This window comes from Aythya fuligula, chromosome 3, assembly GCF_009819795.1.
Source record: "Aythya fuligula isolate bAytFul2 chromosome 3, bAytFul2.pri, whole genome shotgun sequence".
Classification (NCBI taxonomy): domain Eukaryota; kingdom Metazoa; phylum Chordata; class Aves; order Anseriformes; family Anatidae; genus Aythya; species Aythya fuligula.
In genome coordinates this window covers 106,564,140-106,636,228 of record NC_045561.1, presented here as the reverse complement: position 1 = coordinate 106,636,228, position 72,089 = coordinate 106,564,140, and positions in this window count along the sequence as shown.

Genomic DNA, 72,089 nt, shown 5'->3' with positions numbered 1-72,089 from the left:
TTGATGGACAATAACATAAGAACAGAAAGCATCCCGTTCTCCAGTCCTTCTTCCCTTGCCCAGAAGACAATATATGCAAGAAGATGTTATCCACAACAGCTGCAATGTTCTAGTTTCAGTTCATCTGTTGGTTTCATTGAGCTCAACAGTGTTCAATATGTATAGACAAAACACCATTCTATTCTAAACATTTAGAAGTAGCTTCCCATTTGTCCTACAGTTATATACATGCCATATAATAAGAAAAGTCAAGGAAACACTTTGAAATCAGACCCATTCCACATTTTTTGGCACTGGAACTTGGTATTCCATATGTACTCTGAAGACTTTTTCCTCCTGGTTTTGGCACTAAATCCCAACATGTGTCTGAGAAACCTATCTGATTAAAAATGTTGTCAAAATGGCGCATTCTTATAGAAAATCAAATTCTGACAGTCATTTTGGCAAGAAATCACCAACCAGCCCCCTTTACTTATGTATAAATTCATTTTGTATTCTCTAAAGTGTGGAACATTGGATTTTGTGTTACAAAAGGATATAGACAATTTGACCTACCTGAGGTATAACCTTTCAAGAGGAAATGTTCCTGGAATTATACTATTCCATGCTTTCTCATATTTTTGATGCAAAACAAAAAATCCTGTCTTTAGCAGAGCAGACACTCAGGGGTGTTGGTGGCGGGGGGGGGAGTGGGGGGAGGGAGTTGTTACTTCAATTATTTTCAATTAGTATAATATTAAATATTAATTGTTGAACATTTCAGGTTTACATAAAACATATTGTTTTATACCTGTGATACACTATTAACATTATCAAATCAAAAGTATTTTTTTACCTTCCCAAATTGATGTTATTATATAGCTAAAATATAATATAAAGTTGAAACGCTTTATTAAAGACTTTCCAGTTTAAAAATAAAATAATAGTAATTAAAAAAAATAGCATTTCTGGCACTGCTAATTTCTTAAAAGTGTTTTGGTTTTCATGGAATTGCATTGCTTGGTGGAAGTCAGCTCAAAGTTTTTCAACTAGCTCTAGAATTATACACAAAGGAAAAGACAACTAAGGCTTTAATTTTCAAAGCAGTAACACAAATAAAAAGCATACGGATCCTATTGAAAATTACTATGATTTGGACAACACACTCCCACAGCTTCCCTTTAAATTTTAAGAATAATAATTTCTAAAGCACAGTATGTACTCATTGTCTTTTACTCGTTAAAAAAAAAAAAAAAAAAAAAAAAAAAAGTGTCTGAGGTAAATAATAAGGAAAACTTGAAGTGCTATTCACTGTTTTTACCCTCTAAGTACGTTTAGAACAAATTACTTATTTTTATCCCAATAGTAAGACTTCCAATGCTATTATATGTTTTTCCTGGTGGCTGTTGGATTTCTGCTACACCTTTATATTTGAAAATAAATAAACAAATAAAAATCCAACAACAACCAACAGAAAAACTATAATTCTAAACAAAGGCAAACCACCATCCATATGAGAATTACTTTAGGTTTGTATATGAAATCATAAAATGTTGCCCAGAAAGTGACATGAAATCATCTAATGAGATTTCCTGCACTAATATAACTGATTGCAACTCATTTTAGACTTCAGTTGTGTCTCAGAATGCTAACGTCACAAACACAAAACTTCCCACTGCACTTTTATTCACAGACTTGTCAATCAGGTGCTCACCGTTCCTTTAAAGTTTAAGCCTTATTAACCTACACACTGGAATTGACTGATGATAGGCCACAACAAACAAAGAGCACCAACTCTCAGGTTCCAAATCCTGTCATCCTAGTTCAGCGGTCCCTGCAAACCCCTGGAAGAGATGAAAGGATCACTCAAATGTCTGATTATTCAAATACACAAGCAATGAGGGCACATTGTTGGGGGGAAAAAAAAAAAGAAAAAAAAAAAAAAAAAAGAAAAAAAAATTAGCAGTGTTCCCTGCTGATTGAGATATCTTCTAAAAAAAAATAACGGTGCTGATCTTTGTACACAGATAGCATTGGTTTCTAGCCCAGGTCTTCATGAGTCAGATCAGATGTTCCCAGCATCAGATGCATGCTGGGAATACCATGTGTGAGATCTGGATTCAACATATATTTAACAAATATGGTTAAATTGAAATGACCCCATCCCTCACAGTATTACCCAGATATGTTAGGAAGCCAAGCATGCTGGCTACTTCAGAGGAACTGAAAAGTCACTGTAGTTCTAGAAAGATTATTTTTTTTTCTTTCCTTAGTTTTCATATGTAATTTTGTAGTTTGGGACTTCAGTATGCGCATACATTTATGCACAACCTTGGCATATAACAGAGATCATTTTATTATGAAAATCCAGCTCATTAATGGCCTGGCATGTTGGGTAAATGCAATTCATTCTGACTAAACCTCAGTGTAATTATCAGGATTATCTTTGCAGTTAATTAATTTTACAGCATTGCCCAGAGACCCCAGTCAGGCATAAGATCCTATACATACAAAGTAATGGGCATTTTATGTTCTAAAGAAAATTTTTAAATAATAGTTATGCATTGTAGAATACATGAATAGAAGGCTAAAGGAGAAGAAAAGGATAATGTTAATGAAGAAATCTGTAAGGTGTCTTTTGTTTTGTTTTGTTTTGTTTTTAAGACTCTGGCCTTAATATTAAATAAGACAAGGGAGCAAAAAAAGAGACAGGCCATCAAGACAGAATATAAAAGAGAAGCTGACCTCAAGATTTTTTCCAAAAATTTCTAATCTTTTTCTGCTTTTCTGCTTTATTATTATTATTATTATTATTATTATTATTATTATTATTATTATTATTATTATTATTATTATTAAATTATATTATAATTATTAAAATAATCATATTATATAACAATTATTATTGTTATTATTATTATTTCAGTTTCCTTCTAAGAAGAATAACTGTACAGGATACCAGCAACTGTAGAGCCTGCATGCAAGCAGCGTTCACCTTGCGACTGTTATGACTTGTTAACTTCCCATGTAGCTAACTACCAGTTAGTAAAATGTAAATGACACAGTAAACAGTGCTGATGTTATGATCAGATCATAACTACAATAATTTTATACAATAGCTTTTGAAAAGGGGGAAGCAAGTGCAAGTTATAGCTGAACAATGCAGAGAGCTAATGTCAACAGTGGAAACGTGTAGTTTTTGAGGGGAGAACGGAAAAAAAAAAAGTATTACAAATTGATGGGTGAAATGCTTTTGTCACTGAAGAACTAGTTTTCCATCCCAAAATGGCAATATCAAAGTCCAGCTGGCTTTACTGATATGTCTCAAGACAATAAATTAAAAATGATATGAAGAAATGAGGGTGATGAGAGAAAAAAAAAAAAGGACAAATATCTCATCAAGACATTTTTTTTTAATTTCTTCAATTTTTTAATAAGGAGAGTATCCCACTTATGCAGTATTGTCTTTTTTTTTTTCTTTTTTTTTTTTCTGAGTCATTTTTCTATAAAACAGAATATTTAACAACATCATATTTCATGGGTTTTGGCATGATGCTGTATCAACTCACAGAGCTACCAAAATGTGTGTTCTGAACTTGTTTTCTGATGACATACCATATGTTTGCCCATTGCTTTGGAAAATGGAGCAAAGATTTTCATCTGATTCTGTGTCAGCTACATCTTAGTATTTCTATACTTTAAGAAGATTCATGCCCATTCAGTAAGCATGTTAAATAAGGGGTAAATATATGAATAAAGTTGTTCTTATTCTATATGATTCAGAAGCTCACAGAAAAAAAGCATCCAAGCATATACAAGCAATATGCTGTTCCTCTAGGAATACAATACTTGTACCATAGCTTTGGCTTTATTTTGCAGTGTTGGACCAAGCCTGAAAGATGAATGTAAAAGATAAAGAAGCTTTGTAAGGTCAGTGACTGAGCTCCTCTTTTTCCTAATCGGCTTCCCTTGTTATCCATCTAATTTACTAGAAGATTAACCTTTTCGTTACTGCTAGAAACTAGCTATAATTTTCTGTGAGATGACCATTTTAACAAATTAAACATTACTGTTTATACAGCATTGTACAGTATGTAAAAATCAAAAATAAAATAGTTACATTTTTTCCTCTAAAGGGTTTACATAAAAAGAGGTATCAAGAATTCTTAGGTAAAATATCTCATGGAGATAACAAATTTCAAATGCAATGGAAAGAATGCAGTTTTCACATATTAATTAAGAAAATATTTGAGGTAGACTGACCTGGGATTTCCATGGGAAATATATTCCAGTTAAAAATTTGTTTTCCTTTAAATTAAAATTTCACATGGACACTTAAAACAAAAACGCACACACTAACAAACAAAAAACTTATATATGAACATTAAACATTACTTGTGCAAAATATTGCATTTCTTTTTTTTTTCTTTTTTTTTTCTTTTTTTTTTTTAATTCAAAGATTCATTTTCCAGGTTGAAAATGACCACAAAAATCAAAAATAAAGTATAATATTTAAAGATAAATTAATCAAAAGTAAAGTATGTATCCACAAACTTTTTTTGAGGTTTTTTCTTTCTATGTTTTGTATCAAGACAAACATGTAAATTTGCTGAAAATATTTCTGGAGTGCAGAAATTAGATTTTTTTAAACTCTATTTTATATCCCAAGAGTAAGAATAAAACAAAAAATAAAAATGATAATAAAAAATAGACAGAAAGAATCAGGGTAGGTATTCCAAAGCTAAGGGCTTTTCTCTCCAATTTGAAAGATTGATGTTGACTGTTTGGTTTCAATATGATCTGTCTTTGTGGCCCAGACACTTCACTCCATGTTCAGTTTTCCTAAATTTGAGGAAGCTGCAAAGTAATCTAGATGTTAGACATCATTATACCCTAAAAGCACGTGCAAGGATTTAATACTTCTGTTCTAGACCATACACAGAGAAAACATCACTGTGTAATAGGATAGACAGCTATATCCTCCTTCGGAAGAGCTGCTCCCAGGAGAATTGGTTCCTAGTTTCAATTCAGGACTGAATTTTAAGTAAGGGACTGGAAAAGTATAAATGTCCCCAGAAGGACCACATTCATTACATGTACCCTGGCTATGGCTAATTTACATAGGCAACACAAACTGCAATCACTCTGAACTACAATTTCTTGTATTAAGAAAAGGAAGGAGGTGTACAAAGAGCATCCTTTACTTAAAAGTTCACTAATCATCTCAGTGATTAGGGGAACCCTCCTGGTACCTCCTGACACAAAGAATCAGTCCAGGGCTTAATATCCTAATTAATGGGCTTCTTTGGATACTATTACAGTGGTGGGAGGGAGACATGGAAGTACCCTAATTTGGAAAGAGACTAGGAAAAATGTCTCTATATTGCCTTTCTTAAAATATATATAAATAAATATATTTATATATATATTATATATATATATATTGATGCAGACTGTTAAGGAGAAGAGCATATGAAAATATTTGAATTCTAGTGAAGTGGAGATGGAAGTGAAAACAAGAGAATTCAGATCATGCAGTGATTACATGGCATATTATGCAAATTCAACTCTAAAGGTAAAGCAATTGATGCAATGACATCAAAAACTGAAGAACAAGAAAAACTCAGTGTAAGTCCCAAAGTGAAAATTGAACTCTCAATATTATAAAAATGTATGATCTTTATACTGATAAAGTATAATAAGTATAATAAAGTATAATAAGAATTCTTAAATTTGAGAGATGACTTTCCTAGGAATACTTCCAGGGACAAAATCTATATGCCATATTCTTTTTCAGTGGTAAAAGAAGTAAGATGAGATTTTTTCCTGAAATTGGTAATGAACCCCTGGTAACCCAGAATTATTTAAAATGGATATGAAGCCACCAGAAATATATTAGAAAGTAGATTATTTATTAGCTGGAGGAAATAGAAGGCATTCAAGTTTATATTTTAAATAAAGGATAGTAGTCGTGTCATTGACTTGTCTTGCATCCTCAGTCTATACACTTTCACCTTCTTAATCTTTTATTTTTTACTATTATATTTTCTACTATTATATCATATTTTACTATATAAATCATATGTTAGCAGCATCCCTGCAAAATGTTTATTCAGGTTTCTTTTTAATCACTCTTCTTAAGGTTGTATGTAAATATGATCACTAAAGGTAAAATATTGATGAAAAGAAATGAACCGTTCTGTCCTTTAGTTGCAAGAGTAATTTTTAGGCATTTGAATAGTTTTGTGGTCCTTTCATGGCACAAAGTTTGTACCAGTTTTGAACTTCTAATTTTGTGATTCCAAAGTGCAACATTTAGAAGCAGGTTTCCATTCTAACTTCAACATGTATTGCAGGTGCCTGACATCTCTAAGTACTGTGACTCATCATCTCAGTTTGGATCCCCAACAGTTTAGCCGTACTATTTTGACTTAATGTTGGCATTTATTATAATCATGGATAATTATGTATAATTATAATTAAGCCCTAATCCTCCTCAATTACAGTGACATAAATTAGGCATAAGGCATAATTTAATCAAAATTAATGGATTTGAGCCAGTGTAGAGCTGACACAAGGAAAAACTCAGAACTTGAATCTTATTATGAAGTATAGCATTCTAAATATGCCACAGTAAACACAGTTTATAGGTCACTGTTGTTCAGTTACATGAAATGTCTACTATTCATTGACTGTCATTGCTAACAAAAAGGGACAAGTGGATTAATTCACAAAATAAAATAAAAATTGCAAAGGAAGCACTGAAATCTGAAAGAATTTCAAATCTTGTATGTAAGAAAAAAAAAAGAAAGTAAGATCATAAGGATGTCTATAAAGATTACTTTTGTTAAAATAAATCAAAGGAAAATTCATTCCCTTGGGCATATTAAATGTATGTGATAGAAATACATCCAGATGCTAAGTTTTCTAACTGACCACGAGTGGCCTTAGAGAGGCTGGTTAGGGAAATGATCCTTTACAAAACATGGGATACAAAGCTTATGTTGTTGAAAGGAGAAGCATGTAATCAGCTAAAGAATTTCTGGGAAAGACCAAGGGCAGCAGATACTGAAACCTTGAACTTCCTTGCTTCAATGCATTTTTCACATGCTTCCTGAAGAAAGGAGCAACCGAGGGAATTTATTAACTTTTAACTTAATTAGGTAGATGCCAAAAAAAATCTTCATTCCTGGAGTGGTCTATTTAGACATTGCAGCCTTCAAAAAATTGTATTTTCACTCCAAGAATCTAGTGAAGATTTATTTGTTTATTTATTTATTCATTAAGAGGTAATGTCAACCTTCTAGACAACCTTGTCAATTCTTCTAGATATATAACAAGAGAAGTTTTAAGTGGGACTATTAACATGCATTGAGAATATATCTAAGGAAACAGGTAAAGTGGTGTATAGATGTTTGCATGTTTGAGATTTTCCATTGAAATCTAACAATAACCTTTACAAAATAATATAACAATCGAGATCCTGTGAAATCTACCTATCTGTCTATCTACAGAAATATACACACACACTATTTTTTTCTAACCTTGATTCTTTACTCTCTGTGATCTCATATGCAAACTCTCTGCCTTTCCCAAGCAATGCAATGGCAAACCTGTAATATAATTTAGAGTTAATGTTCTCCCTTGGCTTACTTTTATAAAACTGATATTACTATTTTTTATTATTATTTTAGTTAGCTCTTACAAGGAAGTTGTAGATTAGATAAAAAGAACATTATTTTCAGCTTCTCTTCCACCTTATGCTCGCAAATAATTGCTAACAGAAGCTGTAGCACCTGAACATCTACTGCCTTTATTGATAAATAAAGATACAACCTTTGTTTCACATGGTGACTTCTGTGTTAACTAACAGAAAAGATGAGGAGACATCCCTGGCAATGGAAACTCAGTGCTGGAACTTCAGCCTGACAGCATCCATGAACTGTGTATGAATGCACAGGGCTAAAATAAAAAATAGGCTTTTAGGAACCACTTTTACAGAAAATGCAAGCTGTAGACACAGAACAGTCACTGTGTGCTAAACTATAATCAGATTAATTTTGTTCACTGAGTTGATTCAGAGAATCAGCATTGCAAAGGAGACTGAAATGAGTCCTGTTGACAGAAAGTGCCTAATTCACCAACTACTGGTGGTGAATTACTACTACTTCCAAATAAATTAAAAGGTGTTTGAATTAAGAACAGAGTAATGACAGTAAAGTAAACTGAAGTTATCAAAGCCAGAGTAAATAACTTCAAGGCAAAATTTATAAATAATAATTCCATTTTTACAATAGATTCTTCAATCCATTCACTATATCTGATGTATTCTCTGTGGCATCCTTTTTGAAAGAGAAGCATTAGATGAAAAACAAGACATAAATGAAGGACCTATACCAAATGCTGGGATAATAATAAAATAAAACTAGTTAACAAAACTGTTTGTTCACATTAACAAAACTGTTAGTATAAAACGTTTTCTGTTTATTGCTCATAGTGAATGCTACAGTCTTGTCACTGGCGTTATATCCCTGCTAGCAAATACAACCATTTACTATCAGCATTGCAGTCCTATTAATCTTGTCACCAGCTGCATATTCAATCCCTGAATCAATAGCTTTAATCATCTTTATGGTTGCTCTTTTATTCATGTCTATTGATTACAGTACCTTGGTATGAAACAGCAGGGAATGAAATGACAGAAGTATTGAAAAGAAAATCTTTAAAATTGAATAATTTTTCCAAAATGCTCTCAGAAGAAATTTGATGCATCAAGCTTTGCAGGCAATTCAATTATGTATCTAGCTGCCTCAAAAAGTTTTATACAGAACACATTGCAGTAAAGATAAAATTAATTTCATTTTGTTGAAAATTTATCTGCTTCAAGATTTTTCTCAACCATTGAAAATAAAGAGTAGATAGTAACTGAAAGGCAGAATGAGGTTAACCAGCAAAACTGAAGGATAGTTTCTGGTCTGTTTTTTGTTGTTTTTTTGTTTGTTTGTTTGTTTGTTTTGTTTTTCTGTTACTGAACTGTTAGGAAGCCCGAATGCTTCCTTTTTTATTTTTAAATATAATTACTTAATATGCCTAAAATGCTTCAGTAGAATACCAATCCTCCTAGAACCACATGGCTGTAAATCACATGAACAAACCCTTACTTATTCTAAAGACAATATTCTTGCTTTATAGCTTTGTAACCAAAGGTATCCATGTTTTCATTTACTCCTTTGTTTAACATAGCCCCTTACTGTTTAGTAAGGAGACAATACTGAGGACATGACATAAATTTTAATTTTATGTTTTTATCAACATTACAATGTTATCCTCAGGAGAGAAAAACTGAACAACAGCAACAAAACCCACATCAGACAAAAAGAAAACCAGATGTTTCACTGCAAGGATGAGTCTCTAAGTTTTGACACGGACCTATTATAGTGGCTTCAGATGAAGGCCACAAAAACTATCAAAGGGCTGGAATACCTCTCCTATGAAGAAAGTGTGAGATACTTGTGGTTTTTTAACCTGAAGAAGAGAGATCTTCAGGGAGACCTTATTATGGCCTTCTAGTATCTAATGGGGGCATACAAGAAATCTGGGGAGAGACTCTTTGTAGGTGTGTGTAGTGATAGGACAAGTGGTAACAATTTAAAACTAAAAGAGAGTATATTTAGATTAGATAGAAAGAATAAATTATTTACTATTAGGGTGGCTGGACACTGGAACAATGAAGTTGTGGATTCCCCATCCTTGGAAGTCTTCATAGTCAAGTTGGATGGACTTTGAGCAACCTGATCTATCAAAATGTATCCCCACCTATGGCAGTGGGGTGGAACCAGATGATCTTTAACGGTTAATTCTAACTCAAACCGTTCCATGATTCTATGCACTCTACAGGTACCTTAAAAGAGGCTGTAGTGAGGTGGGGGTTGGGCCTGGTGACAGGACAGGGAGGAATGTGCTAAAATTGCACCAGGGAATGTTTAATTTGGATATTAGGAAGAGCTTCTTTACTGAAGGGGTTGTTAGTTATTAGAATGGGCTGCTCAGGGAAGTGGTTGAGTCACCATCCCTGAAGGTCTTCAAAAGACGTTTAGATGCAGAGCTTAGTGATACTGTTTAGTGGAGAACTTGTTAGTGTTGGGTCAGAGGTTGGATCTTGGAGATCTCTTCCAACCTAAATGACTCTGTGATTGCCTTTATGTTAAGAGAACTTCTACAGTAATCTTTCCTTCAGGCTGTGTCTGAGCCAATATGAGTCTGTTAGGTGTTTCAATATTTCAGTTCAAAGCCTTAGAATTTACCTAGGAAAGCTCTTATATATGTTTATAGGAGTTCTGATGGAGTAAAAAATTTTGAGAAAGAGCTGCATCTATATAAATAGAGCTGAATATGTTTCTTTCAGTGTTTCCTTCAGAATATATACCTTGCAAAGGCAAATGGATATGTTGATGTGCTGGAAGTCAAAACAGCTTCCTGCATGTGATTCATCTCTGTTACATTACACAGAACCATAGAAAAGGATCAAAACAAGCTTTACTTTTTTTTTTTCTTTTTTTTTTTTTTTTGTTTTTCCCAGATTGAAGTGTGGGTGTCAGAGGGCTAAGAGAAGTTTCTTTCTCTCTCTCTTTCCCCCCACTCCCCAAAAACTTTTCCTTTTTCCCTCTTCATTACAAACATAATGCTGTCAGCTGTCCCTGCCATCTTCCAATTTCAAGTTCTCTCTCTCCATCTGTGTTCATACATTTTTTTACAACTCTTAATCAGGTCCTGCCTTGTCTTTGTATCAGAATTCATCATCATATGGCACCAATTCAGATCTGTAACATGAATAAAGGTTGGTATTTATCATACCTGCTGTAAAGGAAGTGCCTGTAAAAGGAAAGAGAGCATGTAATTCCCTGCCCTTCACTTTCTCCTCAACCTTTCCCCTCTTAATCAGTAGCTATAACCTGAGGAGATCTCACAATGGAAAGTTAATTATGAGGTCGTGAAGATGAAAGCATATGACTTGAATTTTCTAAAGGTACTTTACTTTCAAATTATTCCTGATTTACCTTCATAAAAGGAAAGGAAGTTCCCAAAGATTATTCTAAATGGACCAGACTTTTCAAATCATTCAGATGCCAACATTTCCAAGGCAAATGTAGTCCTTCAAAATGTCCTTTGAATATTTCTTATGAAGGGGTCCTCAATTTATTAATATGACATGGCTCATAAATTGAAGATATGTTAATGAACATAATGGAGTAAAGCACTCAAGGCCAGTGTTCCATGGTGACTCCAAAGCTATAAGATTAGTACAGAATTAGAAAGATGTCTGAATGCATTTTTCTAGGAAACTAAGAAAACTACAGAATTCAAGCATTTGTATCTATCAGCTTTGAGAATCTGGTACATAATATTGAAAAACTGCAGGGAGAATAATGCTTGAAGAACATTGCCTGATTCTATGCTGAAGAGTCCAATCCTATTCTATCTTCATATTTGAATAAATTGAGGGCAGCAGGAATCACTAGAGAAAAATGAATAAATAAATCTTTGTCAGAATTGTAATACAAATATTAGCTTGTTTGACAGTATATAGTATTCAGGATGGTTAGATGAAAAGTTTGCTATTTGTTTTAATGGCTGCAGAAAGTTATAGCAAATATGTGTATTGTCTTTTATTATTTTATAGTAAAAACAATCTGTTCTGATGGTGAGCTAAAAGCCTGAGGAGAACCAAACAGTTAAACGATGTTATTCAATGTTATTCAAGCTATACACACTCAAATATTAGATTATTGAATAATCTAATATATATATATATCTATATGACCTAAGCTCTATCATACTTGAACTGTATCCTCTTTGAGAAATGAAGACTGCTAGGAAGTGAGGGGCTATATCAGACAAAAGGGGTCAAGAACATCTTTGTCAACAGGCTTGTCAATCTAGGGAAAGATCTTTTCAGTGAACGGTGGCTAAAGCCTGAGAAGAAGTGGAGTTAAGGACGAGTGAAAGCTGCCTGGGGTCCACTCACACTTCCCCAGGGAAAGCAGCATGACTGTAGAACCATCTCCTCTGCACCCAACATATGGACACTGAAAATGACAATCTTACTTTCTTCTGGATGACTTGATATTTCCTATAAGAAACACTGTCTTTACATTCAGTTTTCACATGAGTTACTGATGAAGAAACAGACTATATTTAACCTTTTGGTCATAAAAGGTACAGAGATACCAGTTTTCTGTAATGTAATGATTAGCTCCACACTTCCTCTCCTAATTCTCCTTTAAATTATGTCCATTTGGCTATTAATACTTAAGTTGCTTTGTGTGTGTGTGTGTTGTTATTTGTTTTTTCCCTAAGGAATAACAAGTAAAACATTTTCTTTGGATTTTTCATGACAGTTAATGGTAAAGAATAAATGGAGAAAGAAAGGCTGTGATTTGATTTGGTAAAAGATTAACTATGCATTTCTTCTACCAAATTCTTCTTAATTCCTAGAACTGAAATTAGCAGTTAGTGGGAATCACTGCTATTTCATGATCAAACCCAGAGAGTCTACATCTGATAAGGTAATAAGTATTTTAGCAAGCTTTTGAATGTGAACGAGACCATGTTTTGTGCGGGTTTTGTTGTGGTTTTGTTGTTGTTGTTGTTTTGTTTTCTTTTGTTTTGTTTTCCTTATAATGTTATAAACAATGAGGTCAACTAAAACAAATAAATGAAAATAAGCATGAAGCTTGAACAAGAGTTTCATGTCTTTGGCATTTCCTTGAAATGCCTTGAAATCATCATTTGATAGCACAGCCTCATATTCCCCTTCTGTAAAATACAGCTGCCGAATAGGTATACATTTCCATTGAATTGCATCTAAGATGTTGTATGACAATCACAGAGGATTTGGACCAGTACAAGGATGAAAAAACTGCCCAACAATTGTCACAGTCTGGTTGATATAATTTGTGGTATGATATTACTATTCCACAAATAAACAGAATGATGAAACTCCTTTTCCTTACAACATTATCAGTTCAGCTGCAACAGGAAGCCCTCTGAATACCATTCTCACAGACCTCTTGTTCACATTTTCAGATAAAGAGTTTCTGATAGGTTTTGAAGTTAGGCATGATTATTCAAACCAGAGTTTGCATGAATGAGCAATAGTGAGTTTATAATCTATGCAGCTGATAATCCATGACTGTATCCCTCCAAACAGAACCAAGCCTCTTAAATTCACCATGGAACTTGGATGTTTAGTAATTTAATAGGCTTAAGCTTTAGTCCTTCAAGGTTATTGTGCAGATACATTTAATAAAATACGCTCAACATTGCCAGCAAACATTCTAGATAAATGAACACAAGAAATGTTAGATGCAACTTTATTATACTCTTAATCCTTGCTGGAAGGCTTCCTGGACTGTTTGAGGGTAGTGTTAGTAGTGATGATAAACTAATTTACCATGGCTCTTAAGTTCATGTTATCTTTTCTTATCAGCCTAAGGGTAGGTCAGGAAAAAAATTGGAAACATTTGCCAGAGATGGCAAAGTGGGTAATTCAAATGCCATTGCAGAGTGTCAATCCATCCATGCCCCCAGAATGGATAGTTTAATATTTCATTTAATTCTTCAAAGCAATTGAATTTCTAGCACCCGTATCCTGAAAAGGATGATATACCACAGAAAGGCTTAAATATTTATTTATATACATATATGTGTGAGTGTGTGTGTGTAAATATACATATAACATATATATACATACAAGATGATTTTTCCACATCCTAATTTTGCTAACATGGATTGAGCTAAGAGCAACAGATGTCTTGATATTTTTGTCCTCAGGAGACAAATAGCATCTGAAATGACAGGGTTTGTTCATATGACTTACTATATTTCCCTTCCCTTCCCAAGTCACCAGCAGTTCTTCAATCTTAGAATGTACGTTCAACTTGTTGATAATGAGTATTGTAAGTGAATCTTATTGCACTCTTCCAAAGGTGTTTACTATATGCGGGAACTCTCAGAAAAAGGAAAGGAAAGGAAAGGAAAGGAAAGGAAAGGAAAGGAAAGGAAAGGAAAGGAAAGGAAAGGAAAGGAAAGGAAAGAGAAGAGAAGAGAAGAGAAGAGAAGAGAAGAGAAGAGAAGAGAAGAGAAGAGAAGAGAAGAGAAGAGAAGAGAAGAGAAGAGAAGAGAAGAGAAGAGAAGAGAAGAGAAGAGAAGAGAAGAGAAGAGAAGAGAAGAGAAGAGAAGAGAAGAGAAGAGAAGAGAAGAGAAAAGAAAAGAAAAGAAAAGAAAGAAAGAAAAGAAAAGAAAAGAAAAGAAAAGAAAAGAAAAGAAAAGAAAAGAAAAGAAAAGAAAAGAAAAGAAAAGAAAAGAAAAGAAAAGAAAAGAAAAGAAAAGAAAAGAAAAGAGAGAACTTTCTTCTTCCTTTTACTTCTCCTTTCTGGGCCACTTCACAAATTCTGCTTATGTTCATACTGTCCCTGTGAAATACATTCTCGATTCTTCTAGTTTATTGCAACCACTTCAGATGCCATGAAGTTAAACCTACTAGATCAGGAACTACCAAAAGAGATATGTCCTCATCTCCTGCTGTGTTCTTGTATTTCCCATCTAGTCCTTCCATTCTTGCTGAATCTGCATCTATTGTTGTTCAGGACAACTTGATTCCAATAGGCTGTTATATTTATTTTAAAATTATCTTCACTTAGAAATGTTCAAATACAGGAACAGATGAACATAGTTTACAAAATCTAATCTCAGAAAATTTCCAGAATGTTTAACATAAAAAAATAAAAAGTAATGGTATTGTTACATCACAACAATTATATGGCAGAACTCAGTTTTCCTACATGGAAACAACAGGACACCTTTCTACACAAGTTTTTTAGCTTTTAGTCTTATAATGAATGCTTTTGTGTGAATTACCTTCAACTGAAATATAGTTAAAAAAACATTCACTTCATTCTATCAGTCAGCACAAAACTGTAAATTTTTTGCAATAACTTTGAAAATACTCATATGTATTATTTTAAATAGTCATAATCTAATTCACATCAGTAATGTTAGAGTAATAATAGTCCATGAAATTAAAAAAAAAAAAAGAAATCAAAAACAAACAAACAAAAAAAAACTTTCCCCAGATGAAGAAATATTAAGCTTAATTTAAGAGTCATTTCAAGAAAAGAGAATTGCATTGTACTAAAAATTTGATGGTATTTAAAATATAGTTTCTGTCAAGTTCATATACATGAAAGGCTTAAAAGCTTTTAAAGGTCTTTATTTAGCAGTTACATTGTTTTTGAAATCTGTTGAGAAAAGCATCCTTCACACCTCAGTGTTGATTTTTCAGAACTTTTTTCAACTTGACTTATTGTTTTCAGTAAAAGTAAGAACTCAGACTCAGATTAGCATCTTAAAAATGTACCAGAGTGTCATCACGATACAAGTATATTGTATATCTTTCTGCTGATATTCTGATGAGGACTTAGATTAAAAAAAAAAAAAAAAAAGGTGGCAAAAGTGTTCATATTTTCAAAGCCAAGATTTGATGATAGTATCACTAGTTTGTTTTGTCATGATCTTTTGCTGTTACAGAACAACATTCCTTGTGGTTCTCATATTGGTTAATATTGAAAAATAATATCATTACAAAAGAAAGGAAAATTTTAAATAAAAGTGCTGAGAAACACTGTCCAAATCTTAAATAAATATATATATTTATGCTAAAAATATTAAATATATATACTTTTTTCTTTAAGTGGACTGGGATTTTATCAGTGATACATTAATCTACCTCACTTACTACCCTGCTTCAACCATCTGCAACTGTTTTACACCTCCTCTTGTAAAACTAGATCTTGAACTGTTCTATTGAAAATGAAAATGCTATTTTACAAATGCAAAAGCATAACTCAAAATCCTGCAAGAGCACTTCTTAAACATAAATATCAGAACTCTGAATAATACAAATATATAGACATATTTATATATCTAAAACTGTATAATAAGACATACATTTGTAAAATCCTGAAAATGAATTAAGTTTCAAATCAGTGAAACACAGATTTGGGTCTGCTTTGGCTTAGTCAATTTTTAAACGTTTTACTTGATAAGCAACACATCACTGAAATAAGAATAGTAAATGAAATAGAGAAAAGTATCCCTTCTGAATTGTCTTTATGTGTTTGCTTTAATCAAAGAACATTTTCTTGTGTAGATGTCAGACTGGCATTTTTTATTTCCTGTATAATGCTCTGGCTTAAAGTAGTCTCACTTTAAATACAATATTTAGTGAAAGAGCTAGTTGTTTCCTCACTTCTCACTTCAGAGTTGTCATTCACAGGCACTGTGCTATTCTTAAAAAGTAAACTAAACTTCATTGGAGTTTTACATCAAAATTAGTACTCAAATATGTTTACAAACTTCAAGTTCAAATGTTCAAACTGCCAGCCTGTATAGGAGTAAATCCAGTCCTTCCTGCCCTTCAGAAGTATATCTAATCCTGACTGCAAAATTCCTGTGTCCATTGAAGACCACATCCTGAAGCTGCCTATCTTTCTGGAAGCTTTTCTTTACTCTTTGATATGACTTTGTCAGGAATCTCTGGATGAAATCCTTTGGTCTGTTCAATACAAGAAGTTAGATGAGAAGACCAATCTTCCTCTTAAAAGCTACAATGGTTTCAGTCTGAAAGCACATTACACTTAAGTCTTTTTAAAGAATGTTGGCTTTGAAATGGAAAATCAAAAACCTCACTCCCCTTACTCCCACTTTCCCTAGCTTATTTGAGTTTCAGAAAAGGTCTGGGGTTATTTGATGCTTTGGAAAAATAAATAAATAAATGAATAAATAGATAGATAAATAAATAGATAAATAAATAAAAAATGATTCATCCTTAATTTATTTGTGACATAAATATAATCTACTAATAGCAAAAATGAAGACCTTATATTTTGGTGTTCTCTTCCCAAAGTTAATGAGTGAAATGAATACAGAGCTTCTCAGAGCTCAATAGAGAATAGCTCCTACATTAAACAAATACTGTGGATAACAGGGAATGAGCTCTCTTAATGTGTTACAATGACAGGAGAGTTAGGGACTTAGCCATGTTTCATTGTGGATTCTCCACTAGGATTAGAGAACTTTGTTCCTTTAATTAATACAAGGCAAAACTTTTACATCATGGCTTCTCATCCTCTTCTGTCCTTCTTTATTTCTTTTTAACATTAGTTCTTTAACAAATCCCTCTTTTCAGGGACCAAAAGCTGATATGTTCTGGGGAAATGCCAGCAAGATGTTAAAGATTGGCACAACTAGCTACTGTCATTCTATCAAGACAATAGGATTTGAGCGAAAGGGGTAGAGTTCTCCATGCAGAATTTAGCTGCTTAATCCTCTCTTGTGGGCTGGCACAAAATCAACAAAAGAAAGAAACCAAATTACCCAGCTCTGCTTTGGCAGATTTAGCCACTGTCAGCAGGCCAGAAGTTAATTCCCTCATATTCTTGTTTGCCACCAACTACGGCAGGCCTTGCTGAGCCAGGTTTCCTGTGTAAATCTGTCAGCTGAAATGATGCACAGCATGAAGAAGGAGAGAAAGGACATGCAAAGAGTGTGGTCCTTTCACCAAATCAAGTCCCCAGAAGTCAGGGACTGGCACAGGATCTACCTCTTTGCCTTCAGCCTGAGTGACGTTTTTGACACAAGATGAGAAGGATTTATAGATTCTTAAACTGCCATCACACACACACACTTCCTTGCCAATAAGTAAGGATTGTTGTTACATTAAGCTCTGTGTGTGGGAGCCTGTTTCCCTTCTGGCAACCAGCACAAGCTTCCAGCTGCTTAGCATCTTTCTGAGACTCAACAGTGTATAGGGTATGATATGTTAATAATGAGGACTATATAGTCATCAAGGCCAGTAAAATTGCAGCAAGGGTAGGGAATGCATCATCAGTTTGCTCTGTCACAAATGCTTACTGACTAAGTCAGTGTGTGGTGCCCAAACTAAGCTCTTGGGGAGATAATGTGACATAGGAGGATCAGGCTGTTGCATGTCATTCATTATTTTCCTCTTTCCATAGAAATCAAGTTACAGCACTACTGTGAGTTGAGGCGAGTTGTGTGCAAAATATTTGCAGCAATATACAAAAAAATCTTGACTCACAAAGCTTTTGGGGTCTTACTATGAACCCCAAAATGGATGGTGATTTGTGAATTTTTTCACTTAGGAATGTTTCTTTTAAAGCAAAGATAGTCTCAAAGAAAATTAGGAAGAAAAACACAATCTACATCCAAAGGAAATAATATAGAACACTTTATAAAGGAATGGATTCCACCTGAAAATCACAAAGGCCCAGGGATTCCACATGTTCTTAGTGTGAAAATGGACATTTCCTTAAAGTGCTTAATGAAACGTTTGACATAATGAGTTATCCTGCAAAAATGTCAATCTGAGTATGAAATTCTCAAAAAGTGAAACTATCTGTTAACAGTTCTAATTGACTTTTTTCTGTACTGGAAGTAGTTTCCACTACTCTTGACCAGTATTGGGTACATATGTTGTACTATAATAATAGCGTATATCTGTAATTTAAGCAGTATAATTCAGTGCGTTTTGTTTAAGTTCTGATTATTTCTGTTTCAGGCTAAATAATTGCTAAATTATTGTGCAGTAAAATTGGAAAAAAAATATTTGTGTGTTGAGACAAATTTTTAAACTTATCACAAACATATCTACTAATTGTAACAATTGGATGAAGTGAAAGGATAGATGGAGCAATGTGTTACCAATATCTGTTTCCCTTTCTTGACTTCAGCAAGCTACTTCTAGCTACAATCATAACACAGGTTTGGCGTAAGTGCCAGACTTGGTAATTATGGCTACTGAACCTAAGTATTAACAGGCAATTTAGTTCCATTCATGTATGCCAAACCTTGATACAATAAATGGGGAAAACTCATTTCAATTCCTAAATTAAACAGGCAGAAGACTAGCACAAATAAAGAGTCTCTCATCTATTTTGTTATTTCTAGCTCTAACCCAAGACAGATGTTCATGTTAATAAAAACACTATGGAAATGTTTAGTGGAAAATTACCAACACTCCCAAGCAGGTTAACCTGGATAAAACCCAGGATGCTATCTAACAGAGACAAGTGCAAGATGACATACTTAGGGGGAAATAATCAACTGCATAAATACAGGTCAGGGAATATTTAACAGATGAGGTTCCAGTTCTGTAGAAAAGTATGCAATTTATCACTGGTCATGTCATACTTTTTCGTAACAGCCTTTCAGCACCAAAGTTGGATTTTGAAGGGAGTTAAAAATAGAGGAAAAGGTGCCAGATCCTTCTTTGGTCTCAGTTCTAAATCTAAACACTTAATTGAGACACCTGATCTAAGAGTGAAAACACTAGACACAGGAAGAAAAATCAGCACTTCCAGAAGGCCAAAATATTTCTAATCTGACTTGGAAATCTTCCCTAAGCATCTCACTAAAGTGACTAAATTTGCATGGATTGAATCCAGGTCTAAGTGTCTATGGAAAATGATTTTTAGAAAGCATGTGCCCTTGTCAGGCTAAGTGATTCAGGCATATTTTTGATCTGTGCTTCTGAATTTACATGCCAGAAAACCACCACAGCAGGAATTTTTAAGACATTGGACACATTTACCTCATGTCTATGAGTGCAAATGAGTGTCCATGATGGAAGACAATAAGCCAGCTCTGGAGTGAGAAAATATCAGGCTGCAGTGTTGCAGTGATCTCCCCTGCTCTACCAGGAGAGCTTATTAAGTAATGAGTCTGAAATTGCACAGCTTTCCCAATAGCATACGTGTAGGTGACACTTTTCTGTGCCTGGCAGAAGGCTAGTTACATATTGCTAGAGAGATGCTTTCCCAAGCATGTCTATTGTTCTTTGCTACCTAATATAGACATACTTAACACCTTGAGATCTAGTCCAAAGTGTAGCCAACATAATTCCACTCTACAGAAAATATTATGTCATAATTGAGCCTTATATCTGTGGACATTCTTGTACAGATCACTCAGCTGAGATTCACACTCAACGAACACCTGGGGAGGTGGAAATTTCTTCTGGACATTTTATTTTAAGATTGACCCAGATTAGAAAATACTTCAGAAAAACAAAGAAAATCTTGTTCTCTGGAGACATGCCTGTGTTCTTATGGGATAGTCAATAGGAGTACATGGGTATAACTGAGAGCAAGTTTTGGCTCACATAGTTTGAAATCTATTTGAACTCTTAAAAAAATAAATTTTAAAAAGGATTTCCTTCCTGTCAGCAAAAAGCCACAGACATCAGAGGAACAGAGTCAACCACATGTGTGTTTCTTTTCATGCTTCCTAATCAGATGTAACGATTGCTCACTCTGTATAGATAGTTGTTTTTTTTCAAGGATGTGCATTCCTGAGTCTTAAGGGCTTGCCAAGTTTAAAAGCAAACAGAATAATCTATACATGAGGTGATGTATGCCCTTAGGCTTTCCTGACTGCAGCAGGACTAGGGGAATCTAACAGAGTTCCTCTTCCATCCTGGCTGTTGTAAAGTTCTCAAGAGAAACCACAACTGGCCTCTGTCCAGTAATTATCCTTTTATTGGGTTGATAAGTTACTTTTCTAAGAGTGAAGAACAACAGCTGAAGAAAATACACTTACAGGGACTGTAAATAGTTCTGAAGAAAACCTAACAAAGGTGTCACAGTGTATGACTTAATCCACTATGCATAATGCTGTTATTGACAGTGATTCTTCAGTCTGTGATGGGGAAGAAGAGGAGGAAGGAAAATATATTTTTAATAAACTGAAGTGCTGAGGAATTATCAGAATTTTTACATAATAAACTCTTAACCAGGGTCCATTTTTGTAGGTCTGCCTATACTACAGATACCACAACTTTCACAGACATAGCTGAGCTAGTGCAGGTATTTTCACAGAGACGTAACAGTAAGGCAAAGCTCAGTAGGAATGAACAGCTTAAATTTTCACCTCATTTCTAAAGTAAATTTTGCATGTGTATGAAGCTCTATGTTATTACAGCTAGACTGAAAGCATTACTCAAAGTAGATCATTAAAACCTTACTTAATTAGTTATGTATGTCTACATGGTCTGTCATGATTACATACCCTATACACCTCCATATCCTAATGCTGTGCCGTTATACAATGTGTAGCTTTTCTTTGTTTTCTTGAGAAATCTATAGAAAAACATAGATTCACTACTGAGCTGAGAGTCAGGAGAGCTGGGATTTTTTTTTATTTTTTTTTTCTTATTCATCTGTGACCTTAAATATATCATTTCCCTCTCTCTTTTCTCTGCAACTATCTCTGAAGAGGGAAGGTTGGTGCAGACACTGTTTCCCAGAAAATATTTGCTCAATGCCTAATAAATTGGTCTGGAACTTGGTGAATTTAAATCAGCTTTTCCAGTTTAACTCTTATTTTTGGCCTGGACTATGCACATTGTTTACTTCCTGCACATACGCACCAAACTTGCATAAATAAATTATTTACTTTCAGGACAATAATTAATGTTAAAACTGACATTCATAGACTTCTATAAATCACAGAATCATAGGATGGTTTGGGTTAGATGGACCCATTAAAGATCATCTAGTTCCAACCCCACTGCAATGGGCAGGAACAACTCCAACCTGACCAGGTTGCTCAAAGCCCCATCCAACCTGGCCTTGGAACACTTCCAGAGATGGGGCATCCGCAGCTTCTCTGGGCAACCTGTGCCGGTGCCTAACCCCCCTCTGAGTAAAAAAATTCTTCTGAATAACTACTCTAATCTACCCTCTTTTCGTTTAAAAACATTACCCCCTGTACTATTACTACATTCCCTACCCTCTTCCACTTTCCCGTAGGCCCCCTTTAGGTACTGGAAGGTCTACCTGGAACCTTCTCTTCTCCATGCTGAACAACCCCAATTCCCTCAGCCTGACTTCATAGTAGAGGTGCTCCAGCACTCCGATCATCCTCATGGCCCTCGAGGACTCGTCCTAACATGTTCATGTCCTTCTTGTGTTGGGAACCCCAGAGCTGAACACAGTACTCCAGGTGGGGTCTCACAATAGCAGAGTAGAGGGGGAGAATCTCCTCCCTTGTCCTGTTGGCCACGCTGCTTTTGATGCAGCCCAGGATACGGTTGGCTTTCTGGGCTGCAAATGTACATTGCTGGCTCACATTGAGCTTCTCATCAACCAACACTCCCAGGTCCTCCTCATCAGGGCTGCTTTCAATCCTTTCTCCACTCAGTATTTGTGCTTGGGATTGCCTTGACCTGTGTGCAGGACCTTGCACTTGGCCTTGCTGAACTTCATGAGGTTTGCACAGGCACACCTCTCAGGCTTGTCAAGGTTCCTCTGGATAACATTCCTTCCCCCCATTGTGTTGACCGCACCATAGAGCTTGGTGTTATCAGCAAACTTGCTGAGGGTGCACTCAATCTTACTATTCATATCACTAACAAATGTTAAACAGTGATGGTCCCAATACCAACTTCTGAGGAACACCATCCGTTACTGATCTACATTTGGCCATTGAACCATTGACCATAACTCTTTGAGTGTAACCATCCATCCAATTCATTAGTCATGACCTCTACATCAGGAATCACTACTGTAGTATAAATAATTTTCTTCACAGTTGTGGGAAAATGTTTCTTATGATTAATATTAGGTTACACTTTTTAATTCATGCTTTAGCTTGAGTGTCTCTATAGCTCCTTTCATTACAAATAATGAAGAGAGAGTTATGATAGACAGCCAAACTTACATCAGGTGTCTGAAATGAGAAGACTAAGTTTGTGACTTCAGTAACATTTTTCTTTTTTTTTTTTGATTTTGAAGACGTATGAAGACAGCACTTCAGGAACATCAATTCCATTTTTCTTTTAAAAGGATATGAAAACTGTCTGGTCTAAATATTTGACTCAGCAAAACTAGGTAAGGGAAAAATGTTATAATTTGTAGCTGTGCTTGTCTGTCCTGGAGGATAAAGAGATACAGAAAACCCAGATTAGCAGTAAGAGTTATTTTCACCGAGAAACAAGAAAAAAAAAAAAATCTTAAGGTCAAAGAAACTCAAATTCAGTACAAGTACACTTTACTGAACTGTAAACTCTCTTGGTTTTGAGTAGTGAATCCTGCTTTGTCCTCATGTTGGTTAGTTTTATAGAGATTGCTGGAAGTCACTGAAATACCAATTGTTTAGATAATCAACTTGGTTCCCAAATTTATGCCTCTCAACACTGTACTGATTTCCTAAAGAGCAGACACTACAAATATGTATCTATCTAATACAACCGCACCATCCTATTAAACAAAATGTACCCACAACTGTTCTTGGCTTTAGAGGCCAACTGGCACAGACTGGTCTGTGTACATAGCAGTAAATTCCACGAGCAGCCAAACTGCCCTTTGGGAACAGTTTCTGCCCATATTAAATCCCAAACCCTGCCCAGGAATTTTTGGGGAGACCATTAGCTAGCTGAGGTCAAAATCATACCAGGGACCATTTTGACTGCTTCACAGTCTAGATCTTTGAGTACTAACACTCAGGAACATTCCTTGGCAGTGTTTACTTTATAAGCATGTATGTAGTCTGGGAGGAGTACAGCTTATCTGATATTTCTTTATAAAGAAAATGAAATAGGTATGTTTATGGTCCAATTCATCTTTGACTTTAGAATATGGTCACATAAAACAGGTCAAATGATTCAAGCCCCAAAGTTGTCTATTTTTTTCCATCATCTGTAAAGAGAATCTAGAGAGACTGACTAAGATATATAACAGTAAATTATAGACATATAAAGGGATGAATGTTTCTTATATAATTAGAGCAACTGGTTAATGATGCACAGCTAGCAAGCATCTTTACTTTTCTAGTATGTGAGGCTACTAATCTGGATAGCAGTTTCTTTCAGGTACAGAAGCCAGATCCCTGCATATTTTTTTAGATATCAAAATACTTCTGTGTAAATAAATTTGTCCTTGTTTACATGCACTATACAGGTTTTTCAGGAATGTGAAACAAGTGTTTTTCTTGCAATTTTGATATGAAATAGACACATCGCAGTAAGAACTTGCATGATGATGAGCTAGAGTTGAAAAGTAGGAACATAATAAGATCAGAAAAACACTTTTATGATATTAAGACCAGTCCACTCCAGTACAAGAAAATCACAGACATTGTAAAATCCCTTTCCAACCCATCCATTGTCTTTTCAACAAACATATCACACTGAGTCTGGAGGTTATCTTTGTGTTTATTCTGTTCCTTTATTTGAACATAATGAGATCCTTGATTTTTTCTCACATCTGAGGTGTGATTGTTTCCATCTTGTTAACAGTATATGACAATATAACAATAACCTTTGCACTATGTTCAGCTTCTTCATGAATTTTGAGACCTGAGTCCAAAAAATCATATTATTTTGAGCAATTTTTTCTTATCCTTTTCTTATCCTTTTTCATAATCTCATACTGAGCAACAGAAGTTTAGTTCTTTCTAAGGTATTTCTACCTTGCCTTCCTAGCTGCAAGGCTAAACATCTTCTGTTTAGCCAAATCTCTTGCTTTTAATTATTTCTTAGACATAAGTTTGGTTTATTTACTATTTTGTCATTCTTTATGGTTTATTTAATTAACCCTTATATTATTTTTGGAAGTGGTCATTCTTACATCGATTAATCAGCTTTTCTTTGGAAGTTGTTTCTTTCACTTGAGAAAAAAAATATCAAGGTAATTTTCAATGTGATTTTTAAGGATTTCTCTTCCTTTCTTCCTTTCTTCCCATTACTTTCAAAGAGTATTCAGTCAATCTGAATGTGAGTAGAAAGCTATAAAATTTATAAGCTTTATTCCTGAGTGTCCTATTCTAAAACTAAAAATGTTAGTTACTGACTTACTTTTGCTTACCTGTTAGCACAAGTTAAATCAAGTAAGTTCATGAAAGCTTTACCTAAGTTTTGTTTTGTTTTGTTTTGTTTTTCTATATCTAATGGACTGCTACAAATGTTGAGATAAAATTGAACCCTTTGGGGTTTGATAACACTTTGGAAAAGTGCTATATTGGCAGCTGCAACCATATTATTATTAGTAGAATCTGTTTTCTAACCCTTATCTGTGAAGTAAAATACCATAACAGCTTACTTCTTACTAATGTTTATCTTCCTGACAGTCATAAATCTGTTCCGATACAAATCTCACCTTGGGAGACTATACCATCACTGTAGTAACAAGAACATTTTCTTAAATTCAATAAAAGTTTTTCAAACCTGAGATATTTTAACATAAACACTTAAGTTTCAGTGAACAGGCATACTTCTTAAAACTGTTTCATCAAAAATTTTTAAACAGCTCCACACTCATTCCTGAGATATATCAGCTTTAACTGAGCACAGATCTCACAAACAACAACCAGACAAGCTACCAAACAACTGAGAAAAAAAATAATCTGAAGCAAAGACTTGTTCCTCCTTCCTAAGAACACATCTCATAATTCCAGTGCTTTCTGTTCTCTGTTTTTTGGTTCCTATAAATCCATTTCTACACATCTAGCAATCATGGGATTCCTTTTGCACTAACACATAATTATGATTTTCTTTCATTTTCTAGGTCAAAATGTCCAAAATAACGGAAAAGTTCTTCAGCAGCTGACAAAACAGTGTTTTCATGAAAATTAAGATATGTGTTGTACTGTCTGGGGTGACATATAAGGGCATGTGGGTGACATATAAGGGCATGAGATTGCTGGGAGATTTCAAATATTACCAGGAAAATGCAGAATGACTGTGCAATAAAGAAAGAGTAAAACCTGGGTCAGGTTCACACATATTGCATTTTAATTTAAGAATCCTTTAAGTTTCTGAAACCCTTTGCAGGCTTGAATCAGTCAAAATTAGAATAAAAATAAACAAACAAACAAAACCCACTCGAGCACTGTAAACTATCAAGACTAGAAAACCTGAGCCTGTGCACAGATGTTGTGGTTTAATAAAGTAGGCCCTTGGGTCTCTGGTAGCTCAGATGCTTCTACATCCCATTGCCTTTCATTAAGCATCTCACTACGCCTTATGAAGCAGGCTTATCCTTTGTATCTTAAAGCCGTAAGACTCAGTCTAATCTGAATCTAGAGTCTAAATAGTCTAACTGTTTTGGGGCTGGAATAAACGTGTCAATTTAAGCTCATTTTTGCTGAAATCAATGAGTCAACACTTAGTTCTAAGCCAGCAGTACCCCTGTGGAAGTGGTCTCTGTCTCAGAGATTATGCTGACACTTTCTGACACTTCCATTATGACAATTATTATTTTTTTAATATTCTTCTAACATCTTTGTAGACAGAAATACATTTCAGATGTTAACAAACAACAAACAAATATTCTACAATTACATGAGAAATAATATTTTAAAAGTCACGTCAACTGGGAGAAGTGTCTGATGACTGGAAGAACGCAAATGTCGTTCCTGTTTTCTAGAGAGACAAAAAGGAGGATCAACAAGCTTCAGTCTCAGGAAATCTACAGAAAGTTGTTGAAGTAAGTAATTCTGAAGACAGTTTGCAAGCATATAAATAACTAGAGTATTATCAACTTTCGTCATCATTAATTTAAAAAGGGAAAATCTTGCTTGACCAAACAGGTCACTTAGAGAGTCTGGAGAGTCTCCATTACTGAAGATATTAAAAACCTAACTGGACATGTCTGAACAGCCTGCTCTACCTGTCACTGTCTTGAGAAGTGGGCTTGGATTTGATGATCTCCATAAGTCCCTTCTGACTATACTACGTTTCTGTGATTCAAAATCAAGTGAGAGAGGGAGAATAAAAATCACACAAGAAATGCTGCACCATTTAGCATTGGCAGAAATTATTTTGTATTTATTTTTCCTCAGAGTAAAAATGGACCGATCCAGAGCACAAATACAGGCAAATTACTCACTAGGAATATGAATCAATATGCCACTGATTATAATAAATTCTTACCTCAAGTCAGAGATCTCATCACAAAGAGTATCAGTTTATACTTCCCTTAAGTGTTTCCTTTACAAGCAGGAAACTACAGGTCAAGGCCTTGGGCAACCTAATACAACTTCAAGGTTGACCTTACTTTGAGAAGGGCATTGGTCCAAAATACTTCCAGAGGTTCCTTCCAAATGAAATTATTCTTTACATTTATGATATGATGCCAATAAGCAATACTATAGGCATAAATGGGGTATATAATTTTCACCACTGTATGACTGGTTCCAGTCCAACACAGGCCAATGATGCATGAAGGATTCTGACAAATAATAATTGTTTAAGACTTGGAGATGTTGCTTTGTTTGATTGTGTTTTTGTTTTGGTTTGGTTTGGTTTTTGTTTATTTATTTTGCCATATCTGTTTCATATGATAGAGATTCAGCAAGTCTTATGGAAGCTGCACCACAAGAAAACTACAGCTTTTGGTATTTGTATTGTAAAATCATAGTGGCATTCACAAGCATAAGCCTGATTAAAGTCATAATTTTGCCCTTATTCAAGCCTGGGACATACTAAATAGGTCTTGTGCCTTTTCCAGCTGTATAATTCCTGGACGTTGCATGGAAACCTCCAAATCCTAGTTATATCTACAATATTTTATCACAGTATTAGCTTATTAATTGAGGAGTTTTGTGAATTTAGAGGTAGAAACTGTTGTTCTCCTTAACACATTAACTATATTTCTAAACAGATCTATGACTGCAAGACACCCTCTGGAATAGCTTACATGTGTATTTAAAATACCACATATATGATTTTGGGAAGATGAGGACTATATTCTAATCTTGGTTATGAAGCCATGAATCCAAACTAATACTTAATTGGATTGTTGGATATATTTGGGGGTGAGAGAGAGATTAATTTGAAAATTTTTGTTGCTTTTAAGATTAAAAACAAAACAACAGCACCCTCCCCACCCCAACCCAAACCACAAATACACACACACAAAAAGAACACCATCCTGTTATAACTACTGGTATGTTGTTAAATCATAGTTTATTGTGTATCTCTTTCTAAAGATTAGTAAAATCAAGCCAGCTTCCTTGAGTTAGGGAATAAATTAAATTTTAATTCTTGCACTGCTAGAAGTTGCTTTTCCTTTAACTTATTTCTGTTACATTTCTTATGATCATCCACTTTGTATATCTGAGATCTGAATAATGAATCAGCTTGTGATTCTTGCTTGCTTGCTTGCTTGCTTTTTTTGTGTGTGTGTTTGGTATTTTTTTAGGCAACAGGATAGCTTTTGTAGCAAAGATGCCAAAAATCATCCCATGGAAACATCTTGAGTAGCAAGTACACTGAAGATCTCCCAAGACTAGGAGGTGAAGATTCACAAACCAGGTCAGAGACATAAGCTCTTCATGATTTTGAATGTCAGAAAGGTGAACTAAGGACAGTAAGAACATCAGAGACAGCAAGCTTCTTTCAGACACGCCAGATATGCCTCTACCAGTAAATGAAATGGTATCAGGGCCCAGGTATCAGAATTTGCTAGTTCGTATTTTTACATTTGTAGAACGGTCCCCAGCAAGGTTTTGGCCTAGGCAAGTTATCACTTTCTCAGTGCGCAGTTCAGAAACTATCACAGACCAGGAACCATTCCCAAAACACAACATGGACTTAGGGTGGCAAAGCTGTTTACCACTGAAGACATGATCAGATAACTTCAGCTAACTTCTGGACACCCAGTTGCTGATTTAATTGTTCATTGCTTTATTTACTAAGAAGGATGTAGGCAGAAGAATAATAGACTGGAAATGTGTCTGGATGGCTCTTTGCTGAGTGTCAGATTTTCTGACATATGCTATGCATATATAAATATGTACATATATATCAGTCCTGGCAATAGTTACCTATTCAGAAACTAGTCAGGATATTGTTTATGTGCATAATTCCCATTGTTTTCCATAGGCATCACATGACCCAAAACAACAGGAAAATTATGTTCCTGGATTGACTCCACTGATTGTAATAAAATTATCCCAGATTTACACTGGCATAACTCAGACCAGAAGTTGACCTCACAGTCTTTATACAAACCATGTCTTAACCCAGTAAGATTTTTGTCAATCTCTTCAAAATATAAAAATACCCTTTATAATAAAACTCATAAGACTTTAGAGCATGACCCTCAGCTTTAACAATTCAGAAGCTCCCAGGGTCCTTCCCCTCTTTATAGAATGAGCATAAATTCTGACAGCTGAATAAATACAAAGGGTCGAGTGTCAGTCTGAGGAAACAGGTTTTCATTTTGGCACAGATGACTTTGGTTCATGGGTCCTTAGTGGAAAGGGAAATCAGTGTCTGCTTAATGCAGGACTATTTGTTTTTCAGAACAGCCTTCCGAGAGAGATAAATGCTTCCTGCCCCCCCACACCTACTACAGTACTAAACAGGCAACCAAAAAATAGAAAATTTTTCATACCAAATGAAAAATGACAGATTCGCCTCCTCCTACACTTTCTCTTTTTCTCCTCACTAGCCTCTCCCACGTGCTTATACAATATTATGCCTTCCCGTATGCTGGAAGACAATTTCTGTGTCACTGAGTACCTGTTAATAATTCTTGTGTAAAGTTCCATTTTCTTTCCTTAGCTAGGAGGATTTTTGTTGTTGTTATTTATTTTTTGTGTGTGGTTTGTGATTTTTTTTGTTTGTTTTTGTTTTTTTTTTTTAATAGAATTGTGAACACATAAATAATTCTACAGCCATTAGCTTAGTCTCTAGCAAGTGTTTAAATACAATTTTGATATTATCTGTTTTATTAAAACTTTATATTATATTAAAGGAGCTGATATTTTCTTTCATCATAAAGACACAACAGCTGATACTTTCTGCATAAAACCTCTGTCCTTTTCTCCTATACATGCATATGAAAGGGAATGCTGAAGAAGGCCCTTCCTTTTTTGGATGTTTTATTTTACAGTAGGTATGTGCTGCTATTCTCCTCATTTTTTTCTTCCATTGTCTCTTATTTAATATAAAGTAGTGAGACAGTCCTGTTATTGAGGGTCTTAAAGCTCATTGGGGCATTTGCTGCAGGAATGTGTCAGAGAACTGGGCTTTCAAATTTCTGGAAAAAGAAACCTGTCCAGCTTAGGTATCACCCTGTTGCTCTCCCCCCTTTATGAGTGCTATTCTTCACCTAACTCTGTCAAGAAACTTAAAACTTTTAGCTTGGATCCACGTTTTCTGTCCCAGTTTGGGGTATCTAATATTTGGGCGCTGCACTGCTTTGTGTGCAGTGTCTAAACCAGGTCATGGCTGCTATTATAAAACAAGTGTTTGAGCAACTGATGTCATCTGCCTGGCCTATTGTAAGACCTTTGACATGGTGCCACACAACATCCTTGTCTCTAAATTGGAGAGATATAGGTTGAAGGGTAGACTATTTGATGGATAAGGAGTTGGCTGGATGGCCACATCCAGAGAGTTGCGGTCAATGGCTCTACATCCACGTGGAGATCAGTGACAAGTAGTGTCCCTCAGCAGTATACATGGTGAGTGGTTAAGTTTAATATCTTTATTAATGACATAGACAGTGGGATCAAGTGAACCTTCAGCAAGTTTGCAGATGACATCAAGCTGAGTAGTACTTAAATAGAACTAAGGGATGCTGCTATCCAGAGGGACTTGGGCAGGCTAGGGAAGTGGTCCCACATGAACCTCATGAAGTTCAACAGGGCCAAGTGCAAGGTGCTATGCCTGGGTTGGGGCAATCCCAATCACAGATACAGACTAGATGGAAAATGGACTGAGAGCAGCCCTGAAGGGTACCTCCTGGACCTAGGGGTACCAGTGAATGAAAAATCTGACATGGGCCAGCATTACGTGCTTGCAGACCAGGAAGCTAATTGTATCTTGGGCTGCAACAAAAGCAGCGTGACCAGAAGGTAGAGGGAGGTGATTTGCCCCCATCTGCTCTGCCTTTGTGAGACCCCAACTGAAGTACTACATTCAGCCCTGAGGCACCAACACAAGATGTAGACCTGCTACAGCAGGTCCAGAGGAAGGTCACAAAGATGATCAGAGGCCTGGAGCACCTCTGCTATGAAGAAGTTATGAGAGAGCTGAGGTTGTTCAGCCTGGAGAAGAGAAGGTTCTTGGGAGACTTCATTGTAACAATTTATTACTTGAAGGGGGCTTATAAGAAAGATGGAGAGAGGGCTTTTACAAGGACATGTAGTGATAGGACAAGATGCAATGATTTTATACTTAAAGAGGGTAGTTTTAGATTAGACATTAGGAAGAAATCCTTCATTATGAAACTGGTGAGACACTGAAACAAGTTGTCCAGAGAAATTGTGGATGCCCTTGGAAGTGTCCAAGGGGCTTTCACTGATCTAGTGAAAGATATCCCTGTCCATGGCAGAGGGGTGGAACTAGAATGTCTTTAAAAGTCCCTTCCAACCCAAACCATTCTATGATTCTGTGATTCATTCTGTGTGTTGGTGACAGAGTTGTCCTAAGGCACGGCCTTTATAGCTTACAGCTTTCCAGTATAGTTTATAGCTTCTGCAGCTGCATATGCAAACATGCCTCTTGAGAAAGGCAGCCAAAAATCTACCTAATGTAGACTGTAGGAAAATATTCAGAATAACATTTATTTCAAAAAAGAGGTATGATACAGCCATGATCAATATAAAGCAGAGAGAGGCAGAATTCACTGAATACATTATTTTCTACTTATTATTTGTTCAGCTCCAGCCAGCACACACCATTCCTGATTTACATTATGGAATTATTATTATTATTATTATTATTATTATTATTATTATTATTATTATTATTATTATTATTATTATTATTATTATTGTTAATGTTAATATTAATATTAATAATATTAACATTATTATTAACAATAACAATATTATTAACATTAACAATATTATTATTATTATATGACCACAACCACTCTTTCTTGTATTTTAAAGTCTTTAGACCATAAAAAACATCTATGAATGTGTGTGTTCCTTCCCACAACAGATGCTAAATAACAGCTTGTAAGTAAAAAAAAAAGTTTTATCAAAGTCAGTGGTTCAAAAATGCATGTGATTTTTTCCTTTGAACACATTTAATACATAACAGAGGAAAATATTATAAAGAAGGAGGGTTAAGCTATATATCAATCACTACTTTGATTATGCAGGAAACAAAGGCTAGCAAATGCTAACTTAATACAGAACATTTTGATCTAATAATATCTCTTTGCTTCAAAAACTTTTACGAGTACAATTCCAAAGATATTGAGGGCCATAGGATTCCTTCTACTGAATTCATATAGTCCAGAATAGCTTCTCAATTCCCAGCAGTGGTATAGTAAAGCAGGACAAACCAACTCAACTGTAACTTAGCTAGCAGGCTTTCCAGTTGATCCATAGCCAGCTGGGGAATAGCTGAAGGAAGGGTGCATGGCTAATGTTAATGAGACAAGCAAGCATAGTAATAGGAAAGAATTAATTGTTTACACATGTTGAAATGCTTGTAATATACGCTTGTAATATATGCTCTGGATCAACGTACAGCACATTTGTGCCATAGAAAATAGTCAGCGACATTTTACTACCAGACCATCTGAATGTCCAGAATGAAAGACCTCCATGAAATCCTTCCTGTTTTTCTCCACTATTGCTACTCAGATTTCAGGTAATAGAATTCCACATCGCTGCTACTTTAGGTGGTCCAGCAGGGCCATTGTATGCAAACAGAGGTCAGGATGGATGTCACATTCAGTGACATGGTTGAGAGTCCAGCATACCAACATCTGTCCTTAAACAGGGTCAGCATTTTAAATCTTCATTTAATCCCCGCACTAGGCTAAGCACAATAGCAAGAATTAGGTTTCCACACAAAACAAACAGGAAAATCTACATCCTAAACAGAAAGGAAGTGTTAAATTTACTGTGAAAAATATATGTATATATATCAGTGATATTTTTAGCTAGGTTCTCATTAAAAGTGAAACTTAATCATATAAAACAATTTATCTTTTTTTGTTTGTTTGTTTTTCCCATTAACTTTTGAATATCCTGAACAGTGTTAATCAATCTGACAGAGAAATAGAAGTTTTAAAAAGCTCTTTAAAAAAAAAAAAAAAAAGACTCAAAAAGAGACCCAGAAATCCCTTTCAGTGCCCTGATGGCAGAAGTAGCAGCAGAAGTTCATAACTAAGCAGACACCAGATACCCATCTGCAAGTGTCCAGCTGCTAGAAAAATTTCAATCACTCTTTAAAATGAACCATAAGACACAAATCCCATATTACACCATGCTTCATTGTTGCTATTTGTTCAATACCAATAAAAATTCTTTCACAGTCATATGAATCATAAATTATTTTATTTAAGTTTTAGTTAAGAAGTCCTAAGCTTCAAGTGTTGAAATGATAAGCTGAAGTATAAACTGTATAGGTCCTTCAGTTTTGATCTTTTGCTGTTTCTTTTCCTTTACCACTTGTTCTTTTTCTTGATGATGTTTTCTAAATAGAACATTTAGTAAACTACTGAAAATTTATGAGATTTAATGACATTTTTGTGGTGGACTTAATTCATTATATAGTCTGAGTAGACTAACCTTTAGAGGATATGCTTACTAGGAATTGCATTTAAAGATTAAATATGTCAATGAAAACTTTATAATAAAATAAATGGCAAAGTAGCTCATACTCACAAACTGTCTTTCAAAACTCTTTACAATTATAATGAATTGCTCAAAATAACAAAGAGAAAAGTAAGGATTTGGTGGTTTTGCATTATTGATATTTTATCAACTATGGTGAAGGATCTAGCACAATATAACATAGCTTTTCAGTTCAGGACACAATGTGAGAATGGTCTTTTCACTTCAAATGTTGATAAAGAACTTATTAAAACATATAGGCATCATAAAGACCCAATGCTGTAATTTTAATTCAACCAGAACTTTACTTTTGTTTAATACTTAAAGTATTAATAATCTTAAATTTCCAGGGAAATTTCACTCCAAACAATGATTTATTTATTTATTATTTAACAAAAAGAAGGGATCTTTTTAAAGTGTCAAATTACTCTAAAATTAACCATATATCTGGAACCTGACCAAAATAAAATAAAATAAAAAAGTATGGAGACTTAGTTTTACAACAGGAGTTTCACAAGTTTGTGACATAAGGAATTGAAGTAATCCAAATAAATTTCCAATAGAATTTACAAAGATTTGGGATTTTTAAGTACGTTTTCTTTCATATAAATTGCAAAGTGCATAATAGCCATGACATGTAATTCTGAATTACTATGAAATTCTTTCATAATATTTAACTAATAGTTTCTCATAATTTCTAGCCAAGCTGGAGGTATCTTTGAAAAGAGTTTCATTAGAATGAGCTAAAAGACATCTCACCACCACCCACTACTACTTGCTTAGCTACTATTGTTTTTTTATATGGGATTGCATTATGTGAACCAGAAATCTGCAAGATGCCTAAAGTCACCACAGTGTCTTACAGAGCACAATGGTATACCTACTGCAACAAGTAATTAATCTTGGGCTCAAGATTTCCTGATGGGAGCCTATTGACCCCAGCACAATAGATGAAAGTATTTTATCCTGTGTGTTCCCCTACTGACCCCTTGCCACCTTTTTTCATGCACTGTCTGCTCTCATACCAAACTGAAGAATTCGTCCTTCACTCTGATATTCTGGGCCTGTTTGACCCTCTCTTGCTCCATGGAAGCAGATTTCTTGATTTTGCTTAAGAAGATTATTCAGTAGAAAAGTGGCAAAGTTTTACCATACACTGAAACACGCATGAATGAGCACAGAAGGGTCAGGGACACTCAGCTTTACCCACACCCCTAATCCCACTCTGATGTTAATGGGGAGTCATGCCATGTAATAAGGTTGTATTCCATCTCTATTTCTACTAGGAGGAAGGTGAGGCACACTCAGGACTGATTGTGTGGAGGGGCATCAGTACATGCGCTGACAAGTCACCGTCACGGTCCTTCTAGGATGGCTGCTGCAAGCTTGGAAAATCAGCCTTTGAGCTGTCTGGCATGCTGAATACTTACAAAGGTAGATGGGAAAATGTCACATTGTATCTCAGCCCATCCTTCTGTATTCACACCATTGTAAGAGTCACCTCTGAACTGGCCCAGAGGGTGCTGCTTTAGACAACACATGGGCAATTCTGGCCTTGAATCCTCTCTTGGGGCTAATGTAGGTAAGAGGGTCAATAAAGCTATGTCTTTTGCCAATATCTGACATGAATGCATTGCCAGTTGCTAAGTATTGAACTTATGATAGAGTATTTTATCTCCCAGAAACTTATGGTTAAAGAAAGTGGACAGTAGCATACATATACCACTCAGCCAGTGGAAGGAATGTGCCACTACTGCCATTTTCAGTTCTCAGGACAATAGTGAAAAAGCAAAATTTAGTCTGCATTTAAAGAACTGTTTCAGCTTCTCTCCTGTAGCAGCAATTACATTCTGCTGGAAAAGCTGTGTTATAAATCTTCAAGGCCCTTTGACACTCTCAGTGACAGCAGACCTCCAACTGTTTGCCGCAAGACACTTCAAAGGCCATCTTGGATAAATATGTGAAAACTGTCCTAAACTCTTACAGAAACTATAGACCCAGAGTGTATACCCCCTCCCCCATTCCCACCCATCAGGCTCCCATCTACTGTAATTGCTTCATCTCCTTGCTCCAAAGTATTTGTCATCGGGAATACTTTCTAATGCAATATGCCCGCTCCCCCACACATGCTTGAAAGAGAGCAAAAAAGAAAACACCAACAAATGTTTCCACTGCAGATAATCATATTGTCATTAGAACCCTTAAACTACTCTAGTGTCTTCCATATTCAATTAATAAATGACCTTGGGCCCAGATCCTCACATCCCTAAATTAAAAGAGCATTCCTGATATCAATGGAATTCCTTTTGTTTAGCCCAGGTGCATTTCTGGATTGCCTAAATTCAGAGGATGCTTGCCACTGATCCAAGCAGAATAAGAACTTGAAATCTGGATCTTCTCTATAGGATTTTTTTTTTTTTATCTCTTAAATAGTCCACTACAATGTATTGAAGTAGAACTAGACTGAAAACACAGTTCTAATAACAGGTTGGTGGTTGGACCAGATGACTCCCAGAGGACCAGATGGCCTTCAGAAGTTCCTTCCAACCTACACCATTCTGTGATTCTGTGACTCTATAATACAGCTTGGTTAGTCAAACCAAACAACATAAAGTTCTGTAATTCTGATTTGAGGGTGACTTCCAACCTGCTTTAAAGGAGCAGTGAGTTACAAGTGAAGTGCAGGAACTGGTGTGGCTACAGGTGACTGCAGTGACATACTGAAAAACTAATCCCATTCTGATTTTCTTTTCTCAGGCTGCAATACAGTGAGCAAGTGGGAAACAGTTGATTGCACTCTGCTATCAACTCTGGAAAAAAACGTGGGTGAAAGCAAACACAAGATGAATCTAAGTGGTGTTAGGAAAGAGAGAGATACAGTGTCACATGCCTGTGGAGGAAGCTACAAACAAGTTCAAATTGGAAGTTCAAATTTTCATCTATTGTTTTTGACAAATATAAAGAAAACAGAGAAGGGGTGCTACAAGCAGAGGTGTTGTAGTACGTATGGGTAGGAATGAGAGTGGAGGTCAAATAGCAATGGAAGGAGGTGAATATTTTATTCATGGGGGTTATTCCCCAAGCAGTGGCAACAATTGCCATGAAGCTTTTGCAATATCATCAGGTAAGGCTGTTTTAACTTACTGTGTTTCTGTAAAGATCATTCAATACTAATTGCCTGGTGGATAACATAAGTCCCTTACCAAGTCCATGAGCTTTACACGAGGTGGAATTTTTCCATGAGGTGGAATTTTTCAAGATGAGGTTATCCGTAGGGATGACAGGGCCCAATGAGTAGGTGGTCTTACATGCCACTGGCATGTTGCATTCAACCTGTCTGCAAAGCAAAGGAAACACAGGAGTTCTACTAAGGGAAAAATGCAAAGCATACCATGATTTTATACACAGTTATTTCATGGCATCTTTGGGTCACCTTTGAGGAACTTCATCTTAGTACTCACAGACTTCCACTGCCTGATACAAAGACATTTTTTCTTCGCAATACTAAATGATGTAAAGTTATCTACAAAGATAACTTATCTATAGTTATACAAAGTAAACTTATCTATAAAGCAAGGGATATTACTTAATATTTATAACATTAGCTAGTGTGCACGTACTATATTGTCTTTCCAAATTCTTAACTTTTTTTTTTTCTCAGTATCAAGAATACTGACATGATAAATATTCAGTGAGAGTATATACTGAGGTACATGATTCCATCTAAATCATCTAATTCTTTTGTACTGATAATATGAATTTGACTGAATTGAGTACTTTTCAAGAGTTTGCAACACTGGATGCAATTGTCATAGGCCATATTTATTTACTACTTTTCTGTTGAAGCTATCTTCTGCAGTTTTCCTTGAGTTACAGACAGATGATGACCTTTGGTTTCTAACAGCATCACACAACTCTTAAGAAATATTTTCTAGAGTCACTGTTCCTAGATAACAGCAATTTCTCTTAGTTGAATTTTGTTTCAGTCTAGAAATAGACTATATTCTTATTATATAGAAATTAGAAGTTCGCCATTTCTCATAATATTTGTATTCACCACCTCTAAAATATTTTATTCATCTATAAAATGTTTCAAAGTAATGTTTCAAGCATAAGTTAGTTTGAACTGCAGCAGTAACTGTCTTTGTGTATGTTTGAACAGTGGAAAAAAAAATAAAACCTTAAAACAATACATCCAGATAATAAATAACATACAAGCGGTTAGAACACTGTTGTCTGCCATACTATGTTCACAAAAGATTTGCATGGAGACTCAGAATGATTTTCCTGACAGATTTAACTACCTATACTCCCATACTTTAAAGAGTGAATGCTTTGGTTTCCATGCCCATGCAAAGGGATATGAAAAGTAATGATTATTCACCTACAGCCTTATTCAGGCTGGTCTGGTTTCAGAGAATGAAAAGAAAGCTTTAGTGGAACTAATGTCCTCACCAGGAACAGGAAGCAAAGTAGGAGAGGGGCTCAGTCACCTTCTCTGTGGATATGTCCAGGACAAACTTCTCTAGAAGCATTCTGCCAGCAGCTCACGGCCACAATAAATTACAGGCTCCTGATGTTAGAGGTACTATGGTGCTAGAGTGAGAATGATAACTCCTACTTTTTCTGTGCTTCTTTGGAAGTCACTTTTGATTCTTACATCAGAAAGAGCAGTCTCGGTACCCTGTCTGCATAGAGTATTTCTTCCAAGCCACTAGGCAAAAAAATGCATAAAATACCTGACAATGGAGACTGCCAGTCTGCAGAAAAATCTGTTTTTACTCTGGGAATATCAGTTCCTGATCCTCACTAATATTAGAAAAATATTTAGGAAGAATGCTAGGATCAAAATAACTTCTCACATGGGAAATGTTCAAGAAAGACTTTTGAAGCTGGGGAAAGATAAGATCATCAGTAATAATTTTGGAATGGATATATCAAGGAAAAATGGGGAAAAAAAAAAAAAAAACATGAGTGCTTTACTTATTTTCTCTCTTTATGTCTATTTTTTTTTGAACATTTCAGAAGTATTTGAAATAAACTTTGCCTGGATCAGAATATTTATTATATACATTAATAATAATAATAATAATAATAATAATAATAATAATAATAATAATAATAATAATAATAATAATAATAATAGTAATAATAATAATAATGAATTAAATATTAATATAATAATAATAATCATCATTATTATTATTATTATAATGTATTATCATTAATATATTGTAATTATTAATAATAATAATTAAATACAGTTTTTCCTTAACTCTTAGCTCAGTTAAATTTTAACTTGATTCTGATAAAAGTAAATGTATGCTATGGATATTCTAAAGACTATACTACTGAAGCTGATGTGCTCTGATAGAAGTGAGAACAAACAATAATAGGATGTTTTTACAGATTTTTAAAAGTGTGTGGCATTGACATTATTTTGTCAGGGCAGAGACATATTAAAAGAAAAAAAAAAAAAAGGACTAAATGATCTTTTAAAAATAAACTTCCAATGTAAGAGCAGGATCAGATCTCACATATTTTTCAAGGGAAATACTTTCCTTAAATACCGTTGGAAAAAAATGTCTTAAGATAAAGAAATAGAGTTTTCTAATGTTTAGCACCACCTTTACTGATTCTTAGCAATGATTTATTTTTTTTAATGAGAAAATGAAATTTATATTTATTTTTTCAAATGATGAATCATCTTTATTTTGAGGCTTTAAATTTTTCTTCCAATCATAGCATATCATTAGGCTCCTGAAAGTTGCCAATTTAAGTGTTTACAATAAGCTAGAGAATCCTCATGACTGTTACTCCACCATTCACTGTTGGGAGGGATGTTTCTAGAAATCAATTTGTAGCCTTGAACAAACAAGGCTGAAAGCCTTGGTTCTCAATACTAAGTTCTCAATATCAAGTATGTACTGCTCTCCTGGTCGCTTCTCCAAAGCAGAAGGTAGAGCTTGGCAAGAAAGCAGTGGATCACTGAACTTATACAGTGTGCTGCAGTTGATCTCCACAATTAATACATCAAATACTAGGTAAAGAAACTATACAGATTTCTGCTGTTGGAACTTATTTCTTCTTGTACCGTGTTCACTGACCAATAACAATTTTGTCAAATTTCTGAAATAGTTGGCTGTAAAAGTGTGCCACAGTAACTTGTAATTAGAAACCTGATACGCATGGGTTATTTACATATAACTTGGGGTCATTTAAATAACATGGTATACTTAATTTTACCAATGTTTACTTCATATTTTTATTTAACCAGAAGTCACATTAATTTCACTACACTCTTCAATGTTCCTCTTCAAGTAACCACAGTAGCTAAAGAGTAGTCATACCTGCAACTAGTTGACATTGCTGATTTCCTACTGCATTGTGGAGTCTGATCAGCAGTAATGACCTGTCTGATATACATGTACTATAGACTTCCATTCTACCTCTTTCCCTGTTCCTGTTTTTTTTTGTTTGTTTATTTGTTGTTGTTTTTTGTTTTTTGTTTTTTGTTTTTTTCTCTTTTGGTGGTGGTGGTTGGTTGTTTTTGTTGTTTTTTGGTTTTTGTTTTTGTTTTTTTTCTCCTTTATTTGAGGGGTATCTTTCCTACCTATAATGTTCTGTTTTCACTCTGGGCCACAGTAACTGTTTGTGAAGATAGAGTACCCAAGGTACATATTTTATACATGGAATGTTCCAGGTTATATTTTATTATTGCTTTTTAAACTGGCATAATTCCAATTCTCTACTGAAGTAAATAAATAAATAAATAAACTTTACTAAGATTGCACCAATGATTCATAACCATCACTTGCTACTCACAGTACAATCAACTCACAGTACAATCTGTATGTCTTTAAGGTCAGATTCATCACAGCAGAAATCAGGTTTGCAGACATGGAAATCAAGAGCACAGACATAGTATTATCCTTAAATCAACAGTGGTGGTTCTGATTCAGATGAAAGGTAGGTGGCTGTTCCCTATCTCTGTGCCTCAACTGGATGTCTGAAATTCAATGAACTGAATCTGGTTCTACATCCTTGTATTTTGAAATAGTGTCTATTTTATTTCTTTAGTTCTAGTCTCTAGTTCATCAAGGGTTCAGGGGGAATATTTTTGCATACCATCCCAATCCTCCTTTGCATTTACAATATCTCTCATTTTTGAGTCAACAAGTTGAACTATCACAGCTTTGATATTTTGTACTAAATTTGTTACTAAAACTATTCAGCTATATATATGTATTTTTGAGGAGGGGTATATCATTGTTGAGGCTAATCATAGGAAAACACAGCTAAAAATTCTTGCAGCATGAGCTATGGTTATATACAGTGCTTCTGTTAATAAACACTTAATAAGCACCTTTTGCCATGTAACTAACACTACAGGGGTCCTACTTGCATGATGTTCTATTATGTAGCTTACCAAAATGAAAACGGCTTATTTAGAAGCGTTGTTATCTCACTTAAAAAAAAAAAAAAAAATGTTGCATTATATACCTAAGACCAGAATATTAGCTTCTTTCAGGATCAGGCTACACTTTAGACATACAAATGCATCTGTGAAGACCCATATCTTCTACTTGTTTTAATTATATCATTATATCAGAAGGTGTGAGCAAAAGTCCTCTAGATGTCATTAGAAAACAGCACACATCCACTTGTCTTTAAAACATGCAATAAACCTGATGGTTTTGTTAATAACATTAAAAATAATACTAAGTAGTAATGATAAAAGCAGATATAACAACTCACGGGTAATAAGGATATACAAATAATCTTTGTCACAAAGGACTCTGAGGTCCATTCAACTGATGTTTACAAAGAATCTTGGATCAATCCAGATTATATAATAGGAGTATTATTGTTTGACAGCTAATGTATTTTGTAATCCTTGTTGATTTTTAAGATATAAAAGAAGTGAATACTAATTGGCTTAAGCTAGCTTTAATCTTGCCAAAAAGAGTAATGTTTTAAATTAATAAATCTGTCTTTTATTAATACTGTAGCAATTAAGATGAAAAAAAAATCCTGGGTCCTTTTGTTTAAGAATGCAAGCTGCATAACTTAATGACAAAAAGTAGAATGAGAACTGAAATATGTTCACCATTGCTATTAAGAAACAGAAGTGCCTTTTCACATTTCTCCATCATATTTCACCCTTTGAAGATTTTCTCTTGCAGAACTGAGTATATTTAACCACTCACAGTCTATAACAGCACACCCAGATAAATCAAAATTAATCCCAATACATTTTTAACCCTACACTCAGCAACAGTAATGACTGAATATTTGTGACAAAACTGCAGAAGGGAGCTTGTACTTTAAGGGTCCAAACATTGCCCATGTTGAAGAAAATGGAAAGCTGAGGTGACCTGATCTGCCTCTGCCCATTAGGGACTTTTTGATAGTCATTGTCTTCAAGAAAAATAATTGCTTCCCAAGAATGCTCAGCTAAATCATTTTATTAATGTGAACTGGATTAAGGTTATAGGAAGGTCTCTCTTGCTTCTTACCCAATAATATCTGACCATGCATATCAAAGAGTGGAGGAGGCAAATTATTCATTATTTCACCAGCATAATGAAAGCATAAGGGAGGTTTAAAAGGACGCTATCTGCAGCAGGAAACTGTCAAAGAACGTGGGAACACAGCCCTCCTGCATTTTTGTTTCAGCTCCGTTGATCAGAAGATTGAAAGGCCTGCTCTACCTACAGGGGTCCTCTGTTCAGGCCCCACAGTGCAATTATAATCCGTCCTCACCTCCTTTAGAATGACAGGCCAAAAACAAAGCCCAGAGCTTTTGTACAGCTTAGCATTCCTAAGAAACACAAATCTTCATTTCTTTCTTTCATTCTTTTTTTAACTCTTAAGAATTAATTAAAATTGCTCTTATATAATATTGAGGGATAAAACAGCTTAAAATTATCTAATACGTTTTAAGGGTGGAACTATTTTTTTTTTATAGAGCACATAGAAGGCTCAGTCACTAACTGCCACAAGGTAGAGCAGCTATGCTTTTTGTCTTCGAGAAAAGACAAAAGGAGAAAGGAGTCCAGTTGGCAGAATTTTGCTTGAAGCTATTTAATATAATTTTTTTCTGCCATTATTCCTGTTGTTTACACATTTCAGTGGTAGAAATTTACAAATCCTCAATAACTCTTGTAGTTAATCATATTGTTGAAACTCTGCTGTTCAAGGGATGCCTGAATAAAAGCCATAACCTTCCAAAACTAACATGTATGCTTCATCAATGCAAGAGGTACAATACATGGTAGTGTTATTGGAACTGTGATGGCCTAAGTATATTAAGAGATATGGGTTCTATATTAAGAAGTACTATTTTTAGTAGTTTCAAGAATCAGAGTAGTTTAGATGTAACAAAGACATTTCCAGTTTTAAACAGCAGTGAACTATTAAACATGCTACACAGACCACTTGTTTTATCTTCCTTCAGCTGGTCCACTATATCATTGTGGTCATCCCAAGGAATGCTGTAGATTGTGTGGTTATAATGGTTATAATAATGATTATAATACCTTGAAAAATTCTGTGTTTAGCATTAAATCTTCAGGCTGCATTGCCTAACTCTACATAAACTACCACCAAGCAGGCTAAAGTTAACTGTCAGGTTACGTTGTAGAATGAGCACACAGAGTGCATTTGGAAAGCAAATCTCAAATCATATGTGCGACCTTTAAATGAATATATCTGCAGAAGGTTAGACAAGATTCCAGGCTGCTAGAAAGTAGATGAGATCAATATGAGATGTTACGGTGTAGTCTAGTTATGCATGTGAAAGTCTGTTTTGAAATTGTTAAACCAAGTGATAATAAAAATGTTGGCAATGATTGGCATAAATTTATTTTGATGTTCTCACATTTTGATTTCTTATTTCACATCTGAAACAACATAGAATTACTTTAAAACTTATTATTTATTTATTTTGTATCTTTAAAATGTGATATACATGCAATATTAGTGGTGAAATCTGGCTTCCAAAAACACAAGTGCATTTAGAGGTTAGGCTATATCCCACCTGTTCTGCTTCTTACTGGTAAATTCACCTTTTTCTTGTGTCAGCTTAACATTTTGCTATGAACATTATTTAACAGTTGATTTACAAATTACACATTTTTTTTAATTAGGTAATAAATTCTTTACAGGGGTTAAATTGACTGAATAAAGACCTTTTGCGTACTTTTAGGAAGACAGCATTCTCGTGAAAGCAGACAAGGCAAAGAGCAAAAAGGAAAGAGGAATACATTAGTACATTAGTATCACTTTAAAGGTTTGTTTTGCTGTTAGAAAGGTGTAAGGTAATGTAAATTAACCTCTAATTCACAAAGTGTTTTGTTTGGTTGGTTGGTTGGTTGGTTGGTTTGGTTTGGTTGTTATAGCATGACTTCCTTTATTTGAAAGGGACAAAAACCCATTATTTCATTCTTTTTCACATATGGTTTATCTCTTTGCCCTTTAGGTGACACCAGTTATATTGTTCATGTGAGATACCCAGGAGCTTCATGACAGAAGGGAATTAAACAGTGAATAGCCAGTAGGGGAATATCAAAAAACAAATGTGTGGTTTGTTATTTATTACCTATGCTATTACCTTCAGAAGTACTGTGGCAGAGGCCATCAAATTCTGGAGCAATAGACATATGCATGGACTTGGTAGAAGATCTGTCCCTGCTATGTTTCTGCACAGGAGCCTGAGGAATAGTCTGGAGTGATTGATTCTCAGAACTGGCAAATGGTGTCCCACCAGAGATGCATTTGTAGGAAAATATTCAGAAGCACATACCTTTCTTCAAACATGGAGAAACATGGTTCTTTGGTATAAAGCATTAGCTATATCTTTCTATATGTTAGCAACAATATGTCACATCTAGAGCTTTTTTTTATTATTATTATTATTTTATTTTTATTTTTTTAACAATTCTGCAAATGTGTATGTCAGAATCAAAGTAGTGTCTGCCTGACCTTTGATTAGCTGGTGCAAACTTCTGGCATTAAAGAAATTTCTTTGATAATTTTTGGAAATATGTAGGACTTATATTCCAAAGACTTGGCGTGCCTTAACACTAAAAGATACCTCCAAAAGGAATGAATCCATCTTGTGGAAATGCATAACTTGCTGAACTCTACATTCAAAGGGAATGTGAAGGTCTGTCTGAAAAACTAAGACCTTTATCTGAAGCTGTGTTTCTTTATAACTTGCATTTAATTCTGCAGAGCTTCAAGTAAAAGCTGACTAAGAAGACAGTCTTAGATAGAAAATAGCTGACTAAAGTTTTATTTAAACAGTTATTAATTAAATAATTTTGAAAATTTCTAGCCATTTCCATTCAACTATATAAGATCCATCTACAGTGAAGCTACAAAAGCCCACTACTGACAGTGTTTATGAGAAAATAAGTCTGTGGAAATTATTTATTCCTGTTGGTCCTATTAGAACCACTAATAATTTTTAATGCTTCCATAGTAATTTATGTTTCCTTTAATAGGAAATAAAACTAAAAAACTTCTAAAATATTCCAAAACACTTGAAGGAACTATGACAGATTTTTCAGTTTGAGCAAATACACCACAGGCATAGTGAGCAGCCTTCATTGTTTAGCCCTTCTGCCATCAAAATATTGTCCAAAGAAGAATGTTTGGTCATAAGCAGTTAATTTGAGTCATCCTTTTCAATTTATTTAATAATTTCTTTAACTATATATTTCTACAATAATGTCCCTAATATCAAATGACTACATTTTTCTAGGAAAAAAATAAAAATAAAAATAAACTAAAGCATAGTTGTACGAAGCTATTTTCTTTCTCCCCTTTCTACAGTATCATCTTTCAAGTATAGTTCCTGCAGAATGGCTTTTCAGATACAAAGCCTCTAACGATTTTAACTTTAAAACAGAATGATAATGTCATGATTTCCCTGTAAACTGAAGGAATCACAAGAACAAAGTAGTACCATCGAATCCACATCTAATGGCTGAAAGCCAGAAGGGACAGCCATCTGTAATGATCTAGAAGTATCTGTCTGTGCTTCCTAATGCAAGGAAATTGCCTCACACTGCATTTGAATAGAAATACATCATTCAGAGTTGGGGGACTGTTAGCGAGAAAGTAGGCATTTGAGGACTAAAGTGAGATCTTCCTGAGATTCCCCAGTGTCTCGGCTGTATACTCTCTCCTTTTTTTTCTTTTTTTTCTTTTTTAATCTTTTTTAACTTATTAAGTTCACATAAGAAATTTCACTGCTTTCATTGTAAATTTCAAGTACTGGGTCAACCAAAACCTGATTTGCTCCATTACATCTCTGTGCCACTACCAGACCAGATTGTGTGTACATGTATGTGCATGCACTCGTTCTTCTCAAATGGAATACTCCATTTCTAACATTTAGATTGTTCAGGTAAATCCCAACTCAGCCACTCTGGCCAACTGTTACAACTACTACAGCTACAACAAATCCCACAGAAGACCATATCTGTAGTGGCCTTTGGGCATCCAGAATCTCTTCTGTCTCCCTAGGTTGACTTGTTCTTTGTATTATAATAAAGATTAATTCTCACTCACTCTGACCTCTTCCACTGTGCCTAAAGCTGTCAAGAAAACTCAAAACATAAATCCAATGTTATCTTTGCTTTCTCCAATGTGATCTGAGAAAGAGTTCAACTGCCTCAATTGAATGCAAATTTTAATCCATTTCTTTCCATCCGTATTTGCTGGGCTTGAGTTATTGCATCTGTATCCTGAATGTTGTTTTACACAGGCTACTGGAAACTAATTGTCAGTCTGAATATTTTACTCTGCTTTAAAGCTTTGTCCTAAATGCAGAGATTTGCTTAGGCTGAATACTTTCAGTATCTGCTTGTCATCTCTTTTCTTCTGTGAAAACTATGATTTAAAATAAAATCCATGCCTCTTGTAATATGACTTAAAATGACCTGTTTTTGTCCATTAGTCAAATGGTTTTCATCTGGATATGTTCTCATCACAAGTCACTTTAATGTGTGAATACCTTAATGAAAGAAGTGAGCCAGAAGGTAATTAAATTAGGTGATGAGTGTGTCTTAAACTGCATAAAAAAATCACCTTTCTAGGCAAAAGCAATTTCAATTCATTTCATCAACAAACATGCCATATTAGCTAGTTTCTTGAAGGTCACTCTGAATATCAAAGTTTTGCATCAATGCACACATGTCTAGCCATGGACAGAAGAATTCTGGATTTAACTGGCATACCCAGGACCTGACATACCTGGTATACCACCAAACAGCTTAAACAAGTTCTCTGTAAGCCATTTAAGTATTTGAAAATTGGAGAAGTCACAGAGCATATTATGTTGTTCTCATGTCATGTGTTCTACTGTCTGTCAGTCAGCTCTGGTAGAGATATGCCCTTCAACTCTTGCTCTGCAAAATGGGTACATATGTGACTCTGAAAAGGCCTATGAGCTGCTGTATACAGAGTAAAAATGCCCTGGTACTGTCACTGTTATTATGAAGAATGTGATCTATTGGCTTGAAAAGGGAAAATATTATGCTTTCTCTGCAGAACTGACCTTCCATCTATGGATCTTCTTCAGAAGGTAAGGAGACTTACAGAATTATAGAATCATAGAGTGGTTTGAGTTGGAGGGGATCCTGAAAGATCATCTAGTTCCACTACTACCCCTACCCTGGTTAGGGACAGCCTTTGCTAGATAAGGTTGCTCGAAATCCTGTCTATCCGGCCTTTGAACACTTCCAATGATGGGCCATGCACAACTTCTCTGGGCAACCTGTTTCAGTGTCTCACTACCCACATCACAGAGTCATAGAATCATAGAATCATAGAATCTTAAGGTTGGAAAAGACCTCTGAGATCATCTAGTCCAACCATCCACCTGCCACCAATATCGCCCACTAAACCAAGTCCCTAAGTATCACATCCAATCTTTCTTAAACATCCCAGTGACGGTAACTCCACCACCACCTCCCTGGGCATTCCAATGCCTAACCACTCTTTCTGAGAAGAAATTTCTTCTAATTTCCAACCTGAACCTCCCTTGATGTAACTTGATGCCATAATCATCAAAAGTTTCTTCCTTATATCTAAATAATAGATATCTTCCTTGTATTTAAATTTTATACTCTTCTTGTATCTATATAATTTATCTATCTTATCTATCATATATTTTATATATATCTGCTTTATATCTATATCTTATATCTCTTCCTTATATCCAAATATATGCCTTATATCCGGGCTTCTGAAGTCCTGCTTGGGTTGGTTTGGTTGAACTAGAAGTTTCTGCTGGGTAATGTCAGTAGAAAAAGTGTAGGAATCAGTTGCAGATAATGTTTGAGGGGAAAGCTGCTTAAACTGATGAGAAGTGCATGCATGTTGTTATACTACCTGTAACGTAAGGTAATATACTATACAGAGATTATGCTGAAGGCATTGAATCTAAGACATAGTAGTCAATGAAGTTGCAAAACATTACTGCCTAGTGAAAACACACTAAGCATTTCTGTTTAATTGCTACACTCATGGAGTTAATATCAAGTAATTGCCATTTCAGTTGCTTTTAGTACCTTTGAAACTTTTTCACAAAAGTAGCTTGCAGCTTAGAGAAATGGGAATTATTTTAGGGCTTCTGTTTCAAATACATATTTTTAGATCAGACATGCTAGTACATGTAAGGAACATCAACAGATCTATTAAGCTTTAGCAAGTCTCTTCCCCTCAAGCAAGAGTTTCCTCTGCTTGTTGATTTTGCAGACAGAGGAAACAACACGTTTACTGGTTGTGGCCTGTCAGAGGAAGGACAGTTGTAGTAACAGCATGGTGAAATTTTGGAGGCAAAGTGAAGTAAAACTTCAGATCAAAAATTGAAATTTGGTACCAATCTTTAAAATTGAGTTTACTCCGTATGCTAAGAAGCATAACAGCTGATTCAGTTTCTTAGCCCTTTTGAAGTTTTGTTGATCCTTTCCAAGCAAGAGAAACATAAAAGGGTACCTCAAAGATCTGAAATCTTGCCCTGCTTTACTTTTGCCCACACCAACTGAAGCAAACATAAATAAAGACATCTGCTTTGTAGCATCTGATTTCTACTGCTGTGCCAGCAGTAGAAGCCAGGTTTCATGCCCTAAGTAACAGAAAATAACACAGAAGAGTTATAGCAGCACAAACCACCAGATCTCCTAATTCATTCATAGAGGTGAAGATGGTCAGGGCAGATTTGTGGCCAGGGACTTTGGTAAACACTGCAAGGTCTCATCTTCAGATCCATAAGGTAAAATCTGCTATTGGGACCTGTATCACGAAAGACATCATAAAAGTTACTACATCCTCCCACTGCCACATCTGTGACATCACCTATGCGTAGAGAAACTGATCAAACCCACTGTCTGATGTTTTCTGTGCTTTTTAAAGAGATGAATCTTATGAAAATGTTTTCTTTGATGTTGGTTTCCTTAAAACATTCTACTATAAAATGATAAAAAAAAGATTCTTCCTGGGCTTGAGTTCTCATCCCCATGGGAACTCTGGGCTATCAGGGGATCTCTGTAAACTCTAGGGTAATATCCATAACAACATATGGCTTATTCTATCATGCAGTGTAATTAACCATAAAATGATTCCAATTTGAATATGTTCTATTTTAATTGGCAATTGTGTTGCTATCTGTGCTTACAAATACAAGTCAGAATACTCATGTTAACTTCTGTCATGCTGTTCTGTGGACTAATTTGAGCCATTTTAACAAAGGATTTCGATTATTCAAAAGTTAAAGGAATTGTTTAGATGTGAATATGATATGGGAATACTGATTTCTCTCTTTTTCCTTTTTTTTTTTTTCTTTTTTTTTTTTTACTGTAGAAATTGTAGAGGAAAAGAAATACAATTTGGTGAAAGTGGAAAAACAATAAAATATTTTAAATTCTGGTTGTTTATCTTTCAGGTAAATTGACAAATGCAACTGAAGGCATTACCTAACTTTATACGTGATTCTGCTTTGAGGATTCTTGACTGATGATCTCAGGTCCATTCCAATATGAATTATCCTACCTTTAAAAATGTCAGAACATTTAAAAAAAAAAAAAAAAAAAAAAGCCCACAAAATCCCAGTTCTACAATTCTGCTTTCTGTATATTAACTCTAAAATAGTAAATCTCTCAATTTCATCATCATTGGCATAACTGAACTATAAATTGCATTTTTTGTCATGTCATATTTGGCATATTTAAAGAGAATGTAACACTGTTTAAAGTTCTTGATATGGTACGTTACTGTTCAAGATGCTTCTTACACTGGAAGAGAAGGTGAACTTCAAGAAACAGTTGTATGGGAGCTGTCTATGTCATTTATTGATCTTGGATTTCCTTTCATCAAACTTAGAGAGAAATTTCTTTCATTATAATGATGTAGGATCACCCAAACCACCAAACTACAAAAGAAAACACTTGACATTTGATACACTTGATTAATAGTACAAGACTTTGATTGCACCTAATTTTCCTACCCAAAGTTTTGGGGTGAATATAAGAAAAGTGTTAGTGTAGATAGTGTGAAAATCATTCTGACTATTTACCAGGTGCATTTATATTTCACTACATTGTCACCATCTTTTATATTGTCTTGATTGCTATGTCACAAAAACAGATTTAATAATAATAATAATAATAATAATAATAGCAATGTTGACTATTATAATAGGTTATAATAGCAAAAACTGGAATCAAGTCGGGCATTTTCTGTCTTGACACTGTTTGCTGTAAAGAATAAAGATACACTCTGTTGCATTCTCAGTAGGGAATGAAATTTTGGACTCTGCTTGTGAAAAAAATATATGTTTTTGTTTAGGGCATGGAAGTCAGGTGCCTCTTGAACTCATCTTTGTCCTTGAGCAGAAGCCTGTGAAGGCCAGAGCAGCTGGGCACCAGGTTGCATATGGGGGAACATAGTGACTCAGTCAACATTGTAATTTTGGCTCTACACTATCAAGGGTACTGAAACAGCAAATTTCTAACAGGTCACAACAAGGGAACATTGTAATCAGGCAACATTGTCAAATAAGTACCTTTACAGAAAAATGCTCTGAAAACTGTTATCTTGCTTTTAAATATTTAAGCCAGGTTACAAAATCCTAGAACCATCCCTGTCACTTCAGTTTCCTCTGAGTATTTCAGATTGCCACAGACCAGATCCTCTTCTGCAGTGCAGAGTGAGATCCTTGCTGTGTAAACCAAAATATCTCCATTCAGTTTTTGAAACTCCACTGATAAAAGTACTTAGTTATACTACCTATTTCTATTGTCTCTTCAGATTAGCATTCATACAAGATTTTTTTTTACTTCTATAATTATATGGAGTATCACTTTCAAAACAAAATCTCACAGTTCTTTCATTAAATAAGGCACTGGATAAAAAGGTTTCTTAGAGCCAGCTAATTATCCAGCCATCAACAAATAAATAACTTCAGTGGTGTAAGGATAAAAATATCCTCAAAGTGCATACTTACATGCCTACACAGATCTCTTGCCTGCAGCCTTACAGACTCATCTTTTACTATCACAAAAATATTAGCAGAAAATGGATTTACTTCTAGGAACTATAAGACAGACTGACAATTCAGGTACAGGTTTTAGTTTACTACAGTTTGCATGGACACACTGACTTATGAGAACTGAGCATCCAATTTTCTTTCTCCAAAAACAAGTTGTGGAACTAGTTTTTTCCGATTCTGAAAAGTAGAAGCAAAGAAGATAGCAATAAAGGGATAAATCTTCATAATAAAAGGAAGGAAAAATTATTTTCTAGAAATGCCAATTTGGCTGAACTATTACACGTCCAATAGCAATAGACATATATACTTTTACATATCCAATAATGCCCTGAAATAATAAATTCTTCCTAAGTTGTCCAAAAGCTAAAAATCTCTTTCCACTAATGCAGTACCTGATGAAATTTTTCTCCAAACTGACTATTACATGAGGTGAAGCTCTCAGTTCAGAACACAGTCACCATGTGAAATACTGAGATGATCCCTCTGTTGCTATGCAGGCCCAGGTAACTATAAGGCTCTTCTTATTAAGAAGGTAGAGAAAAATAAGCTAGATATGATAAACAAGACAAAACGGGGTTTTACACTGGATGGCAGAGGTATGTATAGCACTCCTCAGTTGTACATGATCAAGAGGCAGTGACTGCTCTTGCATAGTCATGTGGATTATTACATTTTTGGCATCTCTGTAATTTGCATGGAGAGCAGCCACCATCTAGCTCCTGTGGTCTATCCCTCAGAAATGAGCAGTCAGTGAAAGACAGAAAGAACAAGCAATTAAAGAAGAAGAGGAAATAATCATAGGGAATATTTTAGAAAAGGAACAAACTTGCAGGCTGCATGCCAAAATCTCTGTCACACTGTATACCTGGGACAGTTCCAGAAATCATAAGACTTATAGGCACTCAGAAGCCACAGTTCAGTTCCCTCAGTTTAAGTCATCACATCTAGTCAACTATTAACAACAGCCACCATATCATAAGTATATGCTGCTCAGCCTTTGAACTAGTTATATCTTCAGTTCTTGTTCTTATTGGAAGACAATGCACTGGCAAAAGACCAGGAAGGGACCTTCTGATTTCCTAAATGTATTCAGTCACAGCTCATTTGTCTACATGCCAGTTTTTCCTTTGTCTTTAATTCATTCAGAAGTGCATGTATTTGCCAGTGTACATTTTAGAGAGTGATTGACTCCTCTGCACTTTCCTCTGACTAAGACAGTCAAGCCAAGCTGTTCATGCTTACATGACAAATTCTCTCTTTTTACTGCTTATCTTAACAACTCCTCAACAGAAGTGCAAAATCATTCACATTCTTTAGGAAGAAACCTTTTTACTGTAACTAGATCTGTTCTATTCCAGCTGCTCCTGAGGTGCAGTCCCTCAACTCATTATTTCCTTCATGAACTAGTATGGCACTGGGAAGGTGGTTCTTCTGCCCAGTCCCTGATAAAGTTCTGTGTTTTTCTGGACAGAGAGGTAGCCAAGGAAACTGAAAGATCTCAGGGTCATTTTTTCACTTCTTCAGCTCTTTTATCACAACCTGAAGTAAGCTTCCTTGGAAAGAATCATATAATCATTTAAGGTTGGAAAAGACCTCCAAGATCATCTGGTCCAACTGTCCCCCTTACACCAATGTCACCCACAAAACCATGTCCCTAAGCACCATGTCCAACCTTTCCTTAAACACCCCCCAGGGACGGTGACCCTATCACTTTCCTGGGCAACCTGTTCCAATGCCTGACCATCCTTTCTGAGAAGAAATGTCTCCTATTTCCAACCTAAACCTCACCTGGTACAACCTGAGGCCATTCCTTCTAGTCCTATCACTAGTTATCTGTGAGAAGAGGATGACACCCAGCTCCCCACACCTTCCTTTCAGGTAGTTGCAGAGAGTAATAATGTCTCCCCTGTGCCCCCTCTTCTCCAGACTAAACAAATCCAGTTTCCTAAGATGCTCTTCATAAGACTTGTTTTCCAGACGCTTCACCAGCTTCGTAGCCCTCCTCTGGACATGTTCCAGGGCCCTGATGTCCTTCTCGTACTTAGGGGCCCAAAACTAAACACAATACTCAAGGCGCAGCTTCACCAGAGCAGAGTACGGGTGGACGATCACCTCCCCGGTCCTGCTGGCTACACTATTCCTGACACAAGCCAGAATGCTGTTGGTCTTCTTGGCTACCTGGGCAGACTGCTGGCTCATGTTCAGGCAAACATCAACCAACACACCCAGATCCCTTTCCTCTGTACAGCTTTTGAGCCACTCTGCCCCAAGCCTGTAGCATTGCATGGGGTTGTTGTGACCAAAGTGGCAGGACCTGGCATTTAACCAAAAGGATTGCTTGCCCATAAGGACAGCAGGGGTCTCTGCACAAGATTCATACTTCAAATATCCTAAGCTGCCTGAGCTTTATCTGATGCTTTAGGGAAGTGGATGAGGTAAACCATCATGTTTCTTTTGCCCTCCATTACCACAATGATTTTACCAGCAGGTAAAGGAAGTCTTGGCTTACTCCTTTCCATACAAGGTTCAATGTTCCCAATGTTCCCAAAGTGCTCCTCACCTTAACCTGAATTTTGTATTTGTGTCATATTAACAAATAAAGCATCACTGAGACCCACTGTTGGACCCCTTTTTTCCACTATGGCCGTATCATAACTAGTAATAAGGTTCTTGGACTGCAGATTACTCACACATGGGCAAATAGGTCAGCAATTCACAGAATAATACTAAGTCTAAATCAAAATATGTACACATCTCTTGATGCAATTAAATTGTACCTTGCATTTGCACTGTCCCTTCCCTAACTCAGAATCACCCTGAATGCTGTGCACACATTTTAAGCCAAGGATCCTAAAATGCCTTTTATTTCCATAGAATTTTGCCTTCTAATTTATCCTAAGATGCTCTTAGAAGAAAACTATTTTTGTTAACTGTGGAAAATCCAACTCTTACAGCATCTTTGTTTCCCATAACATGCAATAAAAAGGCATTGATTTGAACCTTTTGCAAAATATAGACTTGTTAAAAGACACATTGTCTGCAAATCTGGTGTGCTAATTTCCCATGTGTGATTGGATCTGTGTGCAGATACTCAACAGTAAATAAAACCCGAGTTTTGTCAAAAAGAATTTCTGAGTAAGTTTATTAGGTTAAAATCTGTTTTGTTTTGGTGTGCCACTGTTGTTGTTTTTTCTTGGTCCCACATGGAGAGCAAACATGGCCTGGAAGAGTGTTATGTCAAGTACCTCCCATCATGCATTGTCGCTGCTCAGTGAACTGAAGTTTAAAAAAAAAGTAATTCCTCATTTTCATCTTGACTAGGATTCCCCTTTTCTTTGCTGTGAAGCTGCACTAATCCTTCATTCAGCACAACCCACACCCTCTGGTTCCACTCGGAGTTCTCCCTTTCTAACATCATTGTATTCTTTATCTGGGCCTTCTTCTTCCAATAGTACTCCTTGAAAGCTCTTTCACAGACAAGAAAGGACCAGCTCCATAATGGCCAAGTTGGCCCTTTTCTTTTCTCTCTCTTTTTTTTAAGCTTCCGACTGAGCTTTGCTATTTAATCTTCTTGAGGCGTTCAAGATGTCACTTGCCTCTGATGACTATAGACAAAAGGGAAATCCATCCAACTTGAATGCAGTGTATACTTGAATACATAGGGTTGCTTTGAAGAGAGTTTCTTGAAGTCTCTGTGTTTCATTGGCTGTCCTGGTGGCCTCAGTGCAGGTCTTTATGTTAAATCATATGCACTTTCACAAAGAATGTTTCCTGGAATGTTACCTGAATTTATACAGCCTTAAATATTAGCAGGTGAAATATTCATCCAAATATGATTGTTTCGATCAGGTATTTTTAAAAAGCTAATGAGAATTTTACCTTCTCTCCACAAGTATATCAGAACATGTGATGCTTTATGGATGCTTTCACTGCATCCTTTGCACATATTTTACAGGTATCTATGCCTTATTCCCCCTTCTCACTACTGCAAGCTGAGAATAGTGTGAATATACAGAGAACAGAGTGCATCATTCGCTTCCTCCAGGCCCTCTACTACCTCTTCAAGCACTAAAAAAGTAACATTTGTCTCTCTATACTGCATTGTCTCAAGACTGATTTTATACTTCCTGTATTTTAGGAAACCTGAAATATTGATGTAAAAAATAGTTTCATAAGTGTTACAGAAAGCATAGGGAAATGAATTTAATTATATTCATGGATACTCTACGTTTTATATGCTCTTTAAAGGACCCTGATTTTCTGAGAAGTACTGAATGTCTCAGACTCCTAACTAGCTGCTGTTACCTATGAATATCTATACAGATTGATCAGTGGTGTGAGAAGTAGGATTAATAGATGTTTGTCTGTATTGGTCTGTTATTAGTCTGTATAGGTAAATTTTCATGATCTTATTTTTATGACTCATACATATAAAATTCTGGAAAAAGAACAAAATGGATAATGTTCATTGCAATGTGAATGTAGCACTAACAAGTTTGATTGCATGGAATAGAGAATATGAATATTCTAGTGTTAAAATATGGATCTACCAATTCCTACCATTAGGCAAGTGCAGAAAAACATGCAGACTGTGTAGCAATATATACAACTTTTCATTTCCCATATCAATCATGAGAACAAGTTGAAGTTCAGATAATGGCCAGTTCAATTTACCCTAATTGTTAAGGACTTAGCCTGACTGTTTGCATTACAGACTGTGGCCACTGGGTTCTCAGTAGGGGTTTGCGGCCTACTCCATCCCGTAACAAACCCATGTTCATGCGTCGATTCAGATCCATCACCCTGAGATAAACTGTGAATATTGCCCTTTGTCCTGTGCTGCATTCTTTCATGCATTGTGTAGTGACTATTTAAGGATTTAAAGGCTCATTTGCACAATTCTTTGTCAGCAGCCTCAGTGCAGAATGGAAAAGTGATGGCTTCTCTGTCTGGGTTATGCCCTAAAGCTCTTGTGGAGAGGAATCTACATACATAAGTTTTTCTTAACACATGCAGAATGTCAACAGTAAAAAAATAAAAAAAATAATAATATTTAAAAAATAAAAAAATAAAAAAATGGTTATGGGTTAATATATGATTGATTTGTTTTCCTCTTTTGTGGTATAAAAAAAAAAAAAAATGCTTGAAAACAAACAGTAAAGGAATACAGAAACATTACATATTTAAAAAATTCAGCTGATTAAGGTTGCTGGAATTTGCCAAAATAAATCTCCTTTGTTGAAGGAGACTGATAACATTAATAATTTAGAAGCCGTCAGTTGCTCAGAGTATGTCTGAGAAGATAATATTTCAAAGGTCCATCTCATCTGCCTATTATGCATGTCTGGTTTGTTAATGCATGCTTATGGATGCACAAACAAACAAAAAATGTCATTGGAATGACAGTAACTTTACGTGTACATACATGTATATACATTTATTCACTTTACAAAAAGATCTTGTTATTCTTCCCCTCCAGTAGAGTTGGTTGAAAGGTTGCAAACAAAGATTAAAATTTGCTAAAATCACCTTCTTACACTCTATCTGATACTCAGAAGGCTGTGCAAACACTGAGTTATTTACCTGACTCATTTGCTGCATTGTTGCTTTTTATTTAACCACGGATGTCTCCTAATGTTCATGAAAGTTACAGTCATCTCTCATAAATAAGCATTAGGGATTTGAAATCAGATAACAATGTAGTGCATATGATTGTCTTTTTCTATGCAGCATTTTTCATTAATGTTTATGACATAGATCGCTTAGAAATATGCTGTACTATTTTTCAAAGTTTTCCAAAATAAATTGTTTAGTAAAGTGTCTCATATCATTTTGTATGAATAAAATGTGTGAATCAAGCCACTCTTACAGGATGGAAACAAACCTTGAAACATGCAAGACCTTGGCCTTCAAATTAAATCTGGCTGATATTATCTGTCTAAGTATTTCCACCTACACATTATTATCATTGTTAGAATAAATGCTGAAATCTGCCCAGACAAATTTTAATCAAAGATATCTCCAAACTCCAGCAATATAGATTTGTTTGTTGTTGTTGTTGCTTAAAAGTATTCTGTTGGGATATTTCAGCTTTTATCAGTCATACCATCCCCTCTACTCTAAAAAACACTATGAGTTTTTATCACCCAAATGTCCACTTTTCTCAGTTATTAAACCATTTTCTCAAACACCTCTGTGTGAGGTCAAAATCTATAAAGCTAATGTATTGATCAAAATTCTCCTTTAAGTTTATCTTTGTTGTAGTCCAGGTAGAAACAGGTGGCAGCAAATAGTTGTAAGTGATATGTTCCAATTATGTTAATAACAATTAGTTTAATAAACCTGCAAGTCAGGCATATAGCCAGTGTAATCCTCATTAAAGCTTCAGATTATTTAGTGACCAAGTCCTTTCCCCTCTTTAACCTACATGAATGTTTTTGGTCCATGTTTCAGCTTGTGTTACATATTCCAGGTTGTGTGTCACAAGGTAGTTACCCTTGTAAAATCCCAATGGCCATGAGCCTTGCTATGGAAAGAGACCTGTAACTGCCGTAAAAGCAGAAGAACAGCCTAATTTAAATACACTTCCAGTGAAACATTTGCTTTTTTTGATCTTACCTGTCGAATTAATTGAATAATTCAACCAGTAAGGCAAAAATGTAAATACTTTGGAAAATAAGAATGAATATAATATATTTAATATGGAGCATATTAAAAGAGCATTTACAACATAGATAGTTTTTCTTTCTATTTGCTAAGCTTTAATATGGAGCATATTAAAAGAGCATTTACAACATAGATAGTTTTTCTTTCTATTTGCTAAGCTTTAGGAGGGACACTGAGAAATGAAAGAGAAATCTTGGACTGGATACTTGAATTGCAGACCCTTAAAATTGATGTAGATCATAGTTTTTGCATCTGAAAAATTAGCCTGTCGTCCTGAGACATCATGTTAAACTTTTGTTCTCCCCTGCAGGGAATTCCATGAAATTTTATACTAGATACATGTCTTGTTTAAACATTAGTATTTGGTATGTCTTGTTTATTACATTCCTTAGCCTGAAGATGGGCAAAAATTATGTAGCTCCACGTGTAATGTGTCCTCTCAGACAGATTGATGTCACTGACATGCGGTAGCCTTTGAACACTGGTTCATGGCCTAGTTGTGAGAAAATGGTTATATCAAACAGTATTCTAAATATTGTCACAATTTTGGAATAATGGGGACTGAGGCTCTGTCTTGACCCCATTAGCTCATTTAAATGTAAATGACCACTTGAAAATCTGTGTATCCAAATGGTGTATCAGTATGTACACCACATAAAAGATTCTGGTGTCCCAACAGAAAGATTAACATTTATTCCTAATTGCAACAATAGAGTACAACAGTGTGAGTCCACATGAAGGCCTGGGCTAGACCACTGAGCACTAGGGAATTTAGCTGTTGTATCAGTTTCCCATCACAGGATGAAAATACAGCTTGTAGTTTTCTGGAGTCATTGTAAAGAGAGGGCAATTTCAACTCCAGAAACGTGTAAGAATTGCTTGTGGAGAAAGACTTAACTGTAGCAAAAATTCATGTTTGTAGAGCCAGCTTATTCCAGTCCACGGTGTATGAGAGAACTGATATTATACAATCTCTCAGAAAAGAAGTATTAAAAAAGAATTTCAGAAATATATCCAATGCACACCGATGGAGGACAGATATATCTTATATCAGGTCTCCTTGACAGATATTTCCCATAACTCTTCAAAAATAAAAAATTCTCAATTCAAATAATATTTTTATAACTTTCCCCAAGGAAGTTTGGAGTTTTACAAAGGTATAAGATTTGTATTTTTATACTACTAGTACTGTGTAATTAGTACACTTCTCTCATCCTCCTCAGTAACTTTCATAATACTGTTTATTTGTTTCTGTAAATAATAAGTTCTCACTAGAGAGCCAAGCCACAGAATTTATGTTTTGATTTGAGTGTGAGGAGAACTACTGGCATTTTATTAGCTTCTTGCAAAACTGTCTCTCAGAGTCACGAGTTTCCAATTTTGCAGGTGTTCACTGCTAAGGTGTACAAGTGTCACAGCAGGTGTAAATCATGGAGGGAAAGGCTGTCTTGTTACCTAGGTTATGGCTTTTGGGTGTCTTTATTCAATAGAACAGTGACCTTGGTGTGGGTTTCTTCATCACAGTGTAGAAAGAGAAATACCTGGAATGCAGTGGCCATGACAACCTGTAAGCTGCTTGGCCATCTGGAGCTTCCCCAATGCATGTGGTTGAATCCCTGAGCCACAGTAACCAGACCATGGACTTTCAATCTTCTGGGAAAAACTTCAGAAAAAATTGACTCTTTACCTATGTAGATTTTCAATCCAAGGATGTCCCAAATTCTTGATAATGGCAGAAATTTGCAATGCATTTGGAATTAGCCTATTTAATAAAAAGGGCGGTGTGTGTTTGTTGTTTTTTTTTCCAAGTTTTACCATCCTTTCCTCCACCTTGCATTGGTTCAGAATCAGCTAGCTATTGCTAACATAAATCTTCTTTCTAAAACCTAATTTAAATCAATGAGTGACGATTCTGTGCATGAATGACATGAACACTTATATGTAATATACAGGGCATACAGCAGTTATATGACAAACCAAACCAATTTAAACAGATTAAGACCAAGTAAAGTCATAGTAATATATTCCACAACTCATGACATTAATATTAATGGTGATTATGATGAAGACCCTTGTTTTTTCATCTGAAGCCAGACTTCCAAATTTGTATGTAATTTTAACATGTGATACTTAAAAGTATTGTCTCTACTCAGAAGTGTTTATTTCCATGTACTGCACAGAAACTCAAAGACTGAATCACGTGCTCTTATGCCCTCTCCCACTGTCAACCAAAATGTTTAATTATTATTGATACTTGCTCCTCATACTAAGTGCTTAAAGCACCCTCTCAAAACATTCACATACATATATATTGCCTTGCAACTCATGTTGCTAATCAACATTTGGATATGGCCAGCCTGTTTTAAAGTGAGGGACTATTGAGCCATGTGAATGCATTCCATGCCAGTCGGCTGCTCTAGCATAAGACCATGCTTGGATTATTTTATTTTCCTGCATAGGCATAGTCTTGGTGTGAGATTCATGACTGTGAATTCCCAGGGCTGTGAATTTTACTCAATCTCTTTACAGTTCTTGCCCTGTTTGATCCCATTGACTCTGATAGAAGTTATACTCTTAGAAGATTCTACAAAGGGATCTTTTTTATATGTTTACATATACACATATACGGTTCTACAAATAAGGTTCTGTAAACTGTAAATCTTTGGTCTATAGCTTTGGTTTAATTTGTCTTCAAATCGTTGTTGGTGACACTGTAGAAATAATGTCAGAGTAAGCCATTGAGGATTACATTGTTATCCACGTTAGTTTATAGCATCATTCTCATACAGTAATGTCTTCACTGAAAAAAAAAAATAAAAATAAAAAAATAAAAAAACAAACAAACAAAACTTAATTAAATGGATTAATATTCATAAATATGTATTTAAGGGCATTATTTCATTTGGTTTATTTTTTCCCGTTATCTCTTCTTCCTTGTCCTTTCAGATTCTGTTTTATTTTTATTTCCACTTCGTCACTTTTAACTGATATGTAACAACATTTGCATTTTGTAATTTGCATAATATAATTGTAACTAACTTTAAAATAAATGAAAGCTTGCAGATTATAAAAATGCAGAGCTCAGCAATACATAAGTATACACTTAAAAGAATGATGCTGATAAGGCAGTCTGGCTTGCTAATAACTAGTAAAACTTAGTTCTTTAAGCCACAAAACAAAGCTAATTAAGACAGAAAAATTCAAACACAAATTGAAAGTGATGTCTTTTTTCTCCCAGCTGTAAAGAATTTTCTCTAAAAAGTGGCATATATATAAGACAGTGTATCTTGGATTTATTCAAAAATAACAGTGATTCAGTGTGGAAGTCCACACTAGGATTAACAAATACATGAAAGCATTTGCACCAGGAGTACAGATGGAAATAAATAGCGTAAGATAAACTAACATTAATTTATGTTTACAAGAGAAAGGGAAATACATTTGAGTTTGAGATGGAAGATGCCTGACTCTGTTCTGTTTGGGTTGTGAGAATATAAGAGGGAATTGAATAAATTATTTTTCCTCCTTACTGTGAAGAAAAGACCTTACTGTGAACATGATTAAATTCTGGAATCGTGATTTAATTTTAATTTCGTATTTATTATTTATTTATTTATTTATTTTAAAGTGTATCTCTTACCCAGAGGAATGTTTTTCTATGTCTGTTTCTCTGCAATTCTCTAATCTTTTCTTCCCTTTCTTCTTTGCTAAGACTTCACACCTAGTGTTCTTCCATCATTCTTCTGCCACTGATTACCTGTACTCCTGTTCTTGCCTAGCCCGCCATTACTCTTCCCCCTATTTTCCCAAGACACCCTATAATTTTCTTCCTAACCCCCAGGGTGCCATGTTCTTGTTATTGAATCTCATGGTCTCTATGACCCTCCCATATGGTCTCTTCCTAGACAGTCCCTTTCTCCCTGTCTGGACAGACTTCACCTTTATGTCCCTTGTTCACACATCTGTTCCTTATTCACTCTTAGCTCTATCCCTTCATGATTACCTACTCTGTACCAGTGCATCCTCCTGTAGTTCAATCCTAGCATTTTCCTATGGAAATCTTGGAATGAGGAAGCCTAACTTTTCCTGGAAACACTGCAAATCAGTGGATCCTTTTGCTAAAGTAATGTTTCCAAACCTGCAGAAAGTAGAGGAAAATTGTATTCATTACTCCTTTCAGTGAAGAAACAGAGGGATAAAATTCAGCATTTGTAACCAATTTATTGGCTTTCAACTATTCCTGTGCTATATTGATACAGCTAGAAGGTTTGACACGTGAATGCCTTGGGCAATTTCAGTAGAGATTACTGTAAATTGTCAGTGCTGCAGTTATTCTGGGGACACACAGAAGTTGTGGCTACTTTGGCATCACTTTGTATACCACAAAGTTGAATTTAAAAAGCATAAAGGGGTTGGCAGAGACACAGGTAATTGACTGTGGTACAAAGGCAGGATAAGTAATGTTGAATAAGAGCACTTTCATTGGCAGTATATTCAGTAAGACATAACAGATCTTCAGCCTTAGTTCTGTAGGCTACAAATGAGTTACCAAAGGCGGGGAGTGACCTGAATGTTAGACATACTTCCATTCTGAACAGCAGCATTTCTTCATGCAGTCACAGATTTACAAGGAAAGGAAGATTGGGTCTTTAATCATTTTTTCAAGCAATACGTAAAGAAAAAACAAGTATAGAACCTTCATTCTTAGATGTATTAGAATGAGTCCAGATGGGGGCCATGAGGATGATTAGAGGGCAGGAGTACCTCTCCTATGAAGGAGAGAGTTGAGGGAGTTGGGGTTGTTCAGCTCAGAGAAGAGAAGGTTCTGGAGAGACCTTGTAACATCCTTCCAGCACCTCAGCAGGGCCTACAGGAAAGCTGGGGAAGGACTCTTTGTCAGGGATTGTATTGATAGGACTGGGAGTATTGGCTTTAAACTGAAAGAGAGTAAAGTTAGATTAGATATAAGGAATAAATTCTTTACTCTGCGGGTGGTAAGGTATTGAAACAGGTCGCCCAGAGAAGCTGTGGATGACCCCATCCCAGGAAGTCTTTAAGGCCAGGATAGATAGGGCTTTGGGCAACTTGGTCTGGTGGGAGGTGTCCCTCCATACAGCAGGAACTAGGTGGCCTTTTAGGTCCTTTCTAATCCAAACCATTCCAAAAAACATGATTGTTTTGCATTCTGTTGTCCTACTGAAACATAATTCAGGATAATAAGAATCTTAAGAGTCATTGACTTTTCACGCTTATTCCACGGCCATATGCCTTCAATAACATCACCCCTTAACAAACTCAGCTAGCTCAAAATCTACAATAGATGCATCCCATTACTGATCTTTCAATCACACAGGCCAACAAATTACAGCCATCATGTCAATAACATGGAGAAAATTAAGTTTTCCATCAGCAGTTTGACACCTCATCCTTCTCCTCTCAAAGTTACTGGAGATTTATGTATTTATTTTCCCAAAACATTACTGTAATATGTGATACACAGTCTTTTAATGGTAGTGGCTAGAGCTGCTACTAACCATGGATGGAATGGGGAAAGCGTAGTCTTGTAAGAAACTTTAAATGGCAGTGAACGTCTCAATGCATATTCTATTCATTTATTGTTCTGTCTAGCCACATACCACCTTTGGATGTTATGGACAAGCAAACTGAAGAGAAATTTGGGATTATGTTTTTAATTAAAGATATAACCCCAGATATATATATAAAATACACACCATCAATCAGTGTCTATTTGCTTTTCCCATCTCACTATTTGCAAGTTTAGAAGAAAATTTACTATATGTTTTCTCACAACAAATCCACAACCTTGCCTCTTCCTGATAATTTACATGGAATATGCAGTTCAAATAGCAAAGAGGAGCTACCTATTTTATTACATAAAATGTTACTACTGTCTGAAAGAAATTTTCTAATATCTCCTCTTTAAAGGCCTTTTTTTTTTTGTTTTGCTTTGTTTTGTTTTTTTGGTTGGTTGGTTGGTTGGTTGGTTGGTTGGTTGTTTTTTTGTGACTTTCACAATGTATTATTTCAAGTTGCCCCTTTAAAACAGAAATGATATGGCTTTCTTGGAAATATGCAGGCTAGCAAAAAAATGCCAGGCTGCATTCATAAATAGTATGTAGGACAGCACTAACCCTAGGGGCCAGTTCACTGTATGTTCTGCCCTGGAAGCAGACAGTAGTTGCAGTGCTGCAGCTGAACAGAGGTCTTGTCAGAGCAACAAAGCTAATCCCTAGAGTAGGCTGACTGTGGCTGACTTGAATTTGTTGATTTACAATCTCTGAAACAATGTGCGGTTTCTTCTAATAATTACATGACCAGATTTTGCAATTATTCATCATCTTTAACATATGCCATTATGAGCCATTTTTAAATGAGTGTTAAACATAAACATAATACTGTGTTTATTTTCCTCTTTCATATGTGATCCCAAAATAGAAACTTGAAAGCACCCACAACTTCCCTTGTTTTAAAGGCAATATCTTTCCAAATTGATTAAATTACTTCCATGAAAAAAGTCCCAAAACAAAACAAACAAACAAACAAAAAGTAGAAAAATACCACTCCAGATTAGCATTTGTGTACACCTTGTGGAACTGCCCTGGGAAATGTTAACATAAATTATTTCAGTCTCAGCTGAATGATCTGAAGAGAAACATCCTTAGCAATGAACATCATCATCTTGTTAGACTGCGCCTGAAGTCTGGAAATACTTGTAAAAGTCAGTGTAAAAGATATAGGGCTAAATTCATCCTTGGCATAAGTTTAAGATTGTTAAATAAATGGACCTGGAAGATAAAAATAAATCATGGATGTGATACAAATTGTTTTCAACTTTTCTGCTAGCAGATTGTAGGTAGCATGAAACCACATCCATGCATCCTTAGTCACATGATAAAATAACATTATATCAAGAATAATTAGACATCTTTGGGCTGCAGTGCACTCTTTGAATAAATATTAATTCCATAGATTAAAATGCAAAACATTCAAGACTTCTAAAATAACTTTTTGTTCAGTAAAATGTCATAAGGGGAAAAAATATAAGAAAATGCAGGAGAAAAAAAAAAAAAAAAAAAAGAAGAAAAAAAAAAAAGATTAGATACAGACATGAAAAATTAGATCAGCTACAATTATATTACTTTCAAAATATTACTGTCCTGAAGGAATGAGCAATATGTCAGAGAACTGCAAGCAATCTAATGGCTACCCGTTTCCATTAGGTAAGTGCTTGTGTCAGCATAAAGCATTTTCTTCATAAGGCATAAGCCAGGAAAAAAATGTTATCATACTAGATGTATCTTTATTCTGCTATGACAACTTTTGTCTCTAGCACAGAAAAGTTGTCAGGGTAGTGATAGTTTATATTGTTCTTGCTTTTGGTATTGACTTTTATTTTGTGAAAACTGCTGAATGAGTACAACTCAATGCTGAGAAAATGGTGCCAGCAAAGTCAATGCTCTCCTCGGTCTGCATTCAGAACAATCAGCAAGTGCTTTCTTCATACTAACATGACTCCAGACTAGTCACAACACAACTGCCTCTTACATGCTGGGGATATGGAAGTGTAATAAACTATGTGCCTAGATGACACAAGGAGATATGGAAGTATCATGGGTGCATTGGAGAACATTGTTTAATCTATCCAATATCAGGACTCTTTCAAGTTTGGAGGACATCTAAAGAGTCTAAAGAGACATCTAAAGAGTCATCTAAAGAGGTGTATCTCCTATAAGCTTTAGGTTGTTGGTAGATTTCAGTGGAAACTTTGTTCGTGTCTTATTTGATGAGGAAGATGAATATGGAAGATATATACAGATGTGCGAGCATTTATGTTTAGTCAGAAGATCATAACCTTCATCCCCTGTTGCTTTACCAGTTATCAGTTAGGAAGCTGTTAGCCAAAGAATGACTCAATAGTGCCACTTGTTTTTGAGAATTGCCTTTCCATGTTTCCTGTCAATGAGACACATGTCAAGTCATAGCACCTTCTGGTCTCTTAGGCTTCCCCAGCTATGTTAGGATCAGTGATAGGACACTCATTTCAGTTCCTACTTTTCCTTACCTCGTCTTGGTTCTGAATCAATAAGAACAGATTGCTCTCCACTGTGCTGCAACTATCCTGGTTGTTCTAGTGTAACAGATAGAGCAACATTTCACATTTTCTTCAAATCTCAAGACATGCCAGCAAGCTGGGATCCCATGTGCTGGATCCACTAAACTCACTACACTCTTATACATCTCCATAGTTTGGCAAACAAGTAAAATGCCTGGTCCCATGAATATCTCAAATGCCAGAGAAAAATATGCTCTTGCTGTCTGAAGGCAAATGAAAACCTCTCTCTGTTGGTCAACAGTTCTCTTTGGAAACTGCTATCTCCTTGGAAACTGCTATCTCCTTAGAACATTTTGATCAAATTCATTTTGGAAAAAAAAAAAAAAAAAAAAGTTATTTTGTACTGTTCACCTCCTTGTATTTTATGTGTGGCATTTTTAATTCTGTAGTACATGACCTGAAACTGAACCACCACTTCATTGTATTATAGCTTACTACTAAGTGGGGTGGTTGCAGATGATTAAGTTAGCACTTATTCTGTTGCTGTGAGCTTGATCTTTTTCTCCTGTTGTGCAAGTCTCTCTGTTCATGCTTGCCTTCTCCTCTATTTTCATTGATTTATGTTCCTCCTTAAAAGATCAGCTATTCATCATGTTTCTAAAAGTCTGTAAGTAAAATATACAGTAAGCTGTGGGACAGTATGACTGACTACAACTTCTAAAGGTAATTAAAGGAAAAGATTGAAATTTCAGAACCCAGAATAATAGAAATTGTAATTGAATCAGCATTTTAAAATGTAATCATTTTGCTTCATACACTGGAAAAATATGCATACTAACAGACAATTATTATGGCTACAAGCTTAGTCTTGAACTTTCTGAGGTTTATAATTTCCCAGCATTTGGTCTCTTACCTACATTTCCCAGATGAAATATAGCAACATTTTATTTTAGTAGTTGCATCCCTGTTCCTCATGCTCCAGTATGGAACAATTTGTTTTATTTTTATGGACATATTTTTTTCAGTCATTTGGTCTGTAATACAGACTATTTCTTTTTTTAGACATCATTAAAAATAAAACTAAACAACCCTGTTTAAACGATCAGTTACAAACTGTTGCAGGGCATAGACAAGCTGTTACATGCATGAAGAGAAATTTCTCATATAGGCTTTAACTATGCATGTGGTATGATGACTTGTAGCGGTAAGTTATTTCTTCTTACAGCTGATTATTAAAGTGACTACATTACAATGACTACTGGGAAAATAAAAATAAACAACATAAATAAATGCACAGTTTCAGCAGAGAACAAGACAAGTTTTTGACAGCATTACCTAGTTGCCTGCCTTCAAAACTAATAAAATATCTCTTCTCAGGGGACAGAAAGTTTGCAGTAGCTTCCTCAATAACAGCTTCTCTCTGTTATTAAATTCATATGGAATGCACATGCTACTATTGGAATAACTAGTGGCAAGAGAAACTGCAGGAAAATGTCCTCCCCTTGAAAAAAATTGTGGAAGTGTGCCACCAGGACCAACATGTGGGTTAAGCAAAAATTCCAGAAAAGGCAAAGACACACACATACACCAAAGACCTATAGGTCTGAAAAAGACCTACCCACAGTCCAGCAGTTTTTAATTTCTATCTGGACATGAATGTTGGCTAACTGTGAGAAGCAATTAAAACCAAGCTTCTGTACAGTATAAATCTCCTTAAATGTGTGAAATTTCTGCATCCCCAATGGAATGCTTTAGTAGCCCACAAATCAAAAAGAGCTGAAATTTTCTAGTGCTAGCCCAACATTCTGAATGGCTTCGATATCTGGTCCATCATTAGCACGTCTGTCTAACCTGTTCTTACAAAACCTTTGCAGAAGATGATTCCACAAGAAGTTTTGAAAAATGGCTTAGAAAAACATCTGTTATTCATTATGTTTACCTATTTATGACATTTATATGAAATGTGCTTTTATAAAATATCCATTTCAAAGATATTAATTCCCTCCACGTCTACAATAATTCAGTGGAAACTGAAGCACTGTCTGACCTCAAAGGCTACAAAGTGATCATGTAGATATAAGTCCATATGCTTGCAGTGTTCTCAAGCATATGGAAAAACTGTTAATTATAATAAATATTTCACAGGAAAATCTTCCTCTGGCATTGGGAGAAATTCTGGTGCAAAGCAGATGTTGAGGCATGTCCATTGACAAAGAGGGCAGCTAGTTCCGTAATTAGAGCAGTATAAAAATGACATCCATTTACCCCAGATTCTGAGCTTATTGCCCTGAGGTGACACAACTACTGATATTCAAGCTGGCTTGTTTAAAGAGAATGTGTTCTCTATAGAAGTGACAACTTTTCATTACAGTGCCCTGATGCTGCAATTTGGTGGTCAGACCAATTAATACAGAATATAGAGGTTTCAAGATTTTGTTGCAGATAGCTTGTACAGAAGGTAGAACTATGTCTCCACCTTCTCCTACCCTAAGACAAGTTACTTAGTTGTTGAACTCTCTTGGATAACCTATTCTTGTTTTCTGTACTGCGATAAAAATAAGTACCAGACTTTTTTCAGAATAATTTTTCTTATTTTACAGACAGCTCTCTAAAATATGATAGCTTCTGTGTTCCTTTGGTCTGAATTCTTTTGTCATTTTTCAGAATTCTGCAGCTACATTTCTCTGTCCTGACTTTATATTAAACTAGTAGTAATACAGTAGTTAGTACTGTCCCAATATGGCAGTTTTGGTATGCATCCTTAATCCGTTAGATTTACTTCCTGAGGAAAAATGGACTTAAGTCTGATCTTAAAAAGCTTAAACTCCACCAAAACTGCAGCTCCATGGGATTTTGATTCAGATCCTAAACTCATACACACAATACCTAGAAACTGATCCAATTCCCAAATCAAGTTATTTTAGAACCTTTTTTGTTTTATGTTTGCTACTTTTCTTTTTGTCATGACCTAACTACTGGTCCAAAACACTCTGCCAGGGAATGAAAAATATTCAGTGTGCAGATAATATAAATATATCTACCTGTTGTACAGAAAAGCAGAAGTACATGGACTAGTTAGTGCACGTATGTGCTGTTCTTTGAAGATTTAACATTGAAGCATTATGTAAGTCTTCTTTGGCAAATAACCATAAAATGGTACCGTTATATTTTCAACTAGTAAAGAATTTGTATGTGTTTTAGATCTTCTTCCAAAAAGTGATTTGTCTTAACAGCTGAATCTCTGGAGGAGAGTTTTAAATTGATTACATGTGAACAGCCATACATAAATAATGGTGGACCCCTAAAAATATTCAAAATATTGAACTAATAGGTAACATTCCTACATCTGTCATGACACAAACTTTATCTTGAATAACTAACTCTTTGCTATCTACAGTGTATTTTTATTTTTACTACCCAACTTAATTTTTTCTGTATGCCGTACCTTTTCATGATGGTTGAAATGGTCAACACAGTGAACACAACACAATGGTCAACACAGTGGTTAACACAATGAAGCATGTTTCAATCTTATATCTTGAAAAGCCTATAAAATGTTTGGTAGGTATTAGGGAAAGCAGATAAGATCGTACAAAATTATTTCATTTGAAGATATGGACTAATTTCCATAATTAGAAAGGATGTAAACAGATTGTATGCAAAGAAGTATTTTTGTAGAGTATTATATAAACATATTCTTTTCAAATCTATGATCAGTAATTTTGAACAAGTTCTCTTTTCTAAAAATTTCATGAGACAAATGAACCATACAGGACAATTTTGTTAAAGTGTCTTCCGCTGACAATTTAGGCCATTCTGACTTTCATAAAACCATGTCTACCCTTTGATACGAACATTTCCCATTATGCTTTTTTTTTTTTTATGTAACCCAGCCCTTCAAATTTTGTGGGTGTTAGTTACTGTTTCTTTGAAGTAGATATTTAAAATGAGAATGTTGTCTTTTTTCAGTCTCTCCTTTTTTTTTTCTTCCACAATAATGCTCATTTTATATTTTCTTCTCCTTATTTCTAAGATAATAGCAGTCTGTCATTGTATTTGTGTATTTGTGTTAAATAAGGTATAATAGCATTTTAACTATTAAGCAAAGACATTTTTCCCATATAAAAGTCAAAATAATCTAGAAACATTTACAAAAAAAAACATTTATACTATATATAATATACAAATAGTTATATGTATGTGTGAAAACATAGTTACACTAAGTTATTGTGATTTATTTGGTAGGTAATGATTCAGAAGGTTTTTATTTAATCTATGAAACTAACAGGCCATGCTTCTGTGTTACATTTACCACTTGCTTAAGAAAATGTTTTGCAGATTTTTAACTTCACCATACACACAGTACGAACGAACTAAATTCAGATGACCTCCATCTTGTATTCTGGTTGAGTACAAAATCACATCTCTATCCTGTTAACATTGTGCTAGAATGCATTCTTTTATTCTAGAGTTCATTTACTCTAGAACAAACTTGTCTGAGATTGTTCTGAATCTGTGGAAAGTATTAACTATGGACAAAAAAGTAATTTGTACTGTATTTTGATAAATGTTTTCTGATCATTAGATGTACAGGCATGTGGATATGGTTTTTCCTTTTACCCTGCAAATGCTCACTATTTCTTCTTTGAATTATGAGTGATCTCTTTTCCAAAGAAGGGTCTCAAATGAATATAAATTATGGTGGCAGTTGTTTGCTGCTTACTAAAATCATTGGGTGTCATACTCTGCATATAAACATGCCAGTCTTCACTAAAGACAGGTTGTTCGAATAATCCTAAATTGTTTATTTCACCTCCCAACCTCTGAATTCCACCTGCAATTATAATTCAGAGTTCATCTTATTACACTCAATTAAGCATGTACTTTATTGTGGGCTTCTTGGCTGCAGGCTTGATTTTCACTCTGTGTTGAGAATACTTTTTAATCAATACCTATAAATCTAGGTCTCTTTATTCCTAAGAAGAAATATTCCTTTCCAAATGCCACAGTTGAGACAGCCCTGCTACTTTGTGCATCACAAGAATATTCCACTGACAAAACACCTCTCTCTACTAGGAACAACCATTGTTGTTTTATACCAATGGATAGAAATTTAGAGAGGAAGTGAAAGGCTTGTGGCTTCATAGCTATATTCAGCTCCCACACTGTGCCATACACTTCCTGTGTGACTCTGAACAAGTCATTTCATCTTTGTGCTTAGTTCACTACCTAGGAAAGAGAGGAGCTACAGATAGTCCTTATGGGGTTCACCAGAACAATTTCATCAATGTTTGAGGTACCAATGAATTTGTTTTAAGTACTTATTTAGGATGTTAATAGCCTCATAGTATTTGCATGCTTTGCAGGGTTGTATTAGGAGGTCGTGATTGACATGAGACATCTTAGTCTTATGCTGAGAGATCCCAAAGCCAATGAACCAGACATCTAGCATTTGTATTCTGCATAATCTTTAGCATATTCTTCCTTCCTCCATCAGGCTACAAATGGGAAGTCAGAGAACAGATCTGCAAAGGGGACTTCTGAATCACATTGCAGCCTAAATTCAAACTAACTCCAAGTCCATCTCCAAGTCCAAAGATTTCAAAGACTGCAGACAGTTGTGTCTGAAGGGTCATTCATAGATCATATAATATTCATAGCATGGTAAACCTACTGTATGAATGTAGGAACAGATAAGATTATTCCCACAAGATAATTATCTAATCATCTTTTTAAGCTACCACAGCTTCTAACACATTCTGTTTCAATGCTTAAAAATCTTCACTTAAAGAAAAAAAAAATCTTCCAAAGCTAAATCTTTCTTTCTGTCTTTTTATCCTATTTATGACCTACAATAGATTTAGTGAACAATATGCACACTTTCTGCTATTGGCAACATTTAATGCATGCTAACTCTTTAGTCTTCATTTGTTTTGACTAAATAATTCCATGCTTTTCAGATTTTTATCATAGTTGATGTTTTTGCCAACTTCACTGCTCTCCTCTGCACTCTTCAGTTTGTCCATATCTTTCCTGAAAAACATATACCATGCTTCATGACTAATGTACCTATGCTCTAATATTGAAGTGTCTTGCAAAGGAGGAAACCCTATAGCAAAGTGTGGCAGTAATAATGAG